The sequence below is a fragment of the Lytechinus pictus genome, chromosome 2 (genome assembly GCF_037042905.1).
Source record: "Lytechinus pictus isolate F3 Inbred chromosome 2, Lp3.0, whole genome shotgun sequence".
Classification (NCBI taxonomy): Eukaryota; Metazoa; Echinodermata; class Echinoidea; order Temnopleuroida; family Toxopneustidae; genus Lytechinus; species Lytechinus pictus.
The window spans coordinates 26,970,122-27,042,210 of NC_087246.1; the positions used below are offsets into that span (position 1 = coordinate 26,970,122).

A 72,089-nucleotide genomic window follows, 5' to 3' on the forward strand; every position below is an offset into this window, starting at 1 on the left:
TATGGGGGCTTTACCAAAACCTGAATTAGACTTTGATGATATTCTTTATTTTCTACAACAATGTACACGCATATTAATAATTACCTAAATCCCGGGAACAGCAGATGCTGAGAGAGTTTTGTGACACGAGACATTCTTCACTTGAATATGCTGTGTACAACTCATCACAGGATGGTATATCCTCCTCATCCCCAGTGCACTGGGCATTGTAAAGGCTACTGTGCGGACCAGACGGTGGGCCAAAGTAGTCACTTTTACAGATGTAGGGTTGGGATGTATTGAATCCGAGCTGACGACATGCCACCATCGCTTCTTTTACCTGGAACCCAACAAGACAGAATGATATCCAACGTAGTCCAGAATACAATTCAAGACGCCCCCTGCGGTGATCCGAACCATCGGCTAACCTGAGCCCACCAGTTGGGATGAACTCTTTCGAAAAAGAAGAATCAAGTAAAAAGATGAGATGGAGGGAAATGCAAGGGGGGGGGGGAGGAGTCGATAATAAGTAATATGTTTATTTCATGTACGTGTTACTCATAATCTGATGATTCTGATTTATCAAACGCAATGCAAATAAGTCCAGTTTCAAAACTAAAGGCCTAAGACTATATTGACTGAATTTTTCAAAATGAAACAGAAAGATATATCACATTTGGTTTTTAAGTAGTATAGGCCTACTCAATAGATTTACCAGAACAAAGAACTATCCCCAATATATATATATTTATTATTCATACATGACCCTGTACCATGTACATTAATTCCAACGTTACGAGGTTGATCGAGCAATATCTTTTCGTTCTTAAACCAGATACGTTTTAGCTAAAGGAAAACCGAGAATGTCATGGTGCAACATGACATATGAACAATGTAATATGGGTAATATGATATAGAACCTACTCTTGTTCATGTTACCATATTATGCATGCCAATTAATACATATATTTAAAAAAAGAGGATCATTGGAAAGATATCGGCGAAAGAAGTTAAATTAGTGCCAACCTCCTTTGCAAAAGATTGCAAGGTCTTCATCATGTGTGTGAAACGGCACAGGGTTCCAGTCGAAACTATCGCATTCAGTAAGTCTGTCTTCGCCTCCACGACAGATCATCCATGTCACCAAAACCTTCTCTGAGTCGGATGTTGTGAAGATTCTTTTATCCCGTACAAAGTTGGCCTCTGTGAAAGGTAGACCGAGCTGACGACATGCAACTCGCGAAGGAGATCCTCGTAAGTTTTTATTCGATATTGTCATCCATGTTGAGTTGTAGTAGATCTCTAGACGTCCGTATAATGCCGTACCGTTAACTAGCCGCAAATCGCCTTCACCTGTAAAATAAATAATAAATGAAAATATTAGACGTCACGTGGTACTGCTAGTGGTGTAGAAGTTTTAACGGGGGGGGGGGTCTTTCAACATAATGTAAGAAATGTAAGGGTTTCCGCGAGGGAGAGTTGTGGCATGAGAATCATTTACAATGTGTAGGCCTATGGGCACCAATGAGAAATCCAAAAGAATGGTACCCCTGGATGACCCGCCAATGTAATGACTATAGAAGATAAGAAACTGTTCCTTGCATTCGTGAAAACTTCCTCTTTTCTCTAGTCAATGTTCTTGGAGAAGAAAAAAACCTATTTGCTAAAATTTATATTGTTGTCATTCTTTTCGGTGACAATTACATCATCTGTTGCCAAAGAGAAATCCTTTTTATTGTAAGGAAAAAAAGATAATTTTCTGCCCCTTTAGTTAAATCTTGGATCTGCCACTGATCGACGATGTTTTAGCATCATGTGAAGAAGGAAGATGCTAGGTATACCATCATGACATGGACAAATATTTATCATGGTAAATCAGGAATTCCTAAATCAATTTTTTTTTTATCAATCGAACAGGAACTGTCTATGATGGCGGCAATATACCAGTACGGGGTAAACAACTTTGCACAACTTTGGTTGTTCCAGTACTATATGAAACCACAGGCGGTACATTGAGGATGAGTAGAACGCAGCAAGGAATCCGTGACATACGACAAAGTCTACGAGCCCTGCAGCGGTATTGGGAGGAAAGAAAGAATAACAATGCCATTTAAATGAAAGCTCAAGATGACCTCAGAGATGGGCAGAGATGGACGTTGAAAGCTCGATCTGTCCCAAGGCTGAGAGGATTAGAAGGAAAAGGAAAGGACGGGCTAAGAAACTACAGAAATTCTATCAAGATCCTTTTGCCTTCACCAGAGCTCTTTTCAACTCAGAGAGGAGTTACAAGACCATCTGAGAAACACCTACTATGACAGTACGAGAAACCTATACCCCTACCTCCAGTGGAAAACTTGGTATGTCCAACTTCTCCAGGCGAAAACTTTGACATGGACCCTCCACGCCTATCTGATCGAGGAAGAAAATTGTCAAGAAGGCAAGGTCTGGCTCATCTCCAGGTCCTAATGGTGTGTCATATAAAGTATTTACATACTGTACCAGGATGAGGAGGCTATTGTGGGGACTGTTGAGGGTACTGTGGAGAAATAACGTGGTGCAAAAGGAGTGGAATAAAGCTGAAGGAGTGCACATAACGAAAGAAAAAGATGCTAAGAGGATAGAATCATTCCGTCCAATATCTCCCCTTAATCATGCTAATATCATGATAGGAATCCTTGCTGGATGTCTTTCCAAGTACCTACTTGTGAATGGATTTGTTGACACAGCTGTCCAGAAGGCAGGATTTCCATGGTTTTCTGGCAGTGTTGAACACTCTGCACATGATCCAAGAGGCAAAGAGGAAGAGGATGGACCTTCAGTTATATGGCTGGACCCGGCCAATTCATACGGTTCATTGCCACACTCAATGATATGGTTTACCTTGGACTTCTTCTACATTCCTCAGAAACTTGGTGATTTCCTATATAGTGTTACTTTCAGCACATTAAGATGAGATTTTCCACCAAGGAATATACGACAGCCTACCAGCCCCTTGAGGTCGGCATCCCGATAGGGTGTGCCATATCCCCAATTCTATATGTCATGGCAATGGAACTCATAACTAGAGCTGCATGTTCCAGTTGTAGAGGTGTTGAGATCGAACCTGGACTCGAGGTGCCACCAATACGAGCTTTCATGGGTAATACACAGTCCATGCATAGTCAATGCATAGAAGGCTCTGGAACGTCTAGATCAATTGATAAGCTGGTGCAGGATGAAGTTCAAACCTAAGAAATCAAGGAGTTTGACCATGAAGAAAGGAAAGGTAGATTGACTCGACACATTTCAATGTTGGGGTGAGGCCATTCCATCTATATCAGATGATTCTGTTAAGAGCTTAGGGCGCTGGTTCATGAAGGAACTATCTCACAAGAACCAGTTAAACGAGGTCCGAACGATGGTAGAGGATGGACTAAATCGGATCAATAGATGTACCCTTCCAAATAAACTCAGCTGTGGTGCCTTAAGTTCGGTCTCTTCCTAAGAATCATGTGGGCATTGATGATGTATGAGATTACAATGACGCATGTTGAGAGGATGGAGCAAAGAATCTTAGTGCACGTCTGGAAGTGGCTTGGCATCCCTCCTTGCACAACGAACATAAGATTTTATGGCAGTTCCACAAAGCTGCAGCTACCCCTGAGTGAAATTACAGAGGAGTTTAATGTGAAAAGGGCTCACATGTACTCAACCCTTAGGGACTCAAGCGACCAGTTTGTTAAGGGACTGTGCCAGACATTTGCACAGGTCGCAAATGGAATGTCCAGCAAGAAAATGAGGAAATGGAGCCTCGGCAGAGGCACAAGGATATGGTTGGGCCTGTGCAAACCAATAGAGCAGGACTGGGTATAAATCCATTTCTTCCTCTTAAGGATGGGAATAACCAACAGAAGGAAGTTGGTTTTGGAATTGATGGAGATTGCTACAAGGTCCTCAGCCTGGATTTGGAACAGATATAAAGCCAACTTACCAAATGAGCAGCTGGAGGTGGCTTCTCGTCCTGATGCTGCTGGCCCGACTCCTGCCACATAGCCATATCGAGGAAAATGGGCCGAAATGACAAGCAGGAGGACCTCGACTGAGGATCCAGCTGTTCTGGAGGATATTTCCCTGCACAAGGTGCGTTTTGATTATCCCAATAGATCCCTGATACCAGAGTTATATCTATGGGGTGCCCAAAATATGACCTCTCCAGATATATTTTCGTGATTTGCTCATTTTGCTGAATAATTAAAATTGAGCTGAATTTCATAGATTTAAATAAAAACATGCTAAATGATAATGTGAGTTAGCTGTTAGAAGTTATTCTAAATTTCTGTAATAGCCTCTGGTGATCCTCATACCAGGGGATGAAAACCCCGATGGAAGGCCAAGAGGATTGTAGACCCATCTGCATATGCCCGGTACAGTTTGATCATGCGCAGATCAGAATTTTGTTCAAAACTTTCGTCCTCATAGCCTTGCCTTGTGTGTGTACTGTTTTAATCTCCAATTTATATGATCGCACTTACTATTAGCTAAACTTCTTCCAAGAAATGCAGCGAGGCAGACGATTAATAGATGGAAACGATGAAAAGATTCCATTTTTCAACCTTCGATCAGTCGACGTGAGATAGATGACTTCATGACTGCTGTAGGAATTAATCAATTCTTGCCTGTTATAGATCAACCGTTGACTGTAAATAATAAAACAGTTTGTAAATGTATAACCACAGGTAGTCTTACTTATCTGTCTACAATAAGCCTATATGGATGAAGTAAAAAAAAGAGAATGAGGACGACTTATAAGTTTTTAAAAGATATTACGATGAGTGCATGACAATGTATTATCTACAGAAGTGCTTGAAAGGTCACGTAAGCACCGCCCCTCAAAAGATGTTTTGGAGGTCAACTCTTTCAGACGTAAAATTCGTGCCGTAAGTTGAGTGAAACTTAACTGGAATTCACCTCCGGAGTAGAATTTGAATTCGTGAATGTGATAGCGTTCGTGATTCTAGTTTGGTTTCACACGTGCTAAAAAGTCGTCATTAGAAACATTTTTCACTGGAATCATCATTAAAATTACGATTTTGGTACCGTGAGATGCTCATAATGCTAATCAACACTGCAATTATCTTATAAGAGATTTTTTTTTACCAATGCTATATGGTGGCACATAATGTTTGTGTGAATTTTGCTGGACACCAGTCTGACATATGTACCACTTTTGTATTATCATTTTAGAAATAAACAATGCAGGAAATTTGAAGTATAGGGCCTATTCAATTATCTGACCTAAGTAGTGAATTTGTACATAACTATCATATCAATTTTGTCACCAGATTGCCACCAATTTACCTGCCATGATTTGACATATTATGATCAAATATGCTACTTGGACACCATGTCGTATCGGCTCATATAGGCCTACACCAATTTGCTCAGTAACTTCATAAAAATGTAGTCTGAATGACACGAACTCTGCAGTAAATGTACGGTTTCAGTACAATGGCAAAGCCTATACACACACACACACTCCCACACACCCACACACACACACACACACACACACACACACACACATATATATATATATATATATATATACAGTGCGTCCCAAAAAAACTATACACTTTTGAAATGGCTGCCAAATAAAAAATGTAGCACTTTTGGGGAAAACACTTATATATATATGGAAAGCCAATAAAGTCAACTTTCAGATGACACCAACAAGTTGGAAAACTATTCATGCTTGAGCGAGCACTGCCCACTGAAACAAAGGGTATGAAAATTAGGGTGGGCCGGAATTAGCCTTTCAATTTCTTTCAGGTTTTTTTGTTTGGTACTTGCAAAGTTGAGGGTTATTTGGTGAATTAAAGATCAGTTGTGATCAGTTTGTTGTTTGTGAAAATGTAATGCGTTATTAAATTGAAATTTAATGCATGAGTGATCATGAATTGCAATTTTTAGTGCAGCATTTTGTCTTTATCATGTGGATCTCAACAATGTGTTCATGAGAGTCAGGAGAAGAGGGGGTAATATGACTTAGGGAGGTGAAGTACGTTGATGGGATAAAGGTCAACAGAACATTTAGCAACCCCTCTCCCCCCCCCCTGCTTCTCTCCTCCTGAGAGACTAAGCTCGGGTAGGCTGGACAGGAATTAGCCTTACAGGTTTTTTTTTTAGTGGTTAGTCCTTTGGAACTTGCAAAGCTAAGGGTGTTAAGCTAAATAAATGAGTGAGATAAGTTTTGGTTTCTTAGGCAAATTTCACGAGTTAGTAATTTGAAATTTAATGCATGAGTGAACATGAATTATAATTTAAGTGTAGCATATTCATCTTGTGGACCTCAGAAGTGTGTTCGATCGTGAGAGCCATAGTAATTTGATGGTACATGTTACAAGCAAGAGGGCGAGATATGCTAAGACTTGGTTAAAAGGGCATTCCTCTACTTTTTGTCCTTTTACAAATTAAAAGTCATATGTACCCTCCCCTCTCCGCCTCCATTTCCCAGTCCCCCCTCTCTCTCTGTCTCTCTTCCTGGATTGTAGCCTATTCAAAACTTAACTGCCAAGTGACCGGTGGCTGATGGTCAGTTTTTTTTATTGAATCATTACCAAGAAATTTAACGATTATGATGATTAATGAAATAATTTATTGAACAAACTGAATGTTTGATTGATCACATTGCACATTGAATGAGTTGATTTTCTAATAAATTGTTGACTAAATGATTGATAGGAAAAAGTTGATGCCCCAAATCAGAATTTATCATTAAATCAACATTCTGCTCTGGACTTCAGGCGTACATGACAATAGCCATCAGATCTCAACAGGAGGGGAGGACGGGAAAGAGGGAGGGGCGGGGGCTCAATGTTCTTTTGACCCTTATTCCATCAACCTGCTTCTCCCTCTTAAGTCCTATCTCACCCCCTATTCTCCCGACTCCCATGAACACATTGCTGAGATCCACATGATAAAGTTGAAATGCTGCCCAAAAAGAGATCCAAATGATGAAGTTCAAATGCTGCCCAAAAAGTGTAATTTGTGTTCACTCATGCATTAAAGTTCAATTTAATAATTCATAAAATTTGCTTAAGCAACCAAAACTGGTCACGGTTGATTATTAATTTATCACAACGCCCTTAACTTTGCAAGTTCGAAAGGATTTGCCTTTAAAAAACTGGCATAAATTAGAAGGCTAATTCCAGCCCACCCTAATTTTCACACCCTTTGTTTCAGTGGGCAGTGCTCGCTCAAGCATGAATAGTTTTCCAACTTTTTGGTGTCATTTGAAAGTTGACTTTATTGGCTTTCCATATACATGATATATGTAAGTCTTTTTCGCCAAAGTGCTACATTTTTTATTTGGCAGCCATTTCAAACGTGTATAGTTTTTTTTGGGACGCACTGTATATATATATATATATATATATATATATATATATATGTGTGTGTGTGTGTGTGTGTGTACAAAGGGGTTTGTCCAAAAAGTGAGATTGGAGAAATTATTGTGACATTTAGGTAAAGGCTTGACATAACTTTGCCCGCGTTAAACGTCTGCCGTCATCGTGAGGATACTCCAAATCCGGTGGAAGATCATAATCGGCTGTACTAGATGTGAATACTCTTAGAACAGAATCCCACAAGGGAGTACGTGTCGGCCACAGTGTGTTCACAGATTGGAACACAATTGATATGTAGTGCTATCACCTTCACTCTGTTAAATTTGATCGAGCCTTATTGTGAATCACATATAGTCGACCACTGCACAGAGTATACAGTCACACTGTCGAGGTGTCCACAGTGTAAAAATATATTCACGTTGTTGAATTTGAGCATATATTAACAGTGTGAATAATATTTTCGCAAAAACCCACTATATGAGCACACTGTGATCACACTGTGTGAGACACTGTTCTAATTTACACTAGATACATATCTGCATATACATGTATATCCACACGGGAAAAGATACTTTGTACATGAAAATCTGTTTACGTCATACTGAAATACAAGATCAATAGATATCTTACCTGCTGAGAATCAGAACCCATGGCCGCTATTGCAAGCACTATAAACGCCATCATTATACTTTCATTATCCTATTATACATGTATACATAATATTTCAAGCTATCCATTCATATATAGGTATATCACACACCGTGATCGCGGCACATCAGCTGCTCAACTTTATACGCAATGGGTTCCAACGAAGGCCGCATACAGGCAGAGCGATCGCGAATGGGCGTTGCCTTGGCATAATTTATCACACGCGGCCCTGCCGCCGTTCAGTTCATTATGATAATAATTGTCTGCTTTCAGTCTCTTCTCCTGCGGATCCATTATTTTTTTGTCCATCTTCTACCCATCAGCCTCTATCTTCTGCCTATATACAGCGAATGGTTTCTCTTGGGGAATTACCGTAAATCAAATGAAATATTCATGTTTTCCTGTCTCTTCGTCGCGCTTCGTTGGTACAGACACGATTTCGTTTTTCTTTGGGGCAATGATTCGCATTCATAATAGCTAAAGGTGCTTGACATGATTGAGGAGGATGGTGAGAACCCGGGACAGAACATTGATCTACTCCATGGTGAGAAGGAGGAGCAGAAGAAGAGGGAGAGGATGGGGAACGAAGAGGGGGAAACCGGGGGGGGGGGGGGGGGAAGAAGCAGGCGCGGTTCTAGACTAGGGCTTCTGGGGACTTGAGACATTTTCGACATAATTTTGTTTATATCATTCAATAGTTAGTAAGGATCCTACTCTTTCATTGCCTTTATACACACATGTAAGGACTAGAGAACCACGTATCATACATGTTAGTGATATTTTGGTGTTTAGGTTGACGGCTAATTGGCAACTTTCTACGTGTGCGTCAAGACTAAGATTCTGAATAGAGCCTTTGTAACAGCAATGGTGTGGTGAAGGGAAACATTGCATTCAAAAACTATTTTGGGGCCTGCTCATAAGGCCTGGTCCCACTGGCCGACGGAAACAAAACGTATTCATAAAGGATACAGCGAACGAGCAAAGTCGTTTGAGGGTGGCTCCATCCGTTTTCATCCACTTCAGAAAAGGAAAAAAATTAGCGGAAAATTAGCGGAAAAGAACGGACGTGGGTAGTATGTAGCGCGGATGTTAAATGGATGTTCATTGGAAACCTATCGGATATGCTGCGGAATTACATCGTACACGGCGGAAAGTTCATCCGTTCTCAAGGCCTGGTCGGACTAGTCCCACTAGCCTACGGACACAAAACGTATTCATAACGGATACAGCGGACAAGCAGAATTTCGGGGGTGGCTCCATCCGTTTTCATCCGCTCCAGACAATGGACAAAATGGGCGAACAGTGATATCACAGTGAACGGATGCTCGATGGTTATAGAGCGTATGAAACACGTATGTGAAGAGTACACAACGGATACATAACGTTTTCGAACGGATGGCATTTTTTTTCTGTTTTACATCCTCTTTGCAGTGGGACCAGGCCTTTACTAAGATTCCGAATGGAAGTGAAAATGCTGCTGTTCATACAGGGTCGTGTGGTCCAGTGGTTAGAGCATTGGACTCATAATCGCAAGGTTGTAAGTTCGAATTCCAACTCTTTCAAATATGTCGTCTATAACGTCAGCCACTATGACTGATTAAACTAGACGTAAAATGTTTCCTAGTTTATTGGTTACATACCAGCTTGGAGTTTACCAGCAAAATGCTGTCCTGCCGAGTTCCTGCGGGAGTTACCACAAACAGAAACAGAATACAACTTCCTGTCACGATATACGGTGTACTGGAGAGAATTAAATAGGTCCTAGCATGGACCTGGTCCTAGGTACCCCCTGGACATAAAGAACGTTATATTTGATTATTAAAACTAACTAGGCTTTATTTTTTTCTTTCCCCTCTCGATCCCTCCAAGTCTTCCCTCCTATTTTTATATATTTCGATAGCTCGCTCACTGACTCTATTGGTAAATTCAATTAAGCATTCCTTTAATCCCTTTTTTCTCAAAGTATTTGCTTCAATCAAAACGAATGGCTTCATGTTTTTTTTGGTGGTAAAATAGCAAAAATAAATATCAGTTAGGATACGCTCCCCTAAGTAATATATAAAATCATTTTTTTTAAAGGGGGTTGGGGCTCAGTGACGAGCCACGGTTTCTTTTTAACGTAGGCGTGATAGAAAAATCATTAATACACAAATGCCAGAATTCATTTATTAATTTCAATGAAAAACTTTAATGAAAGAGAAGACAGTAATATTTTATTTCAGTGTTATGTAATACACATTTCAGTATAGAATAATAATGATAAAACAATTTCATATCTTTCATATAGTTGCCTATATAAAGGGGCACTGTTATTATTCTACAGCTGCTGTTTTTATCCATTGGTAAATAACATTCAAGAAACAATCTCAACCCGTTTTTATTTCTCATTAACTATATTAATATAGTAACAATCACATTATATTGGAATTCAATTAGTTAACTGCATGTGACTTTTTAAATCAGTATTCAATTTTCAATTAATATATTCAATTTTTTCATATTTTTTTCCATTTTATTGTTTATGTCGAATTATATAAATTTTTATGTACATGTCATGATTATTTTTTATAAATAAAACACACAATTGAAAAAATATATATTCATCGACAGTGATACTTTATAACAGAGCACCCGCATCAACGGTGAAGACTAGTGATTATGTATAAGCATGGTAAGTAAAGTACAAATTGAATAGAGAAAAAAAATGCAACCATTGTATTTATGTCATAATATGCACTAATATGGCTCAAATCGTCATTAAATTTATTGCAGTAAAATTGCATTCTTTGTAATTTGTTATCCAATATCAGACTGATTTTTTTCAACAGATCATCTGTGGGCATGATCTTCTCTGCGTGAATTTGTGCCGTCGTCTGTGTTGTGTTTTTTTGCAATGCAACGATGACAGACTCTAGAACATAGCAAATACATTGAAAACGTCCGTCAAATTACAATGAAGAACTGAGAGGTCTTTGTCGAAAATTGGTGAGCCGGGGCAGCAGATCATCCTAAGATTCGGAGCTGACGAAAAATTGCAAATATGTCGTTTATACAGACTCACGGACGAAACTGCTCTTTTGATTTACCGATTTTCGACAAAGACTGCTTTGTCATAAAGGGTTTTGACAATAGATTCACTACGTTCCAGAAACCGTCTGCGTAGTGGTTGTGAAAAATCCCTGATATAATGCTTATCACGACAAAGTAATAAAACTAACAAATTGCACATCTGTAGACACAGTCCAGAATACTCGCACTCAAATTTCTGATGGGGTCTCGTAATCATAACAAACAGTGAGTGCCTCGGAAAAGGTAAACTCAAAATTTCATTTCCCTGAGAAAAATATAGAATCAGTGATAATAAGATAATCTCTCTTGACTGGAATCCCATCAGTTTTTGAATAACATCTTCGGAAGGTTTGAAGAAAATGTATCTGTAAACATTATTGTTATGAACATTTGCCCATTCTATGTGCAGTAAAAGTGTACTACCTGCCGGTTTGCACCTTACATTAAATCAATGGTGTTCGACGATGCATGGTCTTAGAAACCCAACCCAGGTGGGTGTTTCATGAAGATATTCGTAAGTTAAGAGGGACTTTAAGAACGACTGGTGACCCTTTCTTGAGGTAAATAGTATTCATCATTAATTATTGAGCGCGTAAGAAAGGTTCACCAGTCGTTCTTTAAGTCGCTCTTAACGTACGAACAACTTTATGAAACACCCACCAGGATTGGAATATTGATAATATGCCTCATTTCGAACAAAAATCATCGATAGTTTTAAACAAAAATATGAAAGTTGTGTCCGCTTATTGTTACTGATACAACTTGATGTAAAATAACATGTCCAGAATATATATTTTTTTTCTTTAATGTTAAAAATTATTTACACCGATGCTAAAATAGATCTCAGTATGGTCATCACCATCATTCAATAAGGTGGGGGCGCACTCGGAATTTCCATTTGCCCACTGTTCAAATCCATTGGAGGTGTACACAGTGTTCCACTTGCTGCATGAGAAGATAAAGAATGATTTACATCTCCTTTGGTCGGATATGACTGTTCTGCAGATGAAGCACCATAAGATGGTCCTGTGGGTGCAGCCGGGGCAGAATAAGGTGGAGGAGGATAAGTATCGGTGGCAGCGGTGGGATCGTAACCTGGTTGTAGAGGAAGTGTAGGATATGCACCTGCAGGTGGAGGATCCTGTCCAATGGGGTATGGATTGGTCCGTGGAGGGTATGGGGTATTACCGTATTATATATAGGTATAACATCATCATCATCACACACTGTGATCGCATATCTGCTGCTCAACTATATACGCAATGGGTTTCCACGAAGTCTGCATACAGGCAGAACGAATGAATCATAGGTGAACGGACGAAGCCTGCCTTCACCTTATTTATCACACGCGTTATGATTCTCCGCTTCCCGCCTCTTCTCCTGCGGATCCATTTTCGTGTTCATCTTCTATTCTACCCACCAGCCTTCTTCTTCTGCCTATGATTATACAGCGAATGGTTGCTCCTAGAATTATCATAAATCGAATGAAATATTCATATTTTATTGTCTCTTTGTTAAAGGTCAAGTCAATCCCACGAAAATGTTGATTTTAATATTTGAATACAAAATCAAAGAAGCAAAATGCTGAAAATTTCATCGAAATCAGATGTAAAATAAGAAAGTTATTACATTTTAAAGTTTTGCTTATTTTATTGTTTGAATTATACAATATTTCATTTTTATAGATTTGACAATAAGGACCAACTTGACTGAATTATATAGTATTAAACAATACTCATTCCACATGTTCAGGGATGAAGTAATCGTCGCTTCACTTGACAATGTGGAGAAAAATAGGATATTCTCTACTTTATATAAGAAGATACAAAAGAAATAGTGAGTGGATGACATCATCAGTCTCCTCATTTGCATACCGACCAGGATGTGCATGTAACTGTTTTGTTAAATTAAGCAAAACTTTAAAATGTCCTAACTTTCTTATTTTACATCCGATTTTGATGAAATTTTCAGTGTTATGCTTGTGGGATTTTTTCTTTTGATTTAGATCATCTTTTTGTTGGGGTGGTCTTTCCTTTATTAGAAAACACTGTTGCGTTTATTTCAGAATTCTAATTTGCAAGAACAGCGCTAAAGGAGTTTGTGGATAAGCGTGAGGCACTAGCGTAACTACGGGGGGGGGGGGGGGCAGAGGGGTCAGACTGCTCCCCCTGACGAGTCACAACCCATGCAAGGGAGGTGTCCCTGCCCCCCCCCCCCCGCGACGAGTCACAACTGATCCCTGGCCCGCTTTTTTTTTGCTTGTCAAATTTTTTTCTGGTACGAAATCCTTTATTTGTGGTTGAAGACCTTTTTTTTGCTTTTTTGGCGGACGAATTTGCCCCCTGTAGAAAATCCTAGGTACGCACTGGCGTGAAGAGCCGGGTTGAGAAGCAGCGGAAGGGGAAAAGGAAGAAAAAGAGGAGGAGTAAGAAGAAGAGGGGAAGATGAGGAGGAGGTGGAAGAGGAGAGAGACAGTGAGAGAGATGGAGGAGGGGTCGGGGAGTGATGGAATGGATGAAAATCATTTCGAAACACGCAACCATCATTCGCCACTCTCCAATTCTCTCCCCATTATCTCTCTCTCTCTCTCTCACACCTTTTCCCCTCTCTTACACACATTCATACACACCCTCACACACACACATGGTGTCACGCACCCACCCATTTACATCTTAATACACGCCCTCGTACACGCTCCCCCACGCACACATACCTCCAACGCACACATCCATACATAGGCGTGTTTATTAAATCCACTGATCTTCTCAAAGCCATATGGCATGTTTACAAGACCGAGCAGATTGGTCCATAATACACACTCACTCGACATCTTCATTAGATATTCAACACTCACTTGACATCATTTGCTATCATGCAATTATGTTGATGTATCCAATAAAAATATTTCGGCCCCTAAATATTAGGATGTAATATACTCAAACACACAAGAAATTTTGGAAGTATTTTGGAATGATTATCATACCCGGGGGGGGGGGGGGCACTCGACCAAAAAAGTGGTAGGGACGTGCCGCGGGCGAGACAAAAAACGAGGGCCTTGGAGCGGGCTTATTGTAAAAAGGAGGGTCCTCGGAACGGGCTTCGGCACTACAAATGTTTGTGAAAACGGGGGTCCTTGGAACGGGTCGCCTGCGTGAGCATCCCAATAGAACGGGCATACGTGCATGCAGCTAGCACGGCGCACGATCGCCGGCTGCGCTAGCGCAGAAGCGATGGTCGGACAGCGCTCTCCGGCCGCTTTTCAACAAAATTGCGGCTCATCGTAGCAGATCAATGCAACCGGAACGGCGTAACGGAAAATATGCGAAGCTTTGGAGCGGATATCTTTCTTCTTTTTTCTCGATAAGAAGAAAATGCTATGCTTTGGAGCGGCTTTCTTTGTTCTTTTTCTCAATAAGACAAAAATGCTATGCCTTGGAACGGAAATTTGAGTGTAAAAATGGGGGTCCCCTCCGCGGCACATACCCACTATGCATTATATACTGAGTGCCCCCCCCTAATCAAGATCATCTAACGGCTGTGAAAGATAGAGGTAAAGGACTCGTCTCTTCAATTTCACAACTCTTATCATTTTACCACCACTCTTATCATTTTAACACCTCTCTTATCACTTTACCACCGCTCTTATCATTTTAACACAACTCTTATTACTTTACCACCGCTCTTATTATTTTACCACCACTTTACCACCGTTCTTTTCATTTTACCACCACTCTTAGCATTTTGCCACCACTCATTTTAACACCACTTTAATAATTTTACCATCGTTCTTTTCATTTTACCACCACTCTCAGCATTTTACCACTGCTCTTAGAATTTTACCACTCTTCTAATTTCACCACTGCTCTTATTATTCTACCACCACTCTTATCATTTTACCAACACTCTTCTAATTTTACCACTGCTATTATTATTCTACCCCTCTATCATGCACCTCTCCTTTCATTACACTCCATTTCGTGTTATTCTTTCACCCATCTTTCGTTACCATTTTATTACCATTATTATCATTTTCCCACCTCAATGATCCTATCACCTCTCTTATCATTTGATCCTTTACATCTTTTTCATTTTACCACCCCTGTTATCATTCTACTCCACTTTTAACTTTCTCTCTTATAATTATACCCCTACTCTTAATATTCCAACACCCGTTTTATAATTCTACCCCCTCTCTCGTCATCCAATAACCTCTCTCTTAAAACTATAAATTCTTATCATTTATAATTTCAACTGTCATCATTCAATAAATCATTTGCATACATATCCATTCAACACATTGCTTATTCTTTTATTTACAGCTAAACCATTGTTTAGTCTTGTTTAATATTAAATTATATCCATAGAATATGTGACATATTGACTTCCATTCTCACATAAATGCATGCATTTCTTTTTAACTTCACAGATTAACTTCATTTTACAGATTTACTTCATTGCAAGTGAGAGTAGTTTCCTCAATGAACCAACCACCTTGTGACAATGTATCAAGACTGGCAACATTGTCTATACTTACTTACACTTCAAGGGAAAATTATATAGGCATGGAATTTTGTTGCTTTCAATAAGGATAACAATATCACACATGCACACAATGAAAAACAAAAGACAGATGCAAAGTTGGATAACTAGAGGATAGTTGGCCATTGCAGCTTAAAGCTGATGCGAGTTCTCTACCTGCCGGACGTGCAAACCAGTTCTTTTTTCAGTACCAGTATTATAAATGTACAGTGGTTCTGACTCTTATCTTGAAAAAAAAAGGTTGCAGGTTGAATTCCCAGCCTTACTAATTTTTCTCTGCGGGCAATTAAGCCACATTGAACAACACTCGACTGACTCAACCTAGGTGAGATTAATGAGGTACTCGGCAACATTAATTTCTGATTGTACTCACTCCTGGATATCTGAGGCTAAAGCTGGGGTGATGCATGTATAATCTTCCTCTGAATAGAAAACAAGTTACATGCAAAAAATGATATACATTTTATCACTCTCTCTGAAATGAGCCTATTCAATTCCAAGTGATTTTTTCCCTGGTTTACAAAATGTACCTTTTCTTCTTTGCAAACATGATTAATTAAACATGACCGGACAATGAGGTCACACTCTATGTTACACATCAGCTTTACGGTGTGTCCCAGAGAAAAAAATGAATGATGAATTTTAACTTGCCTTCAAATTCTGTAATTCTCTTTTTCACAGATGGTTAAAGCACGTTCTAACAAAGAGAATGATACCAAGACCGACTTCGGGGAAGTAATTGGGATTCGAAGTTAAAATCCAGTCATTTTCAAGTATCCAAAAACCTTGGAGACAGAAGATCAATTAATTCTGAAAGGAATGGCCCTACAGACATATGTATGATATTTAAAAGAAGCCTATTGGTACATGTCAACAGTGAAAATGCATTAGAGTAAAATGTGACAGCTACTCCCAAACATCATATGGCCATATGAAGAGTCATTTTGAACAAATACCAGTCCTAAAAATATGCATATGTAATAAATGTTGGGATTGACAAAATAAATTTGCAATTTCAATAATTTTGGTATCATTAATTTCAATAAAATGTTTTTTAAAACAAATAATATACAAACAAATAAAGAAAAAAAATATTTGAAGGCAAAGTATTTAAAATCCTTAGTCCCACAATTTGTGGGTCGTGCAAGAAACCATCACGTTACATGCATGGCAGGGGTGATAGACCATTAAGATTTGAGTGAGAAAAATAAATTCAACAAATAATTAAAATTTAAATGATTCTTGTGCATAACAAAGAAACATCAAAGAATATGTCTGACTTCAGGACAATTTAAGGCAATCATCAATCACAAAATAAAAATTCATGATAAATTTTATATTAATATTTTCATGAATAAAAAACGAGTTGCCACCATATATCACTTGATAACATGATATTTTTCATGAAAAAATATAAATAGAGACTTTAGATTAGTGAAAAGAAAATGATGAAGACTTTCTAAATTGTCAATGAAATGTTCTTTTTCTTGACAGACGTGCAAGCTCACCAACATGCGAGGAGGCATTTTGATCATTCAATTTCAAGTTGGTTGATTAGTGTGCTTTAACAGAGGCGTCGATCCTGGGGGGGCAGGGGGGGGCGATCGCCCCACCAATGAAAATATTGGGGGGGCAAACATATCATTTTGCCCCCCCCAATAATTCCGGATATGCATTAAAAAAAACCAAGATTGTAATGTTCAGCAAGCGAGATTGAGATACACAACTCGTTCTTTATTTAAAATCGTGCTCAAAATGTCCGCTTTTCAGATTGGAATATAAAAATTTTCGGCTCGCGCTTCGCGCTCGCATCATTTCTGTAGCAAAAACCCATACTTTTCATGATTAAATTGGTGAATGTAAATGTCCCATTTTCAGTTCTAAGCCTCAAAAGAACTGCTTCAATTTGCAAGCATCTTTTCTTGGATATATAGCTTGTTCTTTATCAAAAACGTCCAGTAAACTGTCATTTTTTCAGATCGAAATATCAAAATTTTCAGCTCGCGCTTCGCGCTCGCATCTATTCTCTTTTAGATACAAATCTTAATCATTGGTTCCAAAAATGCTTAGAATATCAAGTTTTCAGCTCAGAATATAAAGAAATTTGAGCTCACTCTCGGCACTCGTACTATCTGTGTAGTGAGATACGTGTCTGTGTCTCATGAGTCATACATATATATAGATATATACATATATATATATATGTGTGTGTGTGTGTGTATATATAATATATATATATATGTATGTGTGTGTGTGTGTGTGTGTGTGTGTGTGGGTGGGTGTTTTGTACGATCGAGCGCCTTTGGAACGTTAATGATTTCGCCCCCCCAATCTGAAAAATGGATCGACGCCCCTGTGCTTTAATATTACAACAAAATAATCACAGACATCAACATTCCTTCACTATGTGATCTGCTAATCTGAATATCTCCACAATAATCTTCTTTACAGTACAATTACTTATTTGCCGTGCATTAAGGCATAGAACAGCAATACAAAAAAGATGCATGTTACATTGTCACTAAAAACATATATCAACATTTTATACACCTTTCCTGAACATATTTACATCATTTCAGTAAAGAACTCGAGCAGTAGAACACATCGATGCAATATGAGAATTTATGTTGATTCTGTGTCCCATCATATCATGTAAAGATTGTCTATTATTAAAACTCATTATTCTAATCACCGAGAAAACACATAATTCATATTGAAGTTCATTTCATGAGTATGTAAAAATTACATACAGGATTTTTAAAGAGGGTCAATACCATAAATAGAAGACATAATCTAAAAATTGTGCAGCTGCTCCTGTTTATGATAAGGATGATGATTATGATAAGGATGATGATGATTATGATAAGGATGATGATGTTGATGATGGTCAAGATGATGATTAAGATGAGGATAATGATGGTGGTGATGATGATGATGCTTATGATGGAGATGATGATGGTGATGATAATGGTGATGATGATGGTGATGATGATGATGGAGATGATGGTGATAAGGATGATGTAGAGGATGATGGTGATGATAATAAGGATGATAATGACAAGTTATTCAGTATGGGGGTGTTTACAGGCAAGATGTCACTAAAAATCATTAAAAAATATGAAACTCATCCAGATTAGCACCTTTCAGTACAAAAAAGGGAACTCTTACTTCTGTTGAAAATTTTGAATACTTGAAAGAAGTGGAGAGTAGGAGGGTTGTGCTGGGGATGGAAGATGCACTGAATCATGCAAAATGAAGGAAGGGGGGGGGGGCAAGGGTTATTGCTATGAGTGTGATTGAAATCTAGCAACTCCCGTTTGATAGGGACAAAACTGGATTGATACCTTTAGACTACAGACTGAGGTGTACTGAATGTTCACACTAAAACATCCAGTTAAATAGAAATTCATATCTTGACATTTTTTTCCCTTCAAGTAGAATGATATATTGTCTATAAGATGGATGTCTGGCTACAAAATTAAATACGTATTTATTAAGTTTTTGATTGAATTTCAGCAATGCTTGCAAGCATGGCCCACTATGAATAAACTTGAATCTTGGTTATTACCAGGTTTATGATATTTACAAGCATCATTCGACACCACATCACTTTGGGACTTAACAAACCAAAAAAAAGAAAGAAAAGGTAGGTAAACCAAAAGATATATAGATAGGAAAACATAAAGGAAAAAAAATAGTGCAGCAATAAGTTATCATTTTAAGTGTGGCGACATGAACATTTAGTAACGAGAAAACATGCTGTACATAATCTTTTTTCTTTCAATCACTGAAAATTTAAGTCGCATGTAGTCAATTTTATACCTTAAATTATGCTTCGTGCATGAGTTTCTTCTGGTAAGGCATTATTGCACATTACCAGATTCCCAAGATGATATTGAATCATCAGTCTACTAGCAATTTTTTCTTCGACAACCATTCATCTTTTCTAACCAGTCAAGTATGACATATCAATTGGTATTTCAATTGGTATCTCTTTAAGATGATCAAGTTTTTCTTGTGTGGCTGTTTTTCAATCCTAATGCTAGAAAAAGCTTTTTGAATATCAGTCTAGAGATTACTTTTAATATTACTTACAACATCCAGCATACTATGACGTGCCTACCAGCTTTACTCTTGACTGGTCTGAACAGTACTTCAACGGACAAACTTTCATAATGGTCATCTTGATCATGACATCTTAAAAGACTCTGTGAAGCGACATACTACTAGGCAGGATGACATTTTACATTTCTTTCGTCAATGGCATTTTACAGACTAGGTCTCCATGTCATCAAGCCCAGTTCTGAATAATAGACTTGCAATTTCTACACTACTTTCTCGGCACAGAATATGAGTTTATCATGCAGATTGTTTATCAAGGCATCATTTTCAATCTGAAAGAAATTTCAAGTTTTACACACATAAAAAACAATAGGATGGGACTGAAGAAGGAAATTCTCCCTCACTCCTCTGCATAATCACACCAATGAATTGAGAGTTCATAGGTCCTGCCTTATAATGGGTTGTGATAGATTCAATTCAAACACAGATTGCAATTGATTTTAAAATTCCCATCTTTCAACTCCACGAATTTGAATTAGTTGCAACTTGAGTATGAATATACTGCAACTCTATCTCAGGTAGGTCCCAGATCTAGCTTGTAAAATATAATTGACATCTTCAGTGTTGTTATGAAGAGATGTCACTGGACCTTTCATTGTTAGACCAGGCTCAAAGAAGAAAGCTTACTCCATCATTCTCATTCTGCCCTCTGAGAGCAAGGGAGTCATCGTCCAGAGATCGGAGTAAAGAATCCTCGTCATCAGCCATGAAGGATCCCAAAGATGCACTGGATGTAGAAGGTTTGTAGGTCACCAACTCGTTCCCTGAAATGGAAATTAGAATGATTCATTTACTGGCTTATTAATAAACACTCTGATTTAGATCTATGCATATATCTGCATAATGAAGAGTCTAATTAATCATTTCTTAAACTTTAAAGACAAAGATGGGAAGATGTCACAGTTGACGAATTTGACGTGCATACTTATTCTATGCAACCAAAATCTCAAAGGGTGGAAAATGCCCCACCCCCATAACTCGTAAGCATGGCTCAAAAGGACCAGCCTAGTTAGGGTTCATATAATCATACTTATATAAGACCAAGATGCAAAACATTGTATTTTGATCGATTAATCATATTCAAACATGTTTAGATAAAAAAATCACCCAAGTCGAAGCAATTTTTTAGATCAAATTATGCAATACTTGCGTAACATGCCTGTTCTAAATCGAATTTCTCCTTAGTCAAATAGATTCAGAGGCAACAGAAGATTTGAATCAGACAAAGCCACCAGTAGTTTTAATCTTTGTCTAAAATTAAAGATAGCTACAACTATTGGGGTCTACATGTGGCTAAACTATGAGCTAAGCATAAAACCTGGAAAATAATTCACTAACCTGTAGACATCACATCATTTTCACCATCATCTTCATTTTGAAGACTCTCCTGAAAAAAAAATACAGAAGAAAAGATTTGAACATCCCTATGTTAAAGTACATAGATTAATCTAAAATACTGTTCAATGATTTAAAAGACCAAATGTCAATACATTGTGTTGAACAATGTGTAGGATATCTGACTTTCTTAAAAAAAAATATGCAGTATTATTTTGCAGCTGCTAAGTGTGCTTTTAAAGCAAAACCCCTTGCATATTACATTGAGACAAGCATTTTCAAGAGGCATCAAAGGTACCGACTAACCCAGACAAGAAAATTAAGAAATTATAAATATATATAACATGCCATAGTTTAGTTTCTTTGTTATAAGTTTTGTATTTAAGTGTCAATATTGCGAGGAAGCTCAAATGAAAAGGTAACTCAAAGTTTTACTCCCACACAGCGTTTAGCATGAATTGCCCCGTTGTCACAAATTTTGTGAGAGCAGTGGAATGGGAAAATAGTAGCTGGAATATAATCGCAGGACAAATTCCAGTATTCCAAAATCAGGATTCCAAGCTTTTCAAGAAAACAAAATTCCCTGAGTTTAAAATTCCCTCATAATTATTTAAAACCATTCCCAGTTTCGCATGTTCTCAAGTTGTTGCAGTGAATTACATGTATTATCAGTATAAAAAACAATAATGTTAAACGAATTAGTACAACCATAAACAGTCATTCAACGGATGTTGTTTTGAAATGCAACAGAATATAACAAGAGTCTGACTGACAACCGTACTTTCGACTTTTCGGCCGATCAAAATTCCTTGATTTTTCCCTCATTTGAGGTACCTTTTCCCTGATTTGAGGTATTTAAAAAAAATCTAATTCCCTGATTTTTCCCTGACATGAAAAAAGTAAAATAATTTTCCCTGATTTCCCTGATGGGCTGGGAACCCTGGAAAATATTAACTCAAGCATAGCCTAGAATGTAATTGATCTAACAAACTTACAAAATTGGTAGGAGGAAGCGTCAGGGAGTCTGGCTCATAGAGTAGTTGGAAATCCTGTAAAAAAAAAAGAAAATAAGGAAAATAAAATAATCTGATTTAATAAAATATCTACTGCATATATGTGGGGATGGTAGAGGGGTAGTATGTTAAAGCAAAGAAAAAAATATGAACCCCAAATTTTTTTTCCAAAGAAAATACATACAAAAAAGAGCACTTGCTGAAATCATTATCCTCATCCCTGTTATCATAATCACAGGCCTGCCAACATCTGGGAATGAAAAACTGTATTCTGTGATAAAAAAAACCTGTATTTTTCCCCAAAAAAGTGTATTTCATAATAAAATGCCTGGCACACTCACTCATTGCGGCGCTCAAGCTGCATGCAAGCTAAAATGCGCACTGCTATTGCAGATGAAAAAAACAACAACATTAAAACATGTGTATATCTTCACCCTGGTTGAAGAAAAAAACAAGTTACCTGAAATTACATTGATCTAATAACCATATTTGTGCACGTTTTATGAAATAGAGACATATAGTATTATTTTTCTCAATAAATTACGATTTAGTAATTTTTTTTTTTTTTTTACAAAAAACGTATTTTTCAAAGAAAAAACTTACTGCCGTATTTTGGTTGCAAAAACGTACTAAATACGGCTAAAACGTACTGGTTGGTAGGTCTGTAATCATCACCATGATCAACCATCTCATTAACATCAACATCATCATCATAATCAACATCTCATAATCTTCATTTCGTAATTATTAACATGGTCAGAATCATCATCATCATCAATATCAACATCATCATCATCGTTGTCGTCCTCCTCCTCCTCCTCTTAATCATCATAATTGTCATCAAGTTGTAAGAAGTTGTGAATGGAATTGACAATGAACATGCAAAGAGGTGTCCCTTTAGTACTTACACTCAGAAGATCGCCAAGTTCAATGTTGAGAGATGGATTGCTTTGAATCATTTGCTTGAAATCATTCAGACTGGACTGCACCGTGCTGAGTTGATCTCCCAGGTCTTGCCTAGACCAGAAATATCAAAATCAAAAGAAATCACATAATAATCTCATCCTAATATTCAGAGACACTGCCTAATCAGGATTAACACGTGGAACGCCTCTGGCAGTCTCACTTGCATTACACAATTCAATATAGCAACAGTGCTGACTTTGAAAATGACTATTAAATAATTATTCACAAAAAATAAGTATTCATATGATAATAAAAGACTATATTCATTTACCCTAAATGACCTTAGACCTTCATCATGTGACCTATAAAGACCTGTGCAAAACAATAAGTGATACTTGATTACCTTTTCATCCTTGTTTCATGAACTAGATCCATAAACTTTCAAAGTTATGATGGCAAATCAACAATACTTCCAACACGCCTAAGTTCATTGACCTTAAATGACCGTTGACCTTGGTCATGTGACCTAAAACTCTTACAGGATGTTCAATGATACTTGATTGCTCTTATGTCTAAATTTTATGAACTAGATCTATAAACTTTCAAGGTTATAATAACAATTCAACAACTACCCCCACCATGAGCAAAGTTTGTTGACCCTAAATGACATTTGACCTTGGTCATGTGACACAAAAATCAGGCAGGATGTTCAGTGATACAACATTACCTTTAAGTCCAAGTTTCATGAACGAGATCCATAAAATTTAATGTAGTGATGGCATTTCAACTATTACCCCACCATGACCAAAGTTTGTTGACCCTGAAGGCCTGAACGACCTTTGATCTCGGTCATGTGACCCAAAACTCACGCAGAATGTTCACGTTCACTACATGTTAGCACATTGTTTGCGCATAGTTCACGCACTGTCCCGACGTGCTTTCAGCAAATATTCTCGACACCCTATTCTGTGACTTATCTAGCGCAAATTTAAATATTCCAACGTTCTGGTGTTGACATCCTCTACGTTCGTTGATTAGGACGACTTACACTAATCACGTGGTCTGCACTTACAATTTTTTTGCATATCATTCTCGAACTATGCGTGAAGTGTGCTTAGTCTTTGCGCAAAGTATGCGCGACCCTGTAGTGAACTGCGAGCCACTAACCTGGGGGGTGTGCCTACTATTTCTTGTGCCACGAAATCTATTTCGATGCCACGTAGTGGCACGACTAGGTTGCGCATAGTTCACAAAAAGTTCACAAATTTGTAATGCGTGCCATGCACCTATCCGCAAGCTGGCACGCATAGTTCACGCATTGGCCCGCACGAGTGCATGCCCATGCGCAAACTATGCGGGAACTACAATGCGTGCAAGTGTCAACCGAGCTCAAGTCCTCAAACCTGAATGTGGACACACACGCAAAAAAAAAAGAAATTTAAAAAAAGCAAGAGCTGAAGAGGTATATGGCATAACAAACTTACTTATGCTCTTCATTTGACAACATACGCTGTAACAACACTTTGTTAGAACTCTGCTTGTTCTCATTTTGGGATGAAGGTCTTGTAAGGACGAGCTGCCCTTCCCCGGGACCAAATGTTCCGTCCTGAACAAGAGCTGATGACGAGACTTCACCTGTCAATGGGTTATAAAGTCCTGTCGCTCCTGCATCCTCTAGACCAACAACTTCAGCAGGGGCATTGTCGGCCATGTCTAACCATCCCATTTCATCATTACCAGGAGTCAGAGGGTATGTAACATCAGGACTTAATGCGGTCAGCACGGGGATGTTAGAAGCATGTGATCCAACGCTTTCTGGCTGACCATTGCCTGCCACACTGTCAGGGCTTGCCAACGATGTAGAAGCAGCCTGAATGGCCATGGTGCCCTGGTTACTTTGACTGAAGAGTTCTGTGGTCTTATTGTCCTGGGAACCTTGGATAGCTTCACCTTGTAAGACGGGGTTTATCACAGTACCTGACGGGATGTTGGATGGAATCAAATCATCCTCATCTAGCCCTTCATCAAACAATTCAGTGACCTTTGACTCAGATGGGGCACTTCCTATCAAGTCTTTGAGCGGAGGTCCATCTGATCGACTCAAGAAATCTAGATTGCTGTCCTACAAGGAAAAAATTAAAAAGGTATGAAAATAAATACATCACAATTACTTCTAAACTTGGATTGTTTCAAAATAGATTTGGAAAATACTCTCAAATCATCCTTATCACCAACTGAATTATGTATGAATGTGTCCTCAAAATAAATATGATGTGGATGATATAAAATAACATATGATTCCTGGATATTTTTGCGAATATGCATTAAAAACTATTTTGATTAGGTGCCTGATAAAAATTGCATTGCATTTTTTTTACACTTCTTAAACATGGAATGGGATGAAAGATCCAGGTTATAATCTTTGTCTGTTGCTTTAAAAAAAAAATACAATCACTAAGTTTATAAGATACTGTATGAGCTCGGAGGGCCCTTTATTAAAGGGGAACTCCGGGCTGATAATAATCATATCTGAACAAATAGAGTAAAATTCACTGAGCAAAATGCTGAAAATTTCATCAAAATCCGATGACAAATAAGAAGTTATTGAATTTTAAAATTTAGCAATATTTTGTGAAAACAGTTATATGCACATCGTCATGAATATTCATTAGATAGGCTAATGATGTCAAATCCCCACTTTCCTTTTTCTCTAAATATGTTATTACATGAAATCATAATTACTAAATATTTTTTTATACATGTATGAATGATACATCTCCCTTACAATAAAATAAGGTGCAGCAATGGATATCTAATGTATTTAATTAGTTGTCAAACAAATTTTTTTTTGGGGGGGTTTTCAGAGGACAAAATTTCAATAAACATAAGTTCATGTAATAAAATACAAAAGAAAAAATGGGGATATGACATCATCAGTTTGCTAATTGAATACAGTATTCATGCAGACATGCCTAGAACTATTTCACCGGAATAATGCTAATCTTTAGAATGCCATATAGCTATGTTATTCTTTGTCTGATTTTCTTCAACTTTTCAGTGTTTTGTTTGTCTTGATTTTTCTTTATCTGTACAAATGATATTATTTTCAGGCTGGAGTAATTCTTTAAAGAAAAATAAAAAACATTACCAAGAGAGGGCAATAATAATAATGATTTTTTTTCACAAAGTATCAACAGAAAAAAAGATTCGATGGCTAATTTCAAGACCATAGTCAGAGTGGAGTGCTACCTTGATCAGACACTAGAGCATTCAGGCAATTTCTTCTCATGATAAATTAACTAATCCCTTACATCAAGAGTAATATAGTGACTTCCAACATCTGGTGGGTTTTCATAAAGCTGTTCAAAAGTTAAGAATGACTGGTGATCCTTTCTTGTGGTAAATAATCACCACAAACATTTAATGGTGAATACCATTTACCACAAGAAGGATCACCAGTCATTCTCAACTTATGAACAGCTTACTGAAATTGCCCCTGAGACAAAATAAAAGTGAAGAAATCTTTACCTGCTTGAGATTTCTGATTTGTAATCCTTCGAGAGCAGAACTTGCAGGATGCGTTCGAGTGAACTTAGCTTTACTTGGGGGAGACTCGGGTAATCCTTCAATCATCAACTGATTCATTCTGAATTACAAAATAAAACCAACAAATACAAAGTGAGAAACATATAACAAAATTTAACAAACCTAAAATGACTTGGCTATTTCAAAGGTTTTAGGGAAGGTGCCCCCCCCCCTGATCTTGGGTACCACTTGTGACTCCTGACTAAAAACTATAAACTTCGACAAAAAAATCCCAAAATAATTATTTTCTACATATTAATTTTGCAAATGTATGTATGAAAAGAATTATTGCATATAAATACATCGATATAATTTTTTTTTGAGGGGTTGAGATGTCATATGTAATATTCTTATAAATGATTTTATAAGTTATAAAAGACAAAGTTTTCCTTCTCATATTTTCCTCTTTTTTTTCTTCAGAACTTCTTCTGTATATTTATTTATTTTTTCCTGAACGTATTGTTCTGAATCGCCTCTTCTTTTAATATGAAAATCATTCAATGCGATTGAACAATCAGGCAGAACTTTAAGAACGAAAAATAACTACTCTTTTGTGAATATGTTTTATTGACTTTGTACACAAATCTAAGATTGCCCAACATAAACCGATCTGGAAAAAAGAGAGGTAATTGCTTTGTGAAGTCTATCAAAAAATAATACTGTAGAAAGAGAGAGAAAGAGAAGGGGTGGGGCATGGTAGGATTAAAATGAAACAAAATTCAAACTACAACTCCTTGTGAAGTGCAGTGTCTCTGTACATACGGTCTCTTCCTTGTGCTTCCAACTTTTGGTTTTGGCTGGACCAGGGTGATGAGAAAGTGGATGAGTCTGTTGACTATCTTCTGCTGTTTGTCATGCTTTTGACGTAGTCCAACGACCTCTCGCCACAGTGCAGCGTTTTCACTGAGGAAACAACAAAAGAAATGAGGCATTTATAGAGTGACTTTCACATACTTTTATATAATGAATATCTTCTTTCAATCAAGGAGAAAGGAAAAATTCCAGAAACTTTGAAGAATATTTGACAAAATTTCATAAAAAGATAACACTGTATCATGGGCATCAGCACAAAGGATTATCCTTTGTTCACGAGGGGGGGGGGGGCGGACATCTGACTAAGCGTTTTGTGTCGCTGTGCAAAAATTATGTTACTGTCCAGAACCAATTAAATTTCTATTTCTGTGAATTTGCGAAAATTCTTGAATGTTACCCGAAGAAATCACTATAGCATCGTGTAGACTGTGACAGTTGACTTTTCTAACACTTCACTGAAAGTCACCAGATAATGTTAGCATGATTGGTGGAATGTCAAATTATGTCTTCACTTAGATTAAAGACATTTTTGCCCAGTTTCATGAATATTGGCTACCCAAAACCTTTAATGTAATCATTCAATTTCAACCACTTGATCATAATGAATATATATCCATGCTTACACTTTGATTGATTCTAGTTTGGATGTAATGTCATCCTGCTTCCCCTTCATTTCTCTAACATTGGAGAGAATCTTGCCTACATCATTGGGTTTAAGTTTAGACTCATCTTTACCAGACACCTGCCAAGAAAACATTACAAGAATGGACAAAAATATCAATTAATGGAGAATACACATATGTTGCCGGATCTACATCTAAAACATTTCATTCAATAGCGTGAAATTTGTTGCCATTGAGTACCTTGTAACATACCTTCTAGCATTCAAATCCTTACCCCAGATTCATCATGCATATATATGCTATTTAGTCTGTAACAAATGGCACGGCATATGTGCAGCATTAACTGAATAGTGCAGTAATTGTTGGTAAGATGACTTTGGGTTCTTGTATAGGGCCCATATTTAATTGTGACATTGACATCCCTGATGTTCTACAATTACTGCCCAGGTGTCATTCGAGGCCAAATCACCCCCAAAATGTTCTGGATTTCTCTTAAGATTTTCTTTCTAAAGGTACAAAGTAATAGAAAATTGCTTTATTAGTTCAGGCTTGAAAATAGGGAGCTATATCCATTTTTACACAAGAAAACAAAAAGGATGAACCGTAGCACGGAAATTGAGAGGCCAATTCCATTTTTTTTTTACCATGCTTGGCACATTTTAAAATTTCATGTGTGATAAATGTGAATCAATTCTCAGAAAGGCGTTTTCTGCCAAAATTAGAAATCTTGGTTGCCTTACAGTGGGAGGATCTCCATAACAAAATGAACATTGACATTCTTGACATTTCAATACTCAGAACTTTATCGTTTGACCAAACTTTCAATGATATCATTTGTCCTTTTTGCCTGATATCACACAATCCAACTTGTTCCAAGGGTATATCCCTTTATTGCTAAAAAGTTTTGTTATAACATCCCCCTTTAAAAAAATTTTTTTTGGTTATATATGTGTGACTATACAGCTTTATGAAATGCCTTCAAATAAATCAATAATTGAAATACCTTTCTCTTGATTAATTCTAGTTGCTTGATTTCTCCTTTCAAGAAATGAGGATGTTGGAATTCAATGTCGGTTCGTTCTGTTTTTAGTGCGCCGTCATCCAAGTGTGCTTTCTTCCTGAAACCATCTGAAGTAAGATGATACGAACACATAAAGCCACAATCGGAACACGAGAATGAGAATTCAGTAGAGTTTTTAAATAATTGGTAGGGAATAAATGACTACCTCCCTTCCATAAAAAAGAGCTATGGGTGTGTACACAATTTACATTAGGAAAAGGTTGTACCCGATCGTACTTTGTACAAAAAGTCAAGAAAAAAAAAAGTAATCACAATCTTTTCCCCTGAATAGTCACAAACATGTGGCATCTAAATATAGTCTAATCACATATCTTGTTGACTAGCAGCTTCCTCTTCTGAGCCTGACATAGAATTTCAAATAATGTTACCTATGTGCATCTTAAAGAAAAATAATTAAAAAAAAATAGTCCAAGGGATACATAGCTGAAAGAATTCCCTGTTCAATAAAAGTTAGTCTCTGGTAACTTTGCTATTCAATGTTGATTCACATGGAATCCTTGATTTTGACTGGCTGTTGAGCTTAAGGGCATTTTCACGGTAACTGACATTACACGGCACAATGTTTTCACACCTTTCATTGTGTGTATCTCTAAAACAACAAATGATGGGAGTTTGCTTTTGATAGAGTTAATAAAGTGAACCTTGCTGTATACTCTGATACTAAGTTTTCCTATGTAACCACATTTTTGTACGCATCAGCAAGCAAAAATGTGTCAGTAACTGACATTACGCAAAAGGACATGCAATTTCAGGGTGTTCATTAAAATTAAAATATCTCATGTCCCTGAGTAGATAGAGTAATAATTTGAATATGTAAATATACCTCCGTTACTAGATTAAGATGTGTCAAAATATTAAACAATTTGTTTTTGTCTTTTGGGGGCTATGATAATTTTTCCACAACCATGCTGGTAACTGACATTACGGTAACTGACATTACACTTAATTTGCCATAGAGATAACACATGGAAGTCAAATGTGTGGAATCATTGCATTGTATCTTCTGTGCAGGGCTTCACATGAAAGTGAGCTTGATGTGGAAGTATACCCGAGTTTCTAGGAACATTTCGATGAATTTTTTTTTCTTTTTTTTAATTCCTTTCTTTGATTTGAACATTTTTATCATTACTTGTCGGTAACTGACAATACACATTAACATTTACCAGTGCTATATGATTTTCAAAGGCATAATTATCTTGGTACTTATATGTAAGGCTTTTTAAAATCATAAAAGTTTCATAATACTTCACATTTTTAATTATCAAAAGATAAGAAATGTATGTTTTACTTACTTGGGGGTGGGGTCATAGCTACATGTTTTCCTATAGTAATTTAATATTGCATTGACTGTACACATGGCTTTTCTGACTATACACCCATAATATATTCATCAGTTTTATATTGACTTTTTAAACCTTTTCCTTCTCCAACCTCCCCCTCCCCTCAAAAAAGGCAAAATGAATAAGGGTCTCCTCCCCTAGGCTACACGTACCCCTCCCCCCAATCTCATGCAGCCATGTAGTTTCATTGATTTCTATTCTGGTCAGTGCAAGCAATGTGCTTGTTCATATCTGTCGGATTTCAATTCTCTTCATAATTTGTTTAATCATTTTCTTTGCTAATTTCTTTTTTAAGCTGTCAACAAAAAATAAACTCCAGCTTCTAAACTGAAACTGAACTATTTGTAAATTAGAAAAAAAAAAGTTTTAGTACGTAGATCCATGCAACATTGATCAGAACTGTCAAATTTCACTTTTCATCTATACTTGTAAACCAAAACAAAATTGTATCACACATCCACACTACTAACAGGTATAAAAACCAGGAATTTACTTTTATCGAGGCAATGCTCAAAAGAATCCTAGAAACTAAAAAAGGGACCCTGGAAATCCCCTTCATCACAATGTTAAGCTAAAAAATGTTGCAGATTTAGGCAATAGGTTGGGAAAAGTACCCCCTACCCCCCCCCCCAAAAAAAAAAAAAAAAAATGTCTGATACAAACAATTAGGTACTTGGTAAGTGCATGTACAAAACAATTTCATAGTAATTTTTTTTGCACGATGGGAATGCAACTTCCTTCATAATTTCATATAGTATTCCTTGTGAACTATACCTTTTAAAAGTCAATAGCAAGCTCCTTCTGGTGTGACTTTTAAAGTGAAAGACTTTAATAACAAGTATACAATATTTCTTCACCATAAAATTGACCACATATTTGCATTTCAATATTGGTAACCAACGTTTAACATGGTAACTGACATTACATCTCGGTAACTGACATTACATTTTCCACTTGGTAACTGACATTACATATATTTAATGGTACCCTATGGCTTCATTGTTAATTGGTAATCTTTAATTTTGGTGTAGAAGGGAAAGGTGTTACCTAGAGAGGAAATCTACCAAGTTTCATATAATATATCCTCTTTTCCAGGAAATGAGAAAAAAAAGTTCATGTTTTCGGTAACTGACATTACATACCATATCACATACTTCATCAATGTTTTTTTATCAGATGAATGAATTACTGGTGTTTCTTTCTATGGGATTTTAAAAAGTGTTATAATAGCAAGCTAAATCACAGGCGAAAACATCATGATCAAACCTGTTCTTTAAAAATCTGTCAAAACAAAATATGTATCAATATACTATTTTCAACACTAATTTGTATCCATACTTTGGCAGCCATTTTGAAATAAAAATGGCTGCCAGAGTCGGAAAAAAATGTTGTCTCAGAAACTTCAGGTCTTGTTTTATTAAAAAACATAAAGCATTTGACATGAATATCAACTTGATTTTTTTGCCTCTGTGTCCATCTGTGGTGAAAATGCCCTTAAGGGGCCATGGATTAAAGAGATCTTGTTTCATTAAAAACACACACACTTTGCTACTCACACATGTTGAGCTGACGAATGAAACTAGCCATGTTATTGTGCTTGAAGTATTGGGGGAGAAGAAGCTGAGCAAAGATGACCTGATCTTGGACAATGAAACTGTTCCCTTCCTGTCAAAAACATAAGAAAATAGAAAAAAAAACTAAAATAAACATTTATGAGAGCAGCGCGAAGGATGAGATTCACAAAAAGGCCTACACTGTGCCTTAAAGTGCCCAGTAGGTAGATCAGTGCCCCGTCTTACAAAGAGTAATGATTGATCCAATCAACCATATCTTTATGGAAATCCATCAGTGTCATAATTTTTTCTACATGAAATTTGCAAAATGTCCTTTGTTAACATAGGAGAACACACCAAATTTTCAAGAAATCGATGAATTTATGAATATACATCATATCAAGAATTTTTTTCGAACAAACATGCATTATATATGTTGAGTTTGGTGGCTTCCATAGTTGATTGATTGATTGAATCAATTGCAACTCTTTGTAAGATGGGCCCCAGGTGTAGACAGATAAACCAGTCTATTTTTGTCAGGATATATGCTCTTTTAAGACTTTGCTGTATCCCCTCCAAAGAAACCCATTATTTTGCCGTGTGCTCCATACATCGGCGCAGAGGGCGCTACATTATGAGCTCGCCAGCTGATTCTCGAGCTCGCTGCAAACTGTGACTCAGCCTCAAGGTTTGTGATCGTTCCAGAGTAAATAAAGAGTCGTCAGACTAAAATTGGTGAATTTGTCATCACGATCGGCAGTGACTTAGTTTTATAGCTCCAAAGGTAGTGTGAGTGAAGCTACTAGTGAAACTGAGTAAAAATTAGCAGATCCATGTCTATGATGGCAATAAGAACTAATGTCATGACTTTGCTGAAAGTAAACTTATAGACTAGTGCTGTAGCCGAACCGCCGAACCGAACGGTAGTTCGCCGAACATGGCACTTCCGAACCGAACAGAACCGAACCGAACACTAAGACTTGGTTCGGAAGTTCGGCAAAAAAAAAAAAAAACGGCTTTCATCTAATAAATTTATAAGTTTACACCCTTTCTAATCATTATATTTGCGCATTCTCTATTTAATCTTCTTTGCAATTGTATGTTGGAAGTATGCGCTTATTTTGCGGTTACTAGATTTAGTTTTCATTTTCATGTTGACATTGTGGTTTTTACGGCCCTGATTAAGAAAGGAGATCCGATGAATGATGTTGCGCTATAATAATTTTACTGGCTTTTATCATCTCTCGCTCTGTGGCCGAATCGCTGAAGCATGGTAAAGAAAACCAAAACTGTATGAGTGTTCATTGGTTAAATCTAATTATCTAAAATATTGTTGTTTTTACGTGGCGAACAAGATTCTTGTTTGAAAATCTTCAAATTATTTTGAATGAACGAGCTCAATAAACTGAAAGTGAAAGATGAAGTACCATTAATATTACGAATTACGATACGATGTGATTAAGATCGTAACTCGTGTATTGTTGCGGCGGAGAATAAAGATCTGATTGAGGTGATTGACATTATTATTGAGGTGTCGGCTCGCTACTGTCTAGTTTTCATGATTTTAGAGAGAAGTAAAGAGTTTTGAAAACGAGAGATCCAGTGAAAGTGGGAAATAAAGTGAGTGACTGTTAGAGATGAAAAGGAGAGACGCAAAACAAATAATATAGAAATTAGATGAGGTGAAGTTATCTTTTTTATTATTAACAATCAGATGAAAATAAAAATCAAACACTCATGAATGATTACGGTATAGCATATAGCAAGATCCCCTTCCCCTCGTTGACAAGTTGAATGAAGATAAAGCCATGCGGAAACATTCATCTCTTGGGGGGAAATGACCCCCAATCTTTATTTTTTTTTTCCCTTTCTTATCAACTTCTCAAATTAACCATAAACAATTCGATGATCACTCTACTCCCCCTGTCCCATTACAGTCGTAAAACTTTGCATCCCACTTGGTCTGTATGTTCATGGTCGAATGAAATCTGACCAATGAAATCATAGAAATCTCGGGAATTGCTCTTCAATCAGTGAGCTGAGTTTCGCGAGCAGACAAAGCACGTGGCTGTATGTACCGATGCGACAATCAGCGACATGCGATTGGTGGTTTAGTTCACCCATCGAGCCAAATAGCGAAAGGCGCATTACATAAGCACGCTTTCTTCGACACGCCCCTGGCCCTACTATGCCTACAGTTCAGTGCACTGGCGCTGGCCGCCTCGTATGTGATGCAATTGCCAATCACGTTTGGCCGGACTGTATATATAAATATTCATGAGCTCAGAGTCCCGCTACAAGTGGACTGCATGCGCTGGCCTAGCTGGTACGAGTGCGAGCGTAGTTAATTTGGCAAGTATCCAAAGTGTGGTCCAGGTATGGACGACTAGGAAGAGTCGCCATTTTAGAACTGTGAGTTACCCAATAAATCTGTCATCAGATAATCAAATTCGAGATAACAGTTGATTCTTTGAGCGCTATAACTTTCATAGTTTCATGTCAACAAGATAGAGATAAAATGGTTTGATGTGACAGAGGTACATGCGAGCACATGCAGTCAATCAAGTACAAATTGTCTACCGGTACGCTACGTATACCTGAATGAACTATAGCTTTATCAGTCTATCATTACCGAACCCCGAACCGAACCAATGTTCGGCAAATTTCTGCCGAACCTTGCCGAACCGAACCGAAACCGAACATGGCGCCTGACTTGCAGCACTATTATAGACCTAGGCTATGTATGTTTACTACATGATTCTCATTTGTTGTTATTTCTCTTGACCTTTAAAATTAAGTGTAGTACCGTCATAAAAGAATAATAAAAAAAATTGGGATAGCAGTTTTTACTATCGGGCAAGCAAATTTGTTCATCACTTGCCAAAGAAGTGATGAAAACTTTTTTTGTAGAGGCCTGGATCAGTGGAAAGTTTTGACATAATAATTGTGTCTAAACAAGACAAGAAAAAGGCATAATTATAAAAATATCACCACAGAGTCCTCTAGGCTAGCCAGGAGGCTCCTATAGAGTAAAAATCATTCACTAATGTGTGCTTACACTCCACGGAGTAAGGGCATGTGGCTATATGTCTGTATTGGTTGGGCAAAAATGAAATTTTACCAAGATTTTCCGCTTTCCCTATTATGAATCCAGCCCGGATTCATGTGAAAAAACTATCACTTTATTCTTTTTGGTTGCGTATACTTTTTTTTTCAAAATAAATATTTTTTTTGAATAAAAAAAAAAAAGGATTTAGAATTGATGGTTCGACTCACCACTGTTAACTCCAACACCTGTAATTGAGTTGATTCTAGCAGACCATTGCATTGATTTGCGATCAACTGCGATCAATGTTCGGTACCTATTGCGATCAATGTTTTTTAATGTCAAAAACATTAAATTCAAAAGGAAATTTTTTTTTTTATTACATTAAAAATGCTAATTTTTTTCAAATGAAGAGTCACATGTATAGAGTCAGTTGCAAGGTCTAATTAATTAATCAAAATCAATTAAATCATACTTTTGAAAATAAATAATCCGCTCCGACTCTTCCTTTGAACAAAATAAACGTTTCCAAAATAGAGGTCTAGAAATCAATTTTTTTTAAATGTCCTTTTAAATCTTTGTGTTTTTGACGACACCATAATTGATCACAAATGCGATGGTCCGCTAAAATTAGCTAATTTTGAAAGTTATGATGGTATTTCAACAAATACCCCCAACTTGGCCAAAGTTCAATGACCTTTGACTTTGGTCATGTGATCTGAAACTCGAATGAGATGTTCAGTGATACTTGATTACTCTTATGTCCAAGTTTCATGAATCAGATCCATAAACATTCAAAGTTATGATGGTATATGTAATTCAACAGATACCCCCAACATGGCCAAAGTTCATTGACCTTTGACCTTGGTCATGTGACCTGAAACTTGCACAGGATGTTCAGTGATACTTGATTACTCTTATGTCCAAGTTTCATGAATCAGATCCATAAACTTTTAAGTTATGATGGTAATTCAACAAATACCCCCAATTTGGCTAAAGTTCGTTGACCTTAAATGACCTTTGACCTTGATCATGTGACATGAAACTCGCACAAGATGTTCAGTGATACTTGATTACTCTTATGTCTAAGTTTCATGAATCAGATCCATAATCTTTCAAAGTTATGAAGGTAATTCAACAGATACATGTACCCCCAACATGGCCAAAGTTCATTGACCTTTGACCTTGGTCATGTGACCTAAAATTTGCACAGGATGTTCAGTGATACTTAATTACTCTTATATCCAACTTTTATGTACTACATGTAAGACTAATAAACTATCAAAGTTATGATGGTAATTCCATAAATACCCCCAACTTGGCCAAAGGTCATTGACGCTAAATGAACTTGGACCTTGGTCATGTGACTTGAAATTCAGGCAGGATGTTCAGTAATACTTGATAAACTTTATGTCTAAGTTTCATGAACGAGGTCCAAATATTTTTTTAAGTTATGATGACATTTCAAAAACTTAACCTTAGGTTAAGATTTTGATGACGATTCCCCTAACATGGTCTAAGTTCATTGACCCTAAATGACCTTTGACCTTGGTCATGTCACCTGAAACTCAGGCAGGATGTTCAGTAATACTTGATAAACCTTATGGCCAAGTTTCATGAACTAGGTCCATATACTTTCTAAGTTATGCTGTCGTTAAAAAACGTAACCTTCGGTTAAGATTTGGTGTTGACGCCGCCGCCCTCGGAAAAGCGGCGCCTATTGTCTCACTCTGCTTCGCAGGCGAGACTAAAACTTTAAAAGTACTTATGAAAAGGATTCCTCTGAATACAAATTTCTGTTCAAATTTGATAAACTTCATACTATTCAATTTGATGGACAAAATTGTTTAAGTTAGAACGTTCAATTAATTTAAGATAAAAAATACAAACAATAAACATTACACCTACATGTACATGTAAACAACAATGAATTTACTGTAAATCATAATTTAACAATTTATAATGAAGAAAAAATAAATAATTAAATAAACAATGCTAAACATTAAAAGGAATTTGTAAACAGGCAGGACAAACTGCGAAACCATGCACTAAATCAAGAAAAAAAATGGCTCGAGAAAACTGAAAACGGCTCTCATTTTTTTTTTTTTTTTAAATGGCTCTCTAAAAAACGTAATTTCAACACCGAGATCTACATTTAGATTCCCCACAGCCAGGCCATGCAGGCAGGGTGGTAGCACTAGTAGCAGTGAACAAGTACCCCTGCCTCGTGCAAAATCCAATCGTATGGCAAGGCTCCCACACTAGCTTTTTCTTGCTGGCCCAATGATAATCGGGCCACCAAAAATAAATCGTCCATTATTTATATGATTTTGGGTGGACCGCCCGCACTGCCATTTTTCATTGCAACTATTCATCATATAACTTCGTTCTTAAGTAAATTGAAGTCTTTTAATTATTTTTCTGAATTAAAATTCGGGATTGAAAAAAAAAATCTTGAAATTTTAGGAGCCTCCTGCCTGGGCCTGGCTAAGTCTGAGCAGCATGAACCATGACCGTGGCTTCCTGGATCAGCGTCGCCTCGCGTCGGGGGTGTACTCACATCGCTCCAATGGATCAGTTCATCAGTGACTTCGTCATCCACTAACAGCCATAACTTCGAAAGAAAAGCTGGGCATGACGGTTGAACTATGCTGCCTTGAGCCGACCCCGTAAGGCCAGTTTCTTCAGATGCCATGGTGAAACGGGCATTCACATCCAGACTTGCATAGACGAAAATTCTCTCATGAAGGCTTTACCGTGACTTATCATTCAGCCGCCATGTTGTTAGCCACTGATCTCTCCACTAACTGGATGGACACGCTGATTGGCCTATTCCGTGTTGAAGCACCGGAAGTTGTACCTCCGCACGCCGAGTTCCCCCCCCCCCAAAAAAAAAAAGCCAAAATCGAAGTAGAGTCTAGATAGCGTTCACGGCAATACATGTCAATCCCTAATTATACTTACCAGATCAACTCTTATTACATATACTCATATTTTCAAGGCCATATTTTGTACTGTTAATTTTAATCTTATATATGTGTAATCCAATACTACTTTCTTAGGGATATTTAAGATGTGCAATAATATTTCAAACTATTCAGCTGAGAACCATGTTGCCAATTTACTGCCTCTCCATATACTGTATCTTGCCTTGCAGAAAATCCCTCCCAAATGATGTGTCGCTTTTAAAATAGTAATGACAAACATACTTCTTTCACAAAAGAACATTCTGCTTATATTTTAAAAGTGCAATAAATCTGAAGTATGGGACCGTATGCAATATGTTTGTTGTTTTAACACGATAATATCAGTGAGCGGTTAATTTCTACATTTTGATTTTATTCCTGCTACTCTGGATTCATTTCACCTTCCCAATTAACATTTCAATACTTGAAATTTGAATCATATCGCATTTAAAAGTGGAGTGTTTTGTTTGCACACACAACTATTTATAACATTTATCCAACTAGATATAGGTATATACAAATTCAGTGTTCACAATTTGGGTCCTATGTTTTTAAGACTTTAAAATCCAAACTATAGATCATTTTGAAAATGGGATGCTAATTGAGATGTATTTTGCACTGGTAGTCTAGGTTTCCGACATTGAATGTAGCTGCCATGTACTACTTTTGAATTTGGCACAGCTCAACCATTCACATCAATAGTAAGGAAAAAGATTCAATTTGGACATACCGTTTTGTGACATCGGTCACTTGTTTTTTAATGTTTGGTATTGATTTCAGTGTATTACATTTTTTTGCGTAGTTCTGTATCATATGTTTTTTTCTTCTTTTTTTTTTCAAACATTCAAACATTCTATTTAATCTTTTAAGAGGTGTATGCATCTTGCCAGTATTTATGATGTACTGACAAGAAAGGATTACTTCTAGGAATGTAATGTTATTACGTAATGTTTTCATTATTTCATTACAATGGTGATATTTATCTATTTTTAGAGGGGGGGGGGTGCATGGTTCTGGCATTTTCCACGTGGAGTGCAGATGTTAATTTATAATCATGTTTTCAATTGAGATTTTCTATTTTATAAGATATGTTTGTACTTACAAATCATGTAGTAAGATTTTTTTAATATTCCTACATGTAGCCATCTGGGGGATGACAAGGCAAATGCGATCACTCATATAGAGTTGATATTTCTTGCTATGAACTATTGAGCAATGAGCAATAGTTTTAGTGTTGTTCATGTTTGATTTTTCTCTACTTATTCAAATCAACTTCCTTTTGGGGTTGACTTGTTCTTTAAATAAAAGGGGGTTTCAAGCCCAGTGTTATAAGCCTGCATAACATAGAAAGTCCTCTCCCTATCCCTAAGATGTTATATTTGGCAATGCCTCCAAAATACCCCTAGACAAGTCAAGGATTTCATCCATTCTTCCTCAGGTGAGAAAAACACCAACCCCTTCAAAGGGCCTTCAAAATTATGTTTCCGAAATGTACTGGGAAAGTACCATGGTTTGCAATGCAATGCAATGCACGTGCAGTGGAGCGATCGCGTTCCTTTTGGGGGAACTGGTATGGCGGACAATAATTATTGAACTCGTGGGCTTCAAACAAAGGACTGTCCCCGCATATCCAAAGGTACTTTGTAAAAGACGATACAACTTTTTTGCCAAATTGAATTTCACGGTTGAGTAAACAGAGGTCAAAATTTGCTATAAAGCCTATAATTGGATGTTTTACATATTTCTATTGATGAAAATTATCGAATATGATAACATTCATTTTTGGCAAGACTATCTTCAACAATTCACGGTTCAATGAACATTTGATGAAAAAAATATGATTTTCAAATAACATAGGCAAGGCCGAATTGTTTCATTTTGGGAACTGAAATTATCTTATCAATTTTTTTTGTTATGTTCATGACGAATTAACATGCTTCAATGATTTTAAGGCGTTTAGTTAAACATTCACGCTTGAATGAACATGCAGAATGTGAATAGCTCTTTTATTGGAAAAATGCAATTGCTTACTGGGGATATCAGTCACAAACCTTCTTGCATAAGTTGATTTGATCCTTATGAAAATCTTGGGCCTTGTCTTTAATACAAAGAGTTACAATTGATCCGATCAATCGCAACTATGGACGACCAACCAACCGCGTAGCCAGGATTTCATTTTGGAGGGGGCGGTAAATGCACGCGAAGCGTGCCAACACTTACAGAGCGCGCGAAGCGCACTCCCTAGGGGGTGGGTGCAGAGGGGGAGTTTCCCCCTCCCGCGCAAAGCTTTTGGTGTTTCATAAATTAAAATGAAAAGGAGCCGTCTCTCTTGTCTCTAGTACCTTTATCAGCTCCAATTCAGTTGACTATATTGTGATTTTGAACCTTGTTTTCAAAAGTGATTGTGAACGCACAAAAAGGAATACAATGGAGGAAATTAAAAGCATAATAACCCCGCGCGAAGCGCGGATGCTAAAGCGTTTTATCAATTTTTTTGCCATGAAAAGAGTCCCGAGAAAAGGGTATTCTCAAAGATATAGTGAATACTTCCCTTGGAAAGATCAGATTTGATTACAAACAATTTAGCGACAGTGCATATCTTTAACTCGCAAAGCAGAGGAGAAGTGTATATGCCGGGAGGAAGATATTCCTCCCCGCGCAGAGCAATAAAACTCTGAAATTTCAAAGGGCGGACGTTTCATCAAATGCAGATATCTCTAATACCCCATCGGCTCTAATTCAATTGATTTCCTAAGATTATTGAACTCATTACAAGGAAAATAGTGCGCAAAAAGTTGAAACTTCTGTGATTTATTGAAATTATATAAAAAAAAGGATGCCTAATTTCTTTGACTTATCCTGAAGCGCTTCATTTTGAATTATAAAGAAACCTAAGTGTCTATCAAAATTTCAAACTGAGGGCGCAAAACAGGACAGGAGATGAATGTGCAGGGAAATGACATGAAGATTGATAGAATTTGATAAAAAATCAGGGGCGGATCCAGCTTTTTATAAAGGGGGTGTCCCCCCTCCCACAGTAGGGAAAATTTTTGAAAAATAAATACATAGAAATAGAATAAAATAAAATTACAAGTTTAAAAAAAAAGATAAGATTTTAAAAAATGGTCCCCGGATTTTTTTTTGGGGGGGTTGCAACCCCCCCAACCCCCCCTCTAGATCCGCTTCTGAAAATATTGTACTTTTTTATTTAATACGACACGAATTTTATACATTCCTCTTTTTAAATTAGGAACCTGTTTGCCCCAAAATTATGGTTGTTTAGTAATGAGCTGAAAAGCGGGAGAAGTTGACTTTATGGGGGTGACGGCAGAAATTGATATAAAGATTTTACCCGCCCGGAGCCGACCCGACCAGAAGTTGCGCGATCAATAAAAAAAGATAACTTCATATACTTCGGCCTAACCTTACTCTAATTCCATGCCCTAATGTATACATTTGAACTTTAACTGGCAAGAAACACATATAGCTGAGGTGGAAAAACAGGGTTAGAGAAAGGGTGGGGGAAACAATGGAGAACTTCAATATTGTCATCATGGGTGTCGATCACGGGGGGGATGGGGGGGGGGGGATATATCCCCCCCAATATTTCAAGTGGGGGGGGGGGGATGGCCTGTATTATCATCCCCCCCAATAATTTAGGGTAGAAAAATTATAATAATGATGATGAAAAAATGAAAAGTTTGATCATGATGATTATAGTGATGATTATAGTATGCCATCAATCAGTTTGTTTCTCTCACAATTTGTGTATATTGTTATTAAATAAAAACATTCTTTTTCAGGACTATTAAACAGATGGGTGGAGGTTCAAGATGAAAAAGAATGAAATGTTTATGTCTATGAAATTTTTTAACACATAACATAAAAGGACCCCAACGAAAAAAGACTTTTGGTGTTCCATCCCACCAATGGTGAATAAATTAATTTTAATACATTAATTAATTCAAAAGGGTGGAACAATAAACGGGAGTAAAAGGGTGGCAAGATAAATCGTCTAAGGAATGACCATATAGATATTACAGTAATAGCTCTATGGAATGACGGTAAGCCCGATGGCGCACGAGAAGCCACACAGTTTGTAATTTGTGCTAGTCTTAATTGGTCCGAATCTGCATGTTATCATCATGCATTAAGAAAAAAGATATTGCCAGTCGGGTTAGATTTAAGAGAGAAGTTGTATACACAAAGGCGTCGATCGGGGGGGGGGGGCAGGGGGGGCGATCGCCCCGCCAATGAAAATATTTGGGGGAACATATCGTTTTGCCCCCCTCCCAATAATTCCGCATGTGCAACTAAAAATGAAATAAGATTGTAATGCTACACTGAAACCAGCAAGCGAGATTGAGATACCAACTCGATTTTGATTTAAAATCGTGCTCAAAATGTCTGCTTTTCAGATTGGAATATAAAAAATTTCAGCTCGCGCTTCGCGCTCGCATCATTTCTGTACCAAAACCCCATACTTTTCATGATTAAATAGGTGAATAGAATGTCCCTTTTTCAGTTCTATACCTCAAAAGAACACCCGCTTCGATTTGCAATAATCTTTTGTTGGATATATATCTTGTTCTTTATTAAAAGCGTCCATTAAACTGTCTTTTTTCCAGATCGAAATATCAACATTTTCAGCTGGCGCTTTGCGCTCGCATCTATTGTTCTTCTAGATACCCATCTTAATAATTGGTACCAAAAATGCTTAGAATATCAAGCTTTCACGTCAGAAATAAAGAAATTTTAGCTCGCTCTCTAGTGAGATACATGTATCTATATATGCTCCTCATGAGTTACTACAAACAAACCTAAACAGGTACATTTTTCCTGTTTTCATGTCATACTAAAAAATTTCAGCTCGCGCTTCGCGTCGCATGTTGAATGTTGATTCATGATTTTGCCCCCCCCCCCATCTGAAAAATGGATCGACGCCCCTGTGTATACATCATGCTCAATAAACTATGAACATGGTCCAGACAATTTGTCATTTTTTCTTTCGTATGAGTTTAGAATAGGCTTACTTGTAACACAAATTGAATTTTCAAAAAAGAAATATAAGTACACTATAACAATGAAGGAATTTACAAGAACACCATGCATATCAATCACTCCCAAATGTCCTAACTTGTGATTTTAGTGGGGTAATGTTGAAAGATCTCCATCCACAAGAACTTTTGTGTCAATCATCCCCCCAACCAAGAATACCGATCGACACCCATGATTGTCATTTAACCGCGCGCAGCGCGGAAGCAAAATTCATATATAAATTTAGAGAAAGAGTGAAGGATTGAGAAAAAAAATAAAGAATAAAAAGAAAAATAACCCGACAAAGCTACCTTTCTCCCCTTTCCTCCCTTCCCTTTTCCTTTTCTCCTCTCTTTTTTCCCTTCTTTTTTCTTTTGGGGACGTTTTTTTTTTTTTTTTTTTTTTTTTGGGGGGGGGGGCGACCGCCCCCACCGCCCCCCCTGGCTACGCGCCTGCGACCAACAGCGTCAACATCTATTATGTATGCTTGTTCAAAATATTTTCTAGCTATGATGAATATTCATTCATTGTTTTCTTGAAAATTCACTGTGCTTCTCTTTGCATATGTTGACAGGACATTGTGCAAATTTTTCATAGAAAAAAATTATGACATTGATGGATTTCCATAGACTTACGATTGATCGGATCAATCGTAATTTCATTTTGTAAGACGGGGCCCAGGGGGCCCAGATATCTAATGCTTCAGTGAGCACACATGACACAATATAATAAGCAAAACTTTAAAATGTCATAACTAAAGTTTTTGAAGTAATATTTGGTGGTTTAGCTAGCGTGAATGCCTTTGATATCAATGAATACTCATATTACCATGATTACAGTCATGTTCTTTACTGGCTATAGAATCTATCATTTTATCATTACTATACGAAAGCGAAGTCAGTTGAATGACTTTTTCTGTAACCATATTGATTTGAATTTAAGAAACTTTAAGTTTGTACAGCCTCTTATTTCGAGGATCATGATTTACTATATTGGGAGAATTGAGCTATATAATTACTTATTTCATGAGGATTGCCTTTCTTAAATATAGGATTTACTTTAGCAATTTCTAGGCATGCACTCTGCACATTTCTTAGTATTGAGTGAAAGATTGAAAATATGAGTCAAATGGGATGCAATAAAATGTACGTATAATGTATAAAATATCATGAAACTACTTACCATATCAGAAAATTTCATCATAATTTTCATATTATGTTCCACCATAATCCATTGAAGAGTGATAATAAAGGCCACCCCCTATACCTGAAATATTTAAGGGATGATTATATACCACCCACAACTCCCCCGGAATCGACACCCACTACATAACCCCTTAAAAATGGACCGAAATAACAATAATGAATATAAATTTCTTGACAATATTACATCAGGTTCAACCACAGTTCAAAAGTATCGTCAACCCGTTTTCTGGTATACTATTTCCCCGGGTTTAGGCACCTGTTACTATACGGAGATTTCGTCATTAATAATTCTTGCATGCCAGCTAATATGAATACCAAGCGAATGTGCAGAGCAGCATACTGTCTAGATGGGATAAAGTGCAAAAAACCCACTTGTGTGTGTGTGTGTGTGGGGGGGGGGGGGCAGTAAACACAATAAAAAATAATTAAATTGCACTTTTAATTGTCTCATGTAGGCCTTAGTTGGGGGTAGTTCTTGCCGCGGCCCCCGGAACACATTGGGGATGAAAAATCTTGAAGGGGCACAAATTTTGTGCCAGAATGAGATCTTCGGAAAGGATAAGAATTAGAAGCGCTCTGTGCGGGGTCGGAGGAGAAATGCGAGAGGGGGGTACCTGTGAAGCATTGGAGTATAAAATTCGCGTTTATAGAGCATGAAAGAATAAAATTCTTGGGAATTAAACATAGTTGAAATTCACTGCAAAGGACTAGGCCAAAATGATCATAACCTATGAAAACTATATTCTACTAAGAAAAAAAAGCAAAGCAAAGCAAAACGGGTAGAATATAATTTTTCTGAACATCATGTCAAAATAATTATGTCATAAACTGAGATCTATATTTTCAGGTAATAATTTTGCTCAATTGCTTCACTCCCTCACAACTTAAAGAATTGGGCGTTGCAAGAAACTTGCGATCAATTGCAAGTTTATTTTCGTTCCCGAAATCAAGCATATTAATAGTTACAAATTTGTGATTGATTGCTAATCTGCTCCATATAAGGAGTGTAATCTGATTTGCTATAGTTAAAAGTGATCAATCAATTGTAAAATTAAAACAGATTTTTTTCGATTGATTGCAAATATTTTCTTCCAACACCCCCTTAGGCCTATATACGATTTTTGTTCTTGCCCCCATGCCGTCGTGACCCGCACGGTACGCCACTAATGGGAGAAAGTATATATTTTTTGATAGGAGGAAAACGAGGCAAATGTCAAGAGTATTGGAACTTGTTAAATGTTCAAATACTGTACAATTGATATTTCCGGATTTCGCAGGATTTCCTGGAATTTTTAAATTTCCCGGGAATCATGTGGAAAAAGATCTGGGGCGGGAAATTTCCTTCAAAGTGGACATTGGAGGGATTGGATCATGCCCGGATCATGCATGGCAAGGAGTGATCTCACACAGAGCCAATAAAGAAATAGCGCCAGCTCTAGTAGATGTCATGCCATGCAACATATTTATCATCATGACGTCAGTGTACATATGAAGGTGTACAATCATACTCAGCTGAGACTGAATATTATGCCTGTAATTTTGTATCAGCGAATCTCAACAACAGTGCCAAATCGAAAGCAGGAAAAGTAGGGTATAAACTTGCTCTATCAATTTAGAGGACAGAGTACTATTCAATGTGATTGCTAGAAGAGAACGATTCTGTTTTTAAGAAAAGGAAGTAAGTAGGACACTGCCGGGGAGAACTGTCCAGTGTCGGGAGGCCCGACCCACCTCGGACTCGAGTCGGAGTGAGCTCGCTCGTCGTGTAGAACCTGCACTTGTGAGTTGTGCGGTGTTTGGCTTGTATTTTTTGTAACGTGGTTTAATTCTACGAGAAAGTGAATTGAATCGGTTCCATTTATTATATAGCTGTACACCTTCATTTGTTTCCTTTAGTGAACAGTTTTTGTTGCCCTAGGCCCCTAAATAATTGAAGAAAAAATGAGTGGATTCAGTATATTCGGAAAGAAGACGAAGAAGGAGCAGGCTGTTTCTTCTGCAGAAGCTATCCAGAAACTGAGATCAACAGAAGAAATGCTTATGAAAAAGCAAGAGTTCTTAGAAGGAAAGGTAGCAAAGGAACTTCAAATAGCAAAACAGAATGGAACAAAAAATAAGAGAGGTAAGACTAGAGAATGGTTAGGTAATGTACTAGTACAACAATACACCAGACGGTGGACTGTAGGCCTACTGTTTCCAGAAGAAGTTTTAGGAGGGCGCTTGAGTCATTTGTGATGTTGCAAATTTTGCAATGTGTTTTAAATGAAAATCAAACCTTACACACAAAATACTTATTATGCAGGGTTGTAACTTTATATTGTTTTGTTATGGGCAATAAGATTAAAGGTCCCTTTAGTTTATACATGTGCCTAAACAACACCTGGCATAAACTAAATCATTGTTTATGATAGCTTAAGACCATTTAATTGAAAGCTGTTTGGTCTGGCAATTTGTCAGACAAATGTTTGATTGAATGAAACACTGCTCTTCACAAATAGAATGGGGAACTGGATGTCCAGACGCTTGATAAAAACATCAGTGTACAGTTACAAAAAAAAACTTAGTTTTTAATTAGGATTTCATGAGATATATTCATCAAAAAGCCTTTATTGTCGTTCATTCCAAACTTCCAACATATGGCATGAAGTATTGCTTTCAACGAAATTGTTGTCTCCCCCCCATCATGAAGAAAAAATATGAAATAGCACTGTTTTGGCATAGACGAAGTGAATAAGGGTGGTGATGCACGTATATGCTGAAAGTGGACTGAAGCTGGAATTAGTACTACATGTATTAGTGGCCGCTTGTCTAGTGTTTATCACCTTCCTTTTTTTTTTATTGCTGGACGCGGACTGACGCTGTCTGGGACTGAGTCCACCTTTGGATGTAGTTTGAAGGTGGCTTCAGTCCTGAAATTGGTACATGTATCGCCTCCAAGTGGACTTGACCACTGAACTACATATAAATAGTGAACAATAGTTATAGCCAGTTGCTCACTGCAACCATCCTGCCTGTGGGGAATCTACACGTAGGACTATGGTATGCCAATGCTGTACAGAGCACACACTTTAAAAATCATTAAGATATCACATTGTGATCAAAATTGCTAATTTCCATACAGTTGCAATTTATTTTCATTAGTAAATTGAGAATAACAAGAGTGCTCAAAAACCTGAATTTCGGGCATATTTTTGTGTACGCCCTCTATTGGTGGAAAGTAATATGGCAAGAAAATTTTCATTTTTCAATCTCTATTTTTAATTAAGAAAAAATAAGTTAAAGAATCAAACTTAGTTAAGAGCCAAGTTATATGATGAATAGCTGTAATGGAAACTGACAGTGTAAAAAAATTAAGCATTTGTCCCAAAGAAAAAGAGAAAATAAGCCAAACATTGCCAACCCTATTTTGCCACACAAGGAGATGTAACAGAGAACAAGGTTATATCATAACCTTGTTCATTGAATGAGTGTATGTATTAGGGGAATAATGATCTCAAGGTGGCCTCAGTCCAATTTCCACATGTGTATCACCACCCAAATTGAAGGTGTGAAGATGGCCTCAAATCCAATGCATGTCAGGGGTTAAAATCAACATATTCTTGTCTTCATTCTCTAGAACTAGATCTTTATTAAATCTTACTTTAATCACCAAGGACAAAAGTCAATACAAATTGTGTTCTCTTCACAAAAGTTACACAAGTTTAACTTGCTCTCACCTCTGTATCTCAAAACTTTCAAAAGGAGGAACAGTTCCCCTTACATATTGGAAGTTACATGTATAGGCCTACTACCCTTGAAGTTTTGCCTTAATTTATATCCAACTTTCCATTTTGTTACCTCATATAGTTGCTATTCAAGCACTGAAGAGGAAGAAAAAGTACGAGAAGCAACTGGCCCAAGTTGATGGAACATTGACTACAATAGAAACACAGAGGGATGCACTAGAAAGTGCTCATTCAAATGCAGAGGTCCTCAAGAATATGAAATATGCAAGCACAGCATTAAAAACAGCACATAAAGAAATGTAAGTTCTACCTTTATTGTAAAGATTCAGTGTTAGTAAAAAGGGATTACATGGTGTTGCCAAATCAGATTGCTTCCGTTACTGCACATTATGGGATTTGTGCAACACGGGGCACCCTGATAGGCAAATGACTCCTCACGAATCCCAGAGGTTGATGACATTTTCTGCCATCCTGCATCACTGCATCAACACTTCAACCTTGTGTGAATCCTGCAACCTTACAGCTACAATGGTACAAAATATCACTGGCATACATTGGCGGCGGAAGCCAAGAATTTTAGGGGGGGATGCAGGAAACAAAATTGACAACCAAAAAAAAAAAAAAAGGTTAGCAACCAAAATTTCAGGGAGGGAATACCAAGCTGTTTGGACAAGCAAAAAAAAAAACTTAGGTGGGGGATCGTCCCCCTCGCTTCCGCCGCCTATGCTGGCATATCTGTGTTTGACTTCAGTTCATAACTTAACACTGGGTTATTTCAAGTCCATTGTTGGTGTTGTTGTTGGAAGCACAATTTGGATTGCTGCGAAACAAATAATCCAGATCACAATATTGACACCTAGTAACTTTTCAGGACCACCTTCAATTTATGTTTTAATAATGCATAAAACAGAAGAATAAAATTCCAATATTCAGTACTAACTAGTACTATTGAAAATTTGGGTTACAAATTAATCAGTTACTTAGAATAGCAAATTTAGAAACTGGATAGTTTGAATTAAACCTTCAGGGCTGTTTTTTGGTCACGCATGTGTACAGCAATATATTTGACTTGACTCCCCCCCCCCCCCCGGGACACAGTTTCCAATTTATGCTGCTTATCACTCTCTTCTGGTCCTGTCTCTTGAGATCCATGTGGAACCACAATTTTACAAGGTTGGGTGGGTAATTTGAGTGTAATGGACTGTGTTACATAAAATAGTTCACTGCGTAAGAGATTGGCAGCCTTTGTGGCCACTGGCCAGCACCATAAGACCAGTGGGTGATTTCAAATTCAGTGTTGACCGTGTGCATGTAGGTCAATTTTTACACTCCTGAGTATTTACACCAAAAATATTCATTTGATTTCGATAAGTTTTCTTTGAAAGTGCTTCCCTATAGTGAGTCAGAATTGCCATGTTAATTGTGTGGACATTGATGGAAAACAAGTTTTTCTCACTCATTGTTTTTTTTTAAATATTCCGTATTATTAATGTTACAAAAATATTTACATAAAGAATTTAACCATTAAAAAAAAACTAATACTGCTGTTGCTGTAGAGTACTGCTTTGATCAGTGTTTCTCACTGAAACTGAAAGAGGACTGTGATATTTTTTTGCTCTTTTTGTGTTTTAGGGGTGTTGAAGATGTGGACGATTTAATGGCCGATGTCCATGAACAAATGGATATAGCAAATGAGATTTCAGATGCCATCTCAAATCCAATAGGTTTTGGAGCGGATGACATTGATGAGGTAAGTTTTGGCTTCCGTTTTTTTAGCCAGTCAGTGTGTAGAGCTCATAGTTACATGTAGGTCATACTACTGTCTGTATGTTGAGACAAGCATAATACATGTACATACACCATGTATCTGGGCTTGAACATGAAACCAATACCAATCCACAAGAGATTTTTATATATTTTTACAGACATTTTTAATAAATTGGAAACATCAATTTTTTTTTTTGCATTTTTAATTTTTGCTCTTGAATAGTTATGCTTATATGCTTGACTCACTTGATAGAATATTACACATGTAATAATGTGTTCTGACTATATACACTGCATTCTCAATGTGCATTGAAACATCATTATCTTATTACATTTTAATCAGAATTTTTTAAAATTAATTAATTAATTAATTAATTAATTTCATTTCTTTGTTTTAATTATTTGTTTTAATCAATTTCATTTATTTATTTATTTATTATTGTCTTTTTTATTATTCATTTATTATTGTTATTATTATTATATTATTAATATTATTTATTACTTCTACTATTATTATTATCATCAATCATCATCATCATTATTATTATTAATATTATTAGTAGTATTATTATTGTTATTATACTTTGTTTGTTTTGGTGGGGGGGGGGGTATTTTCTATTATTTGTGCACTCATACTGTAACATACATGCATACTATTTGCCTTGTCATGTTTTATAAAGCAGGAAGTGATGGATATGGTTTCCAGTTAACTTGCAAATTCATCTAAGATATCAATCTATATGCAAGTCTACTACACTATGTACAAATACACACAAATAGCACATACTTTTTATTGCATTTTTTTCTTTCTAAACTTTCCTTAATTTGATGTCCTTCATCATATTTAATGTTACAAACTCCTAGTATTTTTTTGCAAAATTATTACTGATTTGTTGCTTACATGTATCTGTGTTGATAATATGATTAGTAAAGGATTTTGGTAGCTCATAACAAATTGTCAGTGAAAAAAAAACTCTGTTTGAATTTGTTTCACGAATGCCCCTGTACATTGACCATTCCTGAATATCTGTAGTCTTACATTAACTGTGAAGTACATGTATAGAACTCATTTATAAGAAAGACTGCATGTCCATTACCTCATACAATTTGTATGAGATGATACAATACCGGTACTTATTTTCAAAATACAAGTCTACATGGTTGTAATATTTAATCCATCTGCTATTAGTGCAGAAAATCAGAAATCACTTCAATACAGTCCCTCTACACAAACTGTACATGTACTCATGCAATTAAAAATAGTTGTGAGGGATAAGAAGGTTAAATACATGTAGATCTGCAGGTTATTAGAATTGTATGGAATTTTAATCATTTGATTAGGTTAATGCAGAGGAGGAATACATGTATTTTGTGTGAAGGGGCTTTTTTTTTGCTGCTTCTGTTTGTTTTTTGTATTATATTAATTTACCTTTATACATTTTTTAGTGAACTCAACAATAAATTACTTTGGCTATTTACATGTACATGTAAGTGGTTTTTATGTGCCATTCGTGTAAATTTAGTTCTTTATAACTAACTTTTGTATTATCATTTGAATTTTTGATGACTGTACATGTCATTAAAACTTGATATATTCCTATTGTTGAATTTAGGATGAGTTGAATGCAGAACTTGAAGAATTAGAGCAAGAAGATTTTGATGAGAAGATGCTCGATGTTGAGATAGAATTACCACAAGTACCAAGTGCATCATTACCAGCTACTAAAAGTAAGTTTTTTTTAAAGCAAATTTTGAATAGTCCTTTCATTCAAAGGACAAGTCCACCACAACAAAAAGTTGATTAGAATAAAAAGAGGAAAATCCAACAAGCATAACACTGAAAATTTCATCAAAATCGGATGTAAAATAAGAAAGTTATGACATTTTAAAGTTTCGCTTAATTTCACAAAACAGTTATATGCACATCCTGCTCAGTATGCAAATGAGGAGACTGATGACGTCATCCACTCACTATTTCTTTTGTATTGTATTATATGAAATATTCTAATTTTCTCCTCATTGTCAAGTGAAACAACGATTAATTCCTCCTGAACATGTGGAATTAGCATTGTTTAATACTATATGGTTCAGTCAAGTTGGTCCTTATAGTCAAATCTGTAAAAAATGAAATATTGTATTTAATTCAAACAATAAAAAACAAAAGAATTAGTGAGTGGGTGACATCATCGACTCTCTCATTTGCATGTCACTGAGTTGTGCATATCACTGTTTTGTGAATAATATGCGAAAATTATGTAAAATGCCATAACTTTCTTATTTTACATCCGATTTTTATGAAATTTTCAGCATTATGCTAGCTTGATTTTTCTCTATTCAAATCAACGTTTTTCTGGGGTGGACTTGACCTTTCATGAAATTGAATCATAGACCTTTCAAAATATTCACTTACGAAGCTCATATAATCCGAAGGTGATGTTTTGTAGTGCTTTCCCTACCTAATCTTTAAAACATAACTACATAACCCTTTTTACTCTAATATATGCATGTATTCTTGTGCTAAATGAAAAATGTAAAATTCCCTGGTATTTAAATTTTCCTAGTATTTGAACCATTGTATTAAAGTGGGGTTCCGTTTCCATTGTTGAACATAATTATTAACAAAATTTTGACAAATTATAGAGTTTGGTTTGATGCTTGTTAGCAAGAGTGTACAAAGATCATATTTTAAAGCTAAAGCAAATGAAACGTATCGAGAATCTGAAAACATGATGCAGTTGTTGATGACACATCCCCCCAGGATAATGATTATGCTATGCATCAGTATTGGAGGTCACAGTGAAGCAGGGAAAAAGAATTGCATGGGGGCTTGGGGGCGATTTTGCCCCTGAAATTCTCAAAAGAGCCCAGGAAATTAAAAAAAAAAGGAGCCCTGGAACTGGGCCCTGCAAATTCCCATTCACTGTCATGATAAAAGCTTATGCAATGTAGCAGATTTAGGCTGTATGTTATGAAATGTAGCCGCAAAAATAATTTGGCCCCTCAAACAATTGATTCTAGTTGTTTGTAAACTTGGGATGGCTCCTTACTGAGTGTAATCACCGCCCCCTTCCCCCCCCCGCCAATTCACAACATGTACAAAACCACTACCAGCACAATATGTGATGCATTTTGTGTCTGTAGTTTGTGCGCAGCTATATGTAAATTAACTTTTTTCTGATTTGAAAGGTTGCCACATGTATAATTTCATTTATTTTTGTTGAAACTTTATGTCCCCCATCTTGTGTGCAGAAAGTGTACATGTACATGAAAATTTCATTTTTGGGGGGTTTGGACTTCATTCTTTTCAGTTGATTATGTTTTTTTTTTACAGTTCTTGTTTAATGGATGTGAATGTACATTTGATAGGAAGGTGTAAAAAATTGAATTGAATATATTTTATAGAACCATTTGTTCTTTACTGGTACTATAAAAAAACAAGTGGTTCGTACACAATACAACAAGTACTAGTCCAGTAGATATGTGAAAAAGATACATTCAGTCATATATATACAAAATGACATTATGTGTACATGTAGTTCAATTCATAATTGATCAATATTTATTTATTCATATTTATTTGAATATACACAGTTTTCCGAAGGCTTTTCAAATCTACAAGTGGAGAGGTCCTTGAGTATGATTTTGTTTCCACCTCAGAATTATGTAGAGATATATTGTTGGTTGCTTCAAATGTAAAAAAAAAAGCAAAACACATAAAACACACATGTAAAGGCAATTTGCCAACTTTTTACTCAACCAAAGTAAAAAAACATTCCATATCTGAATCAAAGTGGAATTGTAAAAAGAAAAATTCCCAATGAATCTGAATCATATAAAATCAGAATTTGGGCGAATCGTTATAGCTCTAGCCTGTGGCACACAAAACAGATTTTACATTATATGTATCTGTGCGATCCTCGTTCATGTACAGATATCTTTCTATGAATTTTAACCCGTCGCTTACGGGAACCGAGTGGTCCCTATGTTTAATAAACATATGGGATTAAAAGAATCTCAGAGGCAACGGGTTAAGTATTAACTCCCTGTGCATCTCTTGTTTTATTTTACTTGCAGAGAAAGTTGTTCAAGAAGAGGAAGATGACATGAGGGAGCTTGAACAGTGGGCCATGTAGAAATCGTCTCGTCCATTGATCATACCCTATTCTGCTTTCTGTAGAGGATCAATCAACATAAGCAACCATTTGACAACAGAGTTCTGGGCCCCGTCTTACAAAGAATTACGATCGATCCGATCAATTATAACTCTGGATATCCATCAGTGTCATAATTTTTTCTACAGGATATTTGCACAATTTCCTTTGTAAACAAAGAGAAGCACAGTGAATTTTCAAGAAAACAATGAATGCATGAATATACATCAAATATTTTGAACAAACATGCATAATAGATGTTGACGTTGCTGGCCGTCCATAGTTGTGATTGATCGGATCAATCGCAACTCTTTGTAAGATGGGGCCCAGGCTTTGGATACGGGCAACCAGGCTCCAGAGGCAATATGTTAACTTGGTGACTGTTGAACTCTATGATTCCCATAGGGTTTTGGAAAGGACATCCGGTTTCCAAAGGGCAATGGGTTAACCTATTGACTGTTGAATTCTGTAATATCCATTTAGAGTTTGGACAGGACCACCTGTTTCCAAAGGGCAATGGGTTAAGCTATTGACTTCTGAATTCTGTGATTCCTGTAGGCTTTGGACAGAACAACCAGTTTCCAAAAGGCAATGGATTAATCTATTGTCTACTGAATTTTGTGATGCCATTATATTTACAGATGGACACTCACTAGGTAATAAGTTAACCTGTGGAATACTGAATTCCGTGATTCCCCTAGTTGCAGAGGAATAATCAGTAGGCGAAAACCTGTTGTCTTTTGTGATTCCATTGGATTTTTTAATAGAAAAACATCCAGTAGGCAATGGGTTAACATGTTGACTTCTTTAACACCCATAGGCTTACCACAGGGATAAGCAGTAGGCAGTGTGTTAACCCATTAACTTCTGAATTCTGTGATTCCCATGGGCTTTGCACAGGGTAAACCTGGTTCTAGTAGGCAGAAGATTCAAAGAATCTATGAATGTATTTTGGTATTGTGATTCATTAATGACTTGGCTCTTTGTCAAGGCCATTATTTCCCTCATGTAAGAGAAAAATAAATGCAGTTGGTTGATCCTCTTAATTACATGTATATCTTCTTGAGAAATAAAGTATATGAATTTGTTTAGTGATAATGGTTATCATGGTTTTTGACACTGGAATGTATTTTTAATAGAGTAGAGGGGGAGTTTGTCAACATAAAGAATAAATGTGAAGCGTTCTTCATGAGGAAAACAGAAGCTGCTATGTTTGTAAATGTGTAGTGGACATGTTAAGCTTTTTGTACAGATATAAATTTATTTTATCAATAATAGCTTCATTAAAATATATGACTTGAAAGGTTTAAAAGAAATGAGGGAGGGGTGGGGGTGCAAATTTCTGTGAAATTGTTTCCAGACCTACATTTTGCTGTACGTGCTCATTCTACCCTGTTAATGTTATGAACAATGTTTTGTTTGAAAATAGTCACGTGGGAGATTAGTTAATGAATTTACACCACTCTGCCTTGTCAAAAGGTATTATTCTTTTATTTACACTTGACTTTCAGTTTCATGTACATGTATGGTAAAGTGATTCATTGTATTATTTGGGTTTTTAACTAGTAGTGTGGTATTGTCATAAAGTACTAGGAACATTACGTTTGCAATCGATACATTTCTTCCATAGATATTGAAATGTTGTGAGGAAATGTACATGTAATAAATAAGGACTTACACTCTTTTGACCTTGTTAAAAACATGATCCTGATTTCTAACATTGCGACATGTATTATGTGGTCTAGTTTAAAAGAAAATTCTAGAAAGGAAAAAAAACGCTCTTTCCTCATTTCATTTATTAACCAGGCTTAACAGTGGAAATTACTACTCTTAACAATTTCAACTACATGTAGGCCCTACTGCTATTCTTTTCAATGCACTGATGACTTGATGTTAAATGAACCCTTAAATATCCAGTTGGTGCAACAATGTTTCATTAGTGGTGAAAAATTAATCTCAGAATCTATCCGTTGTTGTATGAGAAGTGTTATGAAGCGGAGCAAATGTTCAGGCAGATAACATGAACTACCGTACAGTTAAGCATGCATAAGTCAAAGTAATTTTTCAAACCTGGTGGGTGTTTCATAAAGCTGTTTGTAAGTTACGAGTGACTTTACAAACTACCGGTGATTCTTTCTTACATGTAGGAGCTAAATCAACACCAATGAAAAATCTGGTGCACATAATTTAGCTCAAGAAAGGATCACCAGTCGTTAATACGAAGAGCTTTATGAAACACCCACCTGGGTGTTGTTACTGTATGTTGGTAAGGTATGCATAACTAAAACGAATGGCAGGATTAATTCCTTGAATGCACTGAGCGTTGAAAGGCAGCTCGAGCTAAAGCTGGGATAATAATGATAATAAACAATGCGCCTCTGAATAGATTATTTCTAGATAGATGGCGCTTCAAATATGCCTATTATTATCAATATCTAGTGCAAGAACTCTTCACCAGCCGTGCACGAGTTCATGCGTAACTTTTGAATGGCTTCGTGAAACAGCTCCCAGATTATACAAAACATGGTATTTACATGTACTTCCTTTTTAAGTGGAATTTCCTTTTTAAGTGAAATTCCTTTTTAAGTGAGGATATTTCTGTTGTCTTTACCCCCAAGAGATCTGACTGGGCAGATTCACCTGTATTCACACTGTACACATCTTTACGATCAGAACTTGGTCTCACTTAATGATATGGAATCTGTTTTCAGATTGTATACCTTAAATATGAAATGTATCATACTCCATGTATCTGCAGTATATGTGTGATGGCTTTTTTTGTTGGATATTTTGAAACATTCACTTTCCAAAGTTTTGGAAGATTGAAGTTATGTACATGTATTTTTTTCTACCATATCACAATTAATATATGTGATTGAGTTATACTACTGGAAAAAAATAAACCATCCATCGTATAGGTATATTGTTGCTATGTATTATTTGTATGATATATTTAGAAGCTATAATACAAGTACATTGTAATATAACACACCATCATTTCAGTTGCATAGATTCCCATTAGTGCTGCTCCTCAAAAGAGGCCTTTTGATAGTGTTGCCTTTGATTAATAGTGGATTCAGTGCTTTTATACAGTAAGGTACCGTATTCACCCAAAGCTTACCTCTTTAGATGATTTTCAAGTTTTTAACATCCAAGATCTGTTTAATAAAATTGAGATATCAAAGTATAATCAAATTCAGTGTAAATGGTAACACAAATTTTGAATAATTATAAATTATTTCAAAGATAATCAACATGTGTCCCTCTTATATTTTTTGCCAGCACTTACCCACATACGCATACACTTTTATTATTGTATTTTTGTTTGCATAACTTATATTCAATTAACCATGGTACATGTTTAATGATATAGAATAGGGGATACCATTCGGTACATGTTAGAATAGCACTCATATTTCTTTCTGTTAACTCAAAAATTCACTAGATATGGTATGATTACTTGTAAATAAATAATCTTTATAATGTGACATGTTTGTTAAGTGTTTTTTATGAACGTCTTGACAAATAACTAATATGGATTGCCAAATGAGTTCATATCTTTATTTACGTTTTTAATAGCTGAAGTGGGAAAGAGCAGGATTCATGAAAGTAATTATGCCTTTAAAATCCTGGATTTGAATGTAGAAAACTTTAAACATCCAGAAAACCTTAGGACTCTTACTGGCACTTCATATTCAAATCCATTGTAGAATTTCAAGTAATTATTAGAACATCTTTATGAAACTAATATTTACTGCTTGTGTTATTTACTTTACTCATCTGTTTATTACCTCTCCCTTTTTGCATCCCCTGCATTTCTTATTGCTTGTTTTCTCTGTCTTTCTGTCCCCTTACATGTTTATATCTGATTGTTCATTCTGCAACTCCAAAACTCGATCACGTCTCCCTCTCTCTTTCTATCTCCCCTCTATCACCGTTTCCCTTAACCCTTAGTTTCATTTCTTTTCTCCTCCCCCCCTCCTCCCCCAAAAGTTGGAACTTTAGAGCTTTCCTCTACCCCCCCTCCCCCAAAAGTTGGAACTTTAGAGGTATCCTCTACCCCCCTCCTCCCCAAAAGTTGGAACTTAAGAGGTATCCTCTACCCCCCCCCTCCTCCCCAAAAGTTGGAACTTTTAGAGGTATCCTTACCCCCCCCCCTCCACAAAAGTTGGAACTTTAGAGGTATCCTCTACCCCCCTTGTCCCCAAAAAGTTGGAACTTTAGAGGTATCCTCTACCCCCTTGTCCCCAAAAAGTTGGAACTTTAGAGGTATCCTTTACCCCCCCCCCCTCCTCCCCAAAAGTTGGAACTTTTAGAGGTATCCTTTACCCCCCTCCTCCACAAAAAGTTGGAACTTTTAGAGGTATCCTTTACCCCCCCCTCCTCCCCAAAAGTTGGAACTTTTAGAGGTATCCTTTATCCCCCCTCCCCAAAAGTTGGAACTTTAGAGGTATCCTTTACCCCCCCTCCCCAAAAGTTGGAACTTCAGAGTTATCCTCTACCCCCCTTGTCCCCAAAAAGTTGGAACTTTAGAGGTATCCTTTATCCCCCCTCCCCAAAAGTTGGAACTTTAGAGGTATCCTTTACCCCCCCTCCCCAAAAGTTGGAACTTCAGAGTTATCCTCTACCCCCCTTGTCCCCAAAAAGTTGGAACTTTAGAGGTATCCTTTACCCCCCCCCTCCTCCCAAAAAGTTGGAAATTTTAGAGGTATCCTTTACCCCCCTCCTCCACAAAAAGTTGGAACTTTTAGAGGTATCCTTTACCCCCCTCCTCCACAAAAAAGTTGGAACTTTTAGAGGTATCCTTTATCCCCCCTCCTCCACAAAAAGGTCGAATTTAGAGGTATCCTTTACCCCCCCCCCTCCTCCCAAAAAGTTGGAAATTTTAGAGGTATCCTTTACCCCCCTCCTCCCCAAAAGTTGGAACTTTAGAGGTATCCTCTACCCCCCCTCCTCCCCAAAAGTTGGAACTTTTAGAGGTATCCTTACCCCCCCCCCCTCCACAAAAGTTGGAACTTTAGAGGTATCCTCTACCCCCCTTGTCCCCAAAAAGTTGGAACTTTAGAGGTATCCTCTACCCCCTTGTCCCCCAAAAGTTGGAACTTTAGAGGTATCCTTTACCCCCCCCCCCTCCTCCCCAAAAGTTGGAACTTTTAGAGGTATCCTTTACCCCCCTCCTCCACAAAAAGTTGGAACTTTTAGAGGTATCCTTTACCCCCCCCTCCTCCCCAAAAGTTGGAACTTTTAGAGGTATCCTTTATCCCCCCTCCCCAAAAGTTGGAACTTTAGAGGTATCCTTTACCCCCCCTCCCCAAAAGTTGGAACTTCAGAGTTATCCTCTACCCCCCTTGTCCCCAAAAAGTTGGAACTTTAGAGGTATCCTTTACCCCCCCCCCTCCTCCCAAAAAGTTGGAAATTTTAGAGGTATCCTTTACCCCCCTCCTCCACAAAAAGTTGGAACTTTTAGAGGTATCCTTTACCCCCCCTCCCCAAAAGTTGGAACTTTAGAGGTATCCTTTACCCCCCCCCTCCCCAAAAGTTGGAACTTCAGAGTTATCCTCTACCCCCCTTGTCCCCAAAAAGTTGGAACTTTAGAGGTATCCTTTACCCCCCCTCCTCCCAAAAAGTTGGAACTTTTAGAGGTATCCTTTACCCCCCTCCTCCACAAAAAGTTGGAACTTTTAGAGGTATCCTTTATCCCCCCTCCTCCACAAAAAGGTCGAACTTAGAGGTATCCTTTACCCCCCCCCCCCTCCTCCCAAAAAGTTGGAAATTTTAGAGGTATCCTTTACCCCCCTCCTCCACAAAAAGTTGGAACTTTAAGAGGTATCCTTTACCCCCCCCTCCCCAAAAGTTGGAACTTTAGAGGTATCCTTTACCCCCCCCCCCCCCCTCCCCAAAAGTTGGAACTTCAGAGTTATCCTCTACCCCCCTTGTCCCCAAAAAGTTGGAACTTTAGAGGTATCCTTTACCCCCCCCCCTCCTCCCAAAAAGTTGGAACTTTTAGAGGTATCCTTTACCCCCCCCCCCTCCCCAAAAGTTGGAACTTTTAGAGGTATCCTTGACCCCCCCTCCTCCACAAAAAGGTCGAACTTAAGAGGTATCCTCTACCCCCCCCCCTCCTCCCCAAAAGTTGGAACTTTAGAGGTATCCTTTACCCCCCCCCCTCCATAAAAAGTTGGAACTTCAGAGTTATCCTCTACCCCCCTTGTCCCCAAAAAGTTGGAACTTAAGAGGTATCCTCTACCCCCCCCTCCCCAAAAAGTTGGAACTTTAGAGGAAAACATTAACATACACCTCGGGGTGTTTCACAAAGAGCCTAGTGTGACTCAGAGTCATGCTTAAAGGTCAAGTTTATCCCAGAAAAATGTTGATTTGAATAAATAGAGAAAAATTAAACTAGCATAACGGTGAAAATTTCATCAAAATCGGATGTAAAATAAGAAAATTTTAAGTTTCGTTTATTTTTTCACAAAACTTATATGCGCAACTCGGTGACATGAAAATGAGAGAGTCGATGATGTCCCTCACTATTTCTTTCGTTTTTTATTGTTTGAATTATACAATATTTTGTTTTCTACAGATTTGGCAATAAGGACCAACTTGACAGAACCATATCATATGCTAATGCCACATGTTCAGGGAGGAATTAGTCATTGTTTTACTTGACAATGAGAATATTCCATATTTCATATAATAAAATACAAAAGATATAGTGAGTGGATGACTTCATCAGTCTCCTCATTTGCACACTGACCAGGATATGTTATAACTGTTTTGTGAATTTAAGCGAAACTTTAAAATGTCATTAACTTTCTTATTTCATATCGGATTTTGATGAAATTTTCAATGTCATGCTTGTTGGATTTTTCTCTTTTTATTCAAATTAACTTAAAGTTGGGGTGGACTTGTCCTTTAAATACAGACATGCACGAGATATGTAACACCCGATTTCTTGAGTAGTGCACATCCTTTAAGTATGATTTGACCAATGTGGTGATGCCATCTATACTGTGCACAACTGGGAATTTAAGTGCGATTCTAAGTCACATTTAAAGGTCAAGTCCACCCCAGAAAAATGTTGATTTGAATAAATAAAGGAAAATCAAACTAGCATAACACTGAAAATTTCATCACAATCGGATGTAAAATAATTTCGCTTATTTTTCACAAAACAGTGATATGCACAACTGAGTGACATGCAAATGAGACAGTCGATGATGTCCCTCACTATTTCTTTTGTTTTTTATTGTTTGAATTATAAAATATTTCATTTTCAACAGATTTGATAACAAGGACCAACTTGACTAAACCACATAGTATTAAACAATGCTAATTCCACATGTTCTGGGAGAAATTAATTGTTTTTTTCACTTGGCAATGAAGAGAAAATTAGAATATTTCATATAATAAAATACAAAAGAAACAGTGAGTGGATGACATCAGTTTCCTCATTTGCATACAAACCAGGATGTACATATCAACTTTTTGTTGGGGTGGATTTGTCCTTTAACTCTTTGTGAAACTACCCCCAGGGGGATTACCAAGTGATAAAATTGGTTTTACAAATATTACAGTTTGGACCAACAAAGATAGCTTCTATAACCAAGTAAACGGCACCCTCGTTAGCATGACATTTACTCCAACAACATCAACAGTTCTGTAGAAAAGTGGATTTTATCATTTTGGACATGTGAAGATTTTAAGTGAATTTTGCAGACTTTGTACAATATTTCTTTATTCCTACCTTGGGGCAATTGTGTCTTATAATCCTGATCAACCTTCTGATACATGTAACAGACAAAAAGTGACCTTTGCTATTCTGATATATTTAATAAAGTATTCTTTGTATTTATTATATTCAAATCACACAATTCATGCATGAGATACAAGTATAAGATTCACCATTCCCTATACAAACAATATCATACAAGGCTTCAATATGAAATCATGTGTTTTGAAATTTGAAAGACCTAGAAAGAATAAATCCATGTCTTCAACTGCAATATATATATGAGGATAATGTCTTTTCATAAATAGCCAACATAAAATCACAAGAATAAAGATCGAGTAATGCGCAGTCACATTTCGCCTACGATGGCCATACGGCAAGTCAAAAACGGCCGTTTTCAACTCACTGTGTGTACACCGGAAGGGAAATGTAACTGCAGTGTAAGAATTAAAACAGACAGAATGAATTAACTGCCTTTGAATACTTGTAGAGACATAATATCCGGTTACAAAGTCTGAAATGTTTTATGGCTCGGAGCTCCCGTAACACGTGCTTACCAACTAATCCATACACAAGGGGCCCGTCTTACAAAGAGTTGTGATTGATCTGATCAATCGCAACTATGGAAAGCCAGCAACATCAACATCTAAAATTACATGCTTTTGTCAAAATATTTTGTAGAAATTATGTATATTCATACATTCCTGTTTTACTTGACAATTCAGTATGCTTCTCTTTGTTTTCAAAGGACAATGAGCAAATTTCCTAAAGAAAAATTATGGATTGTATATTGATTTTTGAATAAATAGTGTAATTCAGTGAAAATCAGAAATATGTGAACTGTTCTTCAGAAACAATGAGATCATCAACACTGATTTGGGTACAACTTAATTTCACCCTTCCACGACACAATGCAAATTTCAAAATGATGTAACTTTCTCATGATTGCTTATCAGGATTTGATAATTTCATGTTTTGCTTTTGAAATCCAAGTCTTAAGGATCTATTAACATCATTTCGATTTGGACAAGTACCGCTTTGATATATTTATATTAATGCTGAAAATGAAGACTGTCCAATATGATAAAAACACAAATAAGCTGTAGCTTTATCAGTTGTCTTTCAAGGATATGTAACTACATAAAGTAGGTAAATTGCCAATTTGCCTTCTGCCAACTCATCCACTCACCACATGGTCTACTTTCATTCAGTCTAATGCCATTCCGTGCATCAACATTTCGTCTAACAACCATTTGGTCCAATCATCACTTTGTCTATTCACCATTGCGTCTCATAACCAGTTGGTCTAACATCCATTTCATTTTCATTCATTTTGCACAATTCAACAATTCCAATTAGAACAAATGGTATGTGGACTAAATAGCTATTGGACCAACTGGTTATTAGACGGAATGAAAGTAGACCATGTGGGGAGTGGACAAACTGATGGTAGACCAAATGATAGTAGACGAGTTTGCAATTGGACAAATTGGCATTAGACGAAGTGGAAGTAAACCCATGATATATATCATCTGCTTAGAGGCAGAAATACATTAAAGGTAAAAGAATGTAGTTGCGGCAAACAATTATTTCATGAGAAAGTCTTTGAAATCAAGGTTAATTGTCACCCATTTATCATAGATCTAAATCTGGTACATTAACATAACTTATCTTTGTGAAATCATGAAATATTAGCTGAAAACTAACAACACTCATGATCACCAACACAGAAAATCCCATATGTGGGATTAACATTGCTTGGAAAAATACCCAATATCTATAAATGGAATTCCTTGTTCTTGAGATGGGCCCATATCATACCCAATATTATTTATGACATTACCCTCATATTAGTCATATTATCCCAATATCTAATCAGTAGCCAAAATAGACAATATATTTCCTGAACATGTCAAGATTATTTTGAGTAATATTGTACATACCATTGTAGCCATCATGCAGTTTATTCACACCATGCACATCATGCAAATAATGTAAAAATTGACATATAAAGACAGATGCATAGTATCAGCATATACTCAATCATGATAGGGCTAGGTACACAAGTATGAATACCGATAAATTTTCAGGCAAACTAAAATGACACAAAATTAATATTACAATAAACTAGCACATCAATGATGTGGAGCTCATCCAGCATCTCGCAACGAAGTTTGGTGAACCTCATGAAGCTCTACCAGATGGAAGAAAAAAAAAATCAAAATCGGTCAACAAATAAAGGAGAAGAAGCATTTTATGTGAATTTTTAAAAATATGCATAAATTGGCATAAAAATTGTTCTAGACAAAATTTCAAAATTCTGTGTAGAAGTTTGGTGAACCTCATGAAGCTCTACCAGATGGAAGCAAAAAATTCAAAATCGGTCAACAAATAAAGAAGAAGCATTTTTTGTGAATTTTGAAAAATGCGCATGAATTAGCATATTTATTGAGTTTCAAAATTCTGTGTAGAAGTTTTGAATCCCCCACCTAGTGCTATCATATAAAGCAAACAGAATTGAAATCGGACTTGAAACGGCTAAGAAGCATTTTGAAATTGTGGACGGACGACAGACGCCACGCCACGGCATAAGCTCATCTGGCCCTTCGGGCCGGATGAGCTAAAAACTAGACACTATTTCAAAGTACTTAAACCAGTTACAACTGGAAACATGCACACTTTTCTAGTTTAACAGAACATGTGTGGCAACACAATCACAGAATAAAAATTAAATTTACATGATTTATGCAACTTAAATCTTATACAATATTAAAGTAATCTGGTTTGAATGAACATATAGGTGCAGTCCAAAGACAACATACATGTAAATTACAAGATATTTTCTCTTCACTTAATTAAATTTAGAAGCAATACTTAGTAACATGTTACAATAGGGTTAAAATTGAATTTGAGAAATGGATTAAGGCAATGTCTTCTAAAAAAAGCATGTTGTATACAGAACATCAGTAATTAACACTATCTGTATGTCACATTTTAATAAACTATGCAGTAAAATGACATTCTCCAGCAATAACGATTATGCCACAATGTACTATATATACTACAATCATGCATGGTTTGTCATTGTACTGATGAATTCAATGCAGCATACTCTCATACATGCAAGTGAAAAAAAAATCTATTTTTTTGTTGTTGTTTGTTTTAGATTCTCTTTATTTAGCAATGCTAAAAACCACACATCGGGTCCAATTAACAGAAACAATTTCTGATTAAAGATAAAGACTAATTTACAGTACAGTATGTAGTGCTCTTCCTGACTCTACATTGGCAATTATCAAAATCACTGTTTGAAAATGCAAATTTAGCAAAGTTTCATTATAATTTTGCCATTGTAAATCAATTTGACTCATCCATATTTGATTTTTTTTTCAAAAGTATGAAAATGTACTGAAAATTTAATGATTGTTGTCAATTTGACTCATATCCATATTTCGTTTTTTTAAGTATAAAAATGTATTGAAAATTAATGATTGTTGCCAATTTGAAAAGCAAGGCCAGATTGATATCTACCTTACCTCTATGGGCCAATGAAAATAAATAAAAGCAGATCACACTAGCATCATCCTCATGTCAGTTTGAAAAAAAAAATAATTGAGAATCAAAGCTGGATGATGGTATCTTTTAAAAATTGACTTTCCTGTCTCTTTTATATATAAATGACCATTTGTCACTTCAACAAAATAAACAATAAAATAAAAAACAAATCTACAAACAGATATACAAAAATATATACATACATGTGAATTGAATGACCAAGTACAAATTGAAAAAAAAACAGGAGAGGCAATAACCAAAATATGCATCTCACGAACAGTATGCTAAGTGACGTACATGCTTACAGATTACACAGAAAATAATAAAAAATATGAGTTCTTTGTATCATTGTGTTTTTTTATTTCACTGGGTAACATGAATCCCTGTTAATTACCTAATATGCACCAATAATTTTTGTAATATGCTGCTAAATAGCATGAGAGTCCAAAGACAAGATTATATTTATTACACAATTACATTATTTTGCCCAACAATTATAAACTGGGACTGTTTAAAAAATGAATGGGATAATGATAGCAGAATCAGTCACAATTACCTTTGAAACTCTCAAATATATTATCTTCAGTTAAATTTCGAACTGGACTATACTGAGTTGTAAGGTAGGCTACCCCAAGAAGTTATCTAGGACATTCCTTCTAAAGCAATATGCTGTATATATATGTATTAAATAACTTATTCATGAACAGTACAATATACTCCTGAGACCACTTGGTATCCTGATATTTTGTTGAGGGATGGGAGATGAACCAAAAGTATGTTAAATTGATATTTTTAGATAAAGTAAAGGGGTACGTCATAGGGCAGTGTTACATATATGCCGAAAGTGGACTGAATGCCAGCGTCGAAGAAGGCTGCTCGACTTATGTGTATCACCTCTCTCTCTTTTTGATTGCCGTACGGACGCGGACACCGCCTCGGACTGAGTTCACCTTTGGAAGTGGTTTAAAGGCGCCTTCAATCCTGCAATCGGTATGTGTATCACCTCCAAGACGGCTTGACCACTGAACTATATATAGTGAACAATAGTTATTGCTAACGAACAATAGAAAAAGTCGACATAAAAGTCAACCAACATGTGTCACGTTAATAGACAACCTGAGACCGGCTCATGTGTATCAAGGGGTTAATAATCTCAAGGTGCCTTCAGGCCACTTTTGGCGTAAATGTATCACCACCCAAATTTAAAGTGTGAAGGCGTCATCAAAGCCGGTGTCGGGGGCATCCTCAAACCCGACAACGTGTATCAGGGGCTATAGTTACATTACAAAACATTTTGTTCCTTTCAATTTTTTTATCACTTGGGGAAAAGGCAACTGCCCCAATCTTGTATTTGCCCATTGTGGATTGGGTTATTTCTAAATTCTCAAATTACTTCCACTCATTTGGTTAATCATTTATTCTATATTGTTGTGTTTTTTTTCGAGTGGGGGGGGGGGGGTGAGTATGAGTAGGAGTCTGCCCCAGTGACCCAGTCCCCCCAAAATATTGTCAAAATCATAAATGTATGTCACTGCTATTTACTTCACTAACAGGGCATCAAGAATCTATCATTTGCCTATAGCTGTACTCTGCAGAGAATGAACAGCTTCAACATGATCTATCACTAAGTACTGCTACTACCATCTACTTCCCAATGCTGAACACTAATGATAAGAACTGTTCATAATTGATCATGATCCATCCGTTCCTGTTCGTGTCAAACGCCTGGAATGAATTGGTCAAACTCTACAAGAGAAAGAGATAGAAAATAAGCATTGGTAAATTCTTGTATAAAAATCAATACATGTTACTTTACAGACCATCTTTATAGAATTTCTCTGGTAAATTTGTGGAAATGCAATCTCCTGTACTTTATCATGCAGTACAGCAGAATTTAACAGTTTTGCATACAGAATTCTGATGCTTATATATATGTATAGGTATATTTCAATATAATGCTTATAAATACAACTTTTTCATATTTCAGTGTGCATTAGTGACAATTTTACTATCAGTTATGAATTCAAATACTGACTACACTGGTAGTATTATTTTCTATAATTCAATGCTACACACAAAAAAAAGTATGACCATAGGGTTATATAATGAACCATTGTGCAGTAACTCTGTCATCGATATGGAATTACCAAGATACTACTACTTAAAATGACTAATCAAAGTCAGGATTTTCTTTGAAAGATTAGAGACTTATGACGACGTGCTGCTACAAGATGACTTCATTTCAAGGCACTGCGCATGCGTAACATCCTCACCCTCGCTGACTAGCAGAATTGAGAACTCTCCACCTCCATTCTGCCGTTCTGCTAAATCATTGTCGACGTGCACGTAAGTGATGTCATTTCAACTGCTTAAGCTCAGCATGAAGATCAATTGCAATGGATCTTTTCCCTTATAAAACAGTTTTCAGTGAATTTACACAAAATTAATGTGTACGATGCACTATCTTTATCATACATGAAATTGTTTTCTGAACTCCAAAATATTAATCGCTTGATCTCCTAACTCGCGTAAAAAGGAATTAAAGCAAGTGTGCACAAGTTGCACCTCCGCATCACCCGACGGGGCGTGACGCAATGGTATGCCAGATCTTCCGGGATGGGCAGCGTGTCATGACTCGCTCACTATCATGCTCTTTCACGTGGACGCAAGTACAGTGTACACGACTACATGTACACGTTGAGTAAAATCTAAAATACATATCTGTAGTGAACATAGACAGGTGATTATGTTGACACACCAGATCAGTGAACTGATACACCGTTCACTCATTCTAAAACTCTCTAACAACGGTACAATGTCTACAAAAGTCAGTATTTGGAATTATTCTATTCTGCTTTTATATAGCACTTAATACACGAGAACGTCACTAAGCGCTTTTAATACAGATATTTCATTACCCCGGTCAGTAAATTCTGGCTTGCCCGCACACAATACATGCATGTGATATCATTAACTCTTACTCTGCCAGGCCCAATACCCCTCTACTGCCAGGGATATTCGAGGGAATCCTAAATTGACCGAAATGTGAGCAGCGACGTATTTTAAAACGGTCATAATTCTTTACCCGTACGTTGTATAATAAAACCTTCTACACATGAAATGATGCATGGTTCATGGGCTTTATGGTCGTGTTATTATCTTTCATATTCGCGTTTGGAAAAATGGAGAAAAGATGTAATATTTTACATCATTTTTTTTTCAATAAGTAAAACCTAGAAAATAATGATTTCATGAACATTTCAAAGAGTAAATAACCTGAGGAATTGTAGAGATACCAAGAAATTAAGAAGATAAAATGAAAGTTCAATGTTTACCCTTTCAAATGACGTATCTATTGATGAAATTGAACAAACAGAAATAACGAAAAATAATGCTCTTTTGAATGAAATACTATTTTGCTATTCAAGTTATTTCCTCTGCTGAAGTACGAGAAAGCAACCTGTTCCAAATAAGGGCATTGTCTTCGATCAAGTGACCAATCACAGCACAGCTGCGATCCCCAAGCAAACACACACAATAATATATTAGAGCCATGTATCTTCAAAGTGTGGCCAACCGTACCCTTTCATTCGTGTAGTCTTCAAAATAAGACTCTGTAATTTTTTTTATTCGTAGTGTAACAAACAAAGTTAATGCCAGTCAGGAGACAAAATATAAAAGAACTAAAGATGATATATTGAAATATAGATAAAGAGGGGTCGGACAGATTCAATATTTACAAGTTTGGGGTATAAAATCCCACAAAATAATATGGGCGTTCTTGGCAAAGTGCACAGAAGTAAGAAAAAAAAAGTTTATTTTTCGTGAATCAAAGAAGAGGGAATGCAAATCAGTTACAAACAAAAATCAATACAAATTTTCAAAAAGAAAATAGGCCTAATTGTTCTGTATTACTGGTCTGACCAAAGTAGCCCCCTGTTAACATTCTACGTGACTACATTCTTTTGTTCATGCCACCAAGTCATGAACAATAGATGACCAGACTCTCTTTCATGAGGAATCTCTAATCCGCGCTCCCTCCTGACCTATTATCTAGGAGAGTAATTTAGCACAGGATGTTCATAGAAATCGGGGCTCAAGCGCATCTTTTGATTTGACTTTTGAATACTTTCAAAGGTTCCGGTATTGATTTCTTATGGGTGACCCAGGTAAAGAGAAAACAATTTGCCCCCCTACAGAAAAATCCTGCATCCGCCCAGGGCCTCCCCAGCTCGTAGCACTTTCCATGGTAAAAGAAATAATTTGTTCAGATAACATAGTGTACAATAATATGCGTGGTATAAAGAAATGTAATATTCAACCCGTTATCATCGTTATCATTTTCATTTCTACTCTCTAAAGTCGTTTTAAAATCCCCTTGATAGTGACGTCAATGATGCAGCAAGTAACAGGTCGGTCTGATCGGTTTTGTTAATGTATCCCTTTCTTTCTTTTCCTCAAAACATCTGATATTACTGTATATACTCCGTTTACTTTTTCTCTGACCAATGGTTTGATTTAGCAAAGGAAAAACATCCACCTTGAAAAACAAATCAATCTTGAGACGAATAAAGCGGTATTATCGGCCGTTTTAATTATCACATTTATTTGTTTTGCTTCTTCCTATTTTATTCAAGGAGAATATTGAACGATTCATATTTTTGTGAGAATTTGAGTATGATATTGATAAGCATAACAATGTCAATCATTCTTTTTTTTTATGGTTTGGGCTATAAAAACACAAACGAATATGAACCGTTATTTACCTGATCTTAAGTTTATGAAGAGAGAGTTTGGCTGCAGAAGGAATGCAATTGATATGATTACAACAATTATTTTTGAATAATAATCATAATGATGATGATGATGATTCTGATGGCAATAACATTAATAATAAAAAAGTGAAGGAGAAGAATAATGATGATAATAATAACAACAATAATAATGATTATGATAATAGTAATACTAATAATGATAATAATAATAACAATAATAAATGAATAAATAAATAATGAGTGTGATGATTGCAGTGCGATGAGAGTTGGAAATGACAGCCTTCTTTACTCATGTATTTATTACGAGAACAATTTTGTGAGAATGCTAAAAAAACAAAGTATAAGACCTTTCCCCCCCACCCCCAAAAAAATCTCCCCCAAACCGTGCACATTTGCAGGCAGAAAAAAGCCTTGACACATGAATACTACCATACCGGCCTGCAAAAGAACCGATCGATAGCTCATGAATATTCATAAAACAATAGCGAATGGGTGAGTAGCGTTGGGTGAGAGACATCGTACTGCTCTGTCATTGGTCAATTCTGAGCTGAATGCCTTCGCACACTCGCCTTTGCTCTGCCCATAGAAGTACATGTATTGCTACACACAACCTTTATATCACACGTTTCTATAGGAGAAATCTAGATTCAGATCGCGGCAATATCCGAAATCAACTCTTCAAAATAATGATGCAAAAATGCCATTTTACTCAAAAAATGTCTATGTAAACCACTATTTTTTATATAGCAAAATCAATTGTGAATTCCTTGCCAATATAACAACATAAAAAACACAGAATATGGTGTTGATTTTCTGGTTGTAAAATTGGTTAAACAAAAAAAAGTTACCTGGGCAACTATAGCTGCCAGTGGCACTAGAGGGCTATGGGCAACTATAGCTGCCAATGGCTCTTAAAGAGTTAATAAAATGTATAAGTGTAAACAAACCTGAATAACACAGCAACATTGAATGAAATCATCAAAAGCTATTGAGCCTTTCCCACTCCGATCAAACTTGCGAATCAGTAAGTGATAAATCCTGTCTGATAACCGATATCCTAGAAAAAAAACACAAATTAAATAGGTTTAGATAATAATAATGGTACCAACAATAAAGAGTATATCATGAATAAGATTTATCTGGTTGGTAATTTAATAAGCATATGTTCTTTTTTATGATTAAAATGATATGGAGAATATCAATAAAAAGGAAACCCAACTTTGATATTTTATGAGAATATCATTCAATTACTAATCATGAAAATAATATTGCCTAAAGGTATGGCTTATTAGCATTCCAAAGTTCTATGACCTACAATGTACATGTAGCATCACTGAACAACACTGTTCTTGAAAAATTAGGTATAACAATGCATCGTTAACTTCTACTGTACATGTATATAGGAAAATCGTTAACATGTGTCTTTGAAGTATGGGATTATTTGTTTGTTTGTTTTATTTTTATTTCTGCGTTCACAATACATTATCACAAATATTTACATTGTTTGTAATATACAAAATAATTCATAATGCATACAATATAAACATAATACATAATTTGAAGGAAAAAAATGGTGTGGGCATATACTCCACATTTTGATAATAAAAAAGGAACATAAACAAAATTTAATGAACGCAGGAGACCGCCATTGTGAGCGGTTAAGCTTGTAATTGATGGCGGCCTCAATGCATTTGATCTGTCAATATCACTCCCTAAAGAGTTGTTTTTATGCATTTGAAACTTTGAACTGAATTTACTCGATGTGTTTGACTTTGATTGTTCTTCTATGTACATTGAAAAACAAACAAACAACATGTTATGGCATACAGTATAAAGAAGTGGTAAGATTTTCAACACATGTGTTCGTATTCTTTTCAATTTTTATTGTTCATTGTGCCCAATTTTTCTTGATTGTCAAGAAAGTACTTTCTATAAAGAATGTATACAAATATACTAGGCTCTGAAAAAGTAGGAGTGGAGATTTCCACTCCTAGCATTTCTTATTGTCCCATTCCTATTGCAATGTGGGCAATAGACAAGTTCGTATGGTTCATGAATTGGTATAATTCTTGATCAAGCAAAACACCAACACTGAGTTTAAATTTTCATAGAATTTCTTAAATTCTCATGAAATGGATG

The 72,089-nt window shown here is 36.5% G+C and overlaps 4 protein-coding genes across 6 annotated transcripts in view; 1 reads left to right on the plus strand and 3 right to left on the minus strand.

Moving 5' to 3' along the window:
• The window catches only part of LOC129273218 (scavenger receptor cysteine-rich type 1 protein M160-like), a 10,623-nt gene extending 2,383 nt beyond the window's left edge, over positions 1–8,240 (minus strand). Inside the window, exons 1-4 of the mRNA XM_054910252.2 lie at positions 7,995–8,240; positions 4,491–4,655; positions 1,006–1,332; positions 85–432 (exon numbers count right to left, since the gene is read on the minus strand). Of these exons, the coding sequence (XP_054766227.2) occupies positions 85–432; positions 1,006–1,332; positions 4,491–4,563 (748 nt within the window). The 5' untranslated portion in view covers positions 4,564–4,655; positions 7,995–8,240. The remainder of the gene's footprint in view (positions 1–84; positions 433–1,005; positions 1,333–4,490; positions 4,656–7,994) is intronic.
• Positions 8,241–17,690: 9,450 nt separating this feature from the next.
• LOC129254478 (heat shock factor protein 1-like) lies at positions 17,691–37,852 on the minus strand. Of its 2 annotated transcripts, none has more exons than XM_054892943.2 (11): positions 37,598–37,852; positions 31,995–32,103; positions 29,021–29,145; positions 28,018–28,136; positions 27,344–27,484; positions 26,525–26,642; positions 24,481–25,118; positions 22,999–23,107; positions 22,073–22,126; positions 21,081–21,129; positions 17,691–20,506 (listed from the first exon to the last, which is right to left on the minus strand). In XM_054892943.2, exons 1-11 carry the CDS (start codon positions 37,730–37,732, stop codon positions 20,352–20,354), a joined length of 1,752 nt encoding a protein of 583 aa, XP_054748918.2. In that variant the 5' UTR covers positions 37,733–37,852; the 3' UTR covers positions 17,691–20,351. The 2 variants fall into 2 exon arrangements, with proteins under 2 accessions (XP_054748918.2, XP_063970592.1); XM_064114522.1 differs by having other exon boundaries at positions 20,267–20,506; positions 22,999–23,111; positions 24,479–25,118; positions 37,598–37,842.
• Positions 37,853–45,716: 7,864 nt separating this feature from the next.
• On the plus strand, positions 45,717–57,376 carry LOC129254477 (charged multivesicular body protein 4b-like). 2 transcript variants are annotated; one of them, XM_064114537.1, is made up of 6 exons: positions 45,732–46,025; positions 46,142–46,367; positions 48,092–48,269; positions 49,603–49,720; positions 51,351–51,465; positions 53,812–57,376. In XM_064114537.1, exons 2-6 carry the CDS (start codon positions 46,187–46,189, stop codon positions 53,868–53,870), a joined length of 651 nt encoding a protein of 216 aa, XP_063970607.1. In that variant the 5' UTR covers positions 45,732–46,025; positions 46,142–46,186; the 3' UTR covers positions 53,871–57,376. The 2 variants fall into 2 exon arrangements, with proteins under 2 accessions (XP_054748916.1, XP_063970607.1); XM_054892941.2 differs by having other exon boundaries at positions 45,717–46,367.
• A 4,342-nt stretch (positions 57,377–61,718) lies between these two features.
• The window catches only part of LOC129273207 (programmed cell death protein 6-like), a 12,841-nt gene continuing 2,470 nt past the window's right edge, over positions 61,719–72,089 (minus strand). Inside the window, exons 3-4 of the mRNA XM_054910243.2 lie at positions 70,898–71,007; positions 61,719–66,921 (exon numbers count right to left, since the gene is read on the minus strand). Of these exons, the coding sequence (XP_054766218.2) occupies positions 66,820–66,921; positions 70,898–71,007 (212 nt within the window). The 3' untranslated portion in view covers positions 61,719–66,819. The remainder of the gene's footprint in view (positions 66,922–70,897; positions 71,008–72,089) is intronic.

What these genes read in the sequence shown, in the direction of transcription:
- LOC129254478 (XM_064114522.1), bottom strand. Translation starts at nt 37,732, where the DNA reads ATGGCATCTGAAGAAACTGGCCTTACGGGGTCGGCTCAAGGCAGCATA. An exon ending in AACTTGGCGATCTTCTGAGT is followed by an intron (nt 22,127 to 22,998) that starts GTAAGTACTAAA and finishes TTTTTTTTACAG; the next exon opens with GATTTCCAACTACTCTATGA. An exon ending in CGCTTCCTCCTACCAATTTT is followed by an intron (nt 21,130 to 22,072) that starts GTAAGTTTGTTA and finishes TTTTTTTTTCAG; the next exon opens with GAGAGTCTTCAAAATGAAGA.
- LOC129254477 (XM_054892941.2), top strand. Translation starts at nt 46,187, where the DNA reads ATGAGTGGATTCAGTATATTCGGAAAGAAGACGAAGAAGGAGCAGGCT. An exon ending in TGGAACAAAAAATAAGAGAG is followed by an intron (nt 46,368 to 48,091) that starts GTAAGACTAGAG and finishes TACCTCATATAG; the next exon opens with TTGCTATTCAAGCACTGAAG. An exon ending in AAAACAGCACATAAAGAAAT is followed by an intron (nt 48,270 to 49,602) that starts GTAAGTTCTACC and finishes TTTGTGTTTTAG; the next exon opens with GGGTGTTGAAGATGTGGACG.